Raw genomic sequence first — 72,089 nt, 5'->3', positions numbered from 1 at the left:
CCGGTGGCTCCAGAGGTTTTGGCCCCGGAGGTTTCCATCCCGTCGACGTCAGGATTTCGTCCTGTGACTCCGGCGGGTCCATCGGAGACTCCAAGATTTCTTCGTCCGGCTCCTTCCTCGGCGCTGAAGCTGCCTGTGGCGCCGGACGCGGCGTCGGATGGTTCTGGAGATCGGCGGCGATCTTCGGCGGAGGCCATGTCGACTCCGCGTATCGAGGAAAGACTACATTCGAGGAGGCGTGCTCTCCGTCTTTTGGAAGAGCAGGAATACCAACGAGTCTTGGAGGAAGGAGAGATTGAGGACTCTGGTGATGGACTGCATGGTCTGGATACAGCCAGTGGGCTGGATACTTCCCCTGAGTGGGATCTTTCATCTCCAGGGGAATATACGGAGGAGGCTGCTACCTTTCACGCTGTGGTGAGGAAGGCGGCTAACTTTCTGGACCTGCCTTTGCCGGTGGCAGAGGCGAAGCAGAATTTACTGACCGAGGTACTGCATCCGGCCTCTGCTGCAGCGGAGCCTCTCTTGCCATTTAATGAGGCTTTGCTTGATCCGGTGTTAGAGTTGTGGAAGAAGCCAGTATCTTCCTCGGCTGTTCATAGGGCTGTGGCCAGGAGATATTGAGCTGCACCATCTGACCCTGGCTTTCTGTCTAGACACCCTACGCCGGAGAGCTTCGTGGTGCAAGCTTCCTGTTCCTCTAGGTCAGCGCCTGGATCTTTCCCGACGGTACCAGGAGACAGAGACTCTAAAAAGCTGGATGCACAATCCAAGAAGATATTTTCCTCTTGTAGTTTGGCGTTGAAGGCCACCAACGCGACTTGTATTCTGGGGAGATACATCCATGCTCTCATGGACGATATTTCATCTTCATTTATGGAGCTTCCCCAGGGACTCTTGAATGTTGTCTCGGATGCCCAGCCTGCCGCAACCCAGATTATCCAGTCTGGGCTGGACACGACCGACTCGGTGGCTAGGGCAATGGGCACGGCTGTGGTGGCAAGGAGGGAGGCCTGGCTCCGTAACTCAGGGTTTTCTGCGGACGTGCAGTCGACCCTGTTGGACCTCCCGTTTGATGGGGACAAACTGTTTGGAGCCAAAGCAGATTCGGCCTTGGAGAGATTTAAAGAAAGCAGGGCCACAGCCAAATCATTAGGGCTGCAAGCCCCTTCTTCTTCTGCATCCTCCAGATTTTTCAGGAGGTTTCGTGGATTTGGGCGTGGCTCTTCCTCCTCTTCCTTTCGGGGGAGATTCCAGCAACCCACCTCTTCCCTCCCTTATAGATCATTTAGAGGGAGGGGTAGGGCCCGCACCAGAGGAGCCTCTCAGCAGCACTCTGCCTCTTCCTCGTCCTCTGGAGGGGTGCAGCAGGGAAAGCAGCCTTAGGCTTCCACCATTTCCCACTCACTCCTCTCCTGTAGGGGGGAGGTTACGGCATTTTCTCCACAAGTGGGAGACTATTACATCGGACACTTGGGTTATCAGTATTTTGGGAAAAGGCTACACCCTTCCCTCTCGGGAGTTTCCGCCCCCCATCCCGCCCCGCCCATCTTATTGTTCAGAAGAACACCTCTTGTTGTTAGAACAGGAGGTTCAAGTCCTCCTTTCAAAGGGCGCGGTGGAGTTAGTCCCAGAGCAGGAAAGGGGTTGAGGTTGTTACTCAAGGTACTTCCTGATTCCCAAGAAGGATGGTCGGTTGAGACCAATCCTGGATCTGAGGATCTTGAATTGGTTCCTCAAACAGGAAAAGTTCAAAATGCTGACCTTAGCTCAGGTGCTTTTGGCGTTGAACAAAGAAGATTGGATGGTGTCTGTCGACTTGCAGGATGCTTATTTTCATATCCCGATACTCAAGTCGCACAGGAAGTATCTCCGGTTTGTGGTAGGGTCGCAGCACTATCAGTTTGCGGTCCTCCCGTTTGGTCTTACTTCAGCACCTCGAGTCTTCACGAAGGTGATGTCAGTGGTTGCGGCAGAGCTCAGAAGGAAGGGGATAGCAGTATTCCTTTACTTGGACGACTGGTTGATCAAAGCCAAGTCTCCGGAGCTTGTGTCGCATCATCTGCAGTCAACAACCCAGTTGTTGTTCGACCTGGGCTTTTCGGTGAACGTGCCCAAATCTCACCTGGAGCCCTCTCAGCGCCTCCTGTTCATAGGGGCAGTACTGGATACAACATTGAATCAAGCCTTTCCTCCGCCTCAGCGGATTCAAGATATTCAGGAGTTGGTTCCAATGTTTCGAAATGGAGCGGTAGTTCCAGTCCTCAAGGTCCTACGTCTGCTCGGTCTGTTTGCCTCCTGCATACTGTTGGTCACGCATGCTCGCTGGCATATGAGGGCTCTTCAGTGATGCCTCCGAAGGCAGTGGTCTCAACACAAAGGAGATCTAGAAGTTGCTGTCAAGATCTCCGGAGATGCTGCTGTGGACTTGAAGTGGTGGATTGCGGGCAACAATCTTTCACAAGGAAAGCCGTTCGCGCAGTCACCACCAGTGACCACGGTCATAACGGATGCTTCCACTCTAGGGTGGGGAGCTCATCTGGGGGATCTGGAGATCAAAGGGCTTTGGTCTCCAGAGGAACAGATTTTTCATATCAATCTGTTGGAGTTGCGGGCTGTACGTCTGGCTCTCAAGGCCTTCCTCCCTTCCCTTCGTGGTCAGTCGGTACAGGTCCTGACGGACAATACTACCGCGATGTGGTACATAAACAAACAGGGAGGAGTTACCCCAATTGAAGTGACTCATAAGCCCCTTGGCGCATATAATTTTATAAATGGCAAGATGCAATTTATCTGATCAACTTATTTAAGAGAACTGACTAACTTAGGGCTCCATTTTCCACTGATTGACTTCTAACTTTTGTAAACAGGACCTATTGTATGTAGTTTCTATGTCTTATCTTATGTACAAATCCGTCTTAGAATAGTTTATATGTTTTTAACAATTGATTCGTATTATTTTAGCATTTAGCTTCTTGTATAGGGCAAGATCCAGAGTCTTGACTTAATTATTTATGAAACTTTTTATGTAGTTTTATGAACCCTTTTTTTATATAAGCAGTGTACTAATTGCTAATGTCTCTTTTTACCTGATGGTCTATGGTTTTTATCCTTCTGTATGTATGATTATTTTTTTATTTCTCAAATGGTCCAAACCTGGACCGAATAAACTATTGATTGAAACAGGGAGGAGTAGGGTCGTACCTTCTCTGCAGAGAAGCTCTTCGACTATGGTCCTGGGCAAAGGACCATCAGATTTGCTTGGTAGCAAATCATCTGGCCGGGGTCTTGAATGTACGTGCGGACAGTCTCAGTCGCCATTTCTCGGCCGACCACGAGTGGCGTCTCCATCCAGATCAAGTCCGTTTAATCTTCCAGATGTGGGGGTTTCCTCGGATAGATTTGTTTGCCACTCTGGAGAACGCGCAATTCTGCAGCCTCCAGTATCTGATGCAGGGAGCGTTGGGGGACGCGTTTCAGATAACCTGGTGCGGCCAGTTCCTTTACGCGTTTCCCCCCATACCCTTGATTCCTCGGGTGTTGAGGAAGATTCGCCAAGACCGGGCCCAAGTCATCTTAATAGCTCCGGATTGGCCAAGGAGGGTGTGGTACTCCGACCTTCTCCAACTCTCACTGTGCCCTCCGCTCCGTCTCCCTCTCAGGGCAGACCTCCTCTCGCAGTCGCAGGGGCAGGTTTTACACCCCAACCTCCAGAGTCTGCACCTACATGCCTGGAGATTGAGCGGGGCAACCTGAGTTCCTTCTCTCTCCCGCCTGATGCAGTGGATGTTATATTAGCGGCCAGGCGACACTCCACTAAATCTATCTACGCTAATAGGTGGTCTAAATTTGTTATGTGGTGTGGAGAGAGACAGATTGATCCCTTACATGCTCATCTGTCAGATGTTTTGTCTTTTGCTCAGTCTCTAGCGCAGAAAGGTTGTGCAGTGGCTACCATTAAAGGTTATTTGTCTGCCTTGTCAGCCTTCATTTGTCTTGCAGACCAACCATCGTTATTTAAATCCCCTATTGTTCTCAGATTCTTGAAAGGTCTTCTAAATAAATATCCTCCAAAACCATTCGTTATGCCTCAATGGGATTTGTCCTTGGTCCTGACTTTCCTTATGGGGTCCCTTTTTGAACCTATGCATTCTTGCCCCTTAAGGTATTTAGTTATTAAGACAGTCTTCTTGGTGGCTATAACATCTGCAAGGAGAGTGAGTGAGTTGCAGGCCTTATCGGTAAAACCCCCTTATACAAACTTTTATGGGGATAAGGTGGTGTTGAGGACCAAGGCTGCTTTCCTCCAGAAGGTTGTTTCACCCTTCCATTTGGCCCAGACAATTACTTTGTCCACGTTCTATCCTCCGCCTCATCCTTCAAAGGAGGAAGAGAGACTACATCGCTTGGACCCAAAGAGGGCGTTAAGCTTCTACATTGATAGAACGAAGGACTTCAGGCTGGAGGATCAGCTGTTCATCGGATACGTGGGCAAGAGGAGAGGAAAGGCAGTCCACAAGAGAACACTCCAGGTGGGTTGTTCTTTGCATTAAAATCTGTTACTCTTTAGCAAAGAAGGATCCTCCTGATGGCATTAGAGCTCATTCCACCGTAGCTAAGTCAGCCACTTCGGCCTTGGCCAGAGGTGTTCCTGTGGTCGACATCTGCAAGGCCGCAACTTGGTCGTCCCTTCACACTTTTGCAAAGCATTACTGTTTGGACTCTGAGGTCAGAAGGGACGGCCATTTTGCACGGTCAGTGCTGCAGGATTTCTTGGTTTGACCATTTAGGCACCCACCACCGGGCGTGGTACTGCTTTGGGACTCTATTCATTAGGTGAGGAATCCACAGGTAGTTGTATCCATCAGAAGAACGAGTTACTTACCTTCGGTAACGACTTTTCTGGTGGATACATTAGCTACCTGTGGATTCCTCATGGTCCCACCCGCCTCCCCATTGCCTTTTTGGTCTTACCAAGTAATCCTTGAGTGCGCTCCTATTGGTCTTCAAGACTGCAATAGATTTTGTATATATGGATATTTGTGTATATATATATATATATATATATATATATATATTTGTGTATATACATAATTAGTATATATTTGTTTGTTTAAAAAAGAGAGTTATATTAAATCTATAGCCATTTTATTGCAATGTTGTGTGATTTACAATGTTATGGGATGTTGCCTTGCTCTTTCATTGCATTGGGTTATTGTTCTCATGCACGTAAAAAATGTTGGTACTGACGTCTGCACGTCGGCGAGGACCTCTTATTGCCTGTATGACGTCAGACGGCGTCGCATGGGCTAATGTGACGTCCTCGTCGACGTGCAGAAGCTAGGAAGAAGATTTCCGTCGAATGCTGGCGCCATGGGAGTATTCATTAGGTGAGGAAGCCACAGGTAGCTAATGTATCCACCAGAAAAGTCGTTACCGAAGGTAAGTAACTCGTTCGTTCAGCTTATAGGACATCCAGGATTGTCATATTTTTCTTGCTCAGCTCAGGATTTTTGTCACTCTGCTGTGCCCAGTTAATTACATTCCTCCAGCAGCATGAACAGAGGCCAGCCCACACAAATAGAGCGATTAACAGTACTTGACTCCTGTGGAGGAAGCGGGTGGGATGAAGGATCTGCATCAGTCAAGTGGCCGTTACAATATACCAGGGATGGGCCAAACCAAGCCCGCGCCCACTGAATTAAGGAAGGAGCCCAGACCTCTGGAGCCAGCACAGGAGAGGGCTACCTTTGAACATTTGGCTGGAAAGGCCCTGACAGTAAAGTAACGGAGGGGCAGAGCTGAGGCCCCCAGAGAAGATATGGCAAGTAACTGGTGGGTGACACCATTTTGAAATGTCCCAGAATGCTGTGCCGGAAAGTTGGGCAAGGGTTGGAGCGGTGATGTGTCATCCCAGGATAGGCCAGGGGTGCCTTACTTCTGGAACCTACCACCCCCACTTAAAAGGTCTTGCACTTGGGGGAGAGCTCTCTGTTGGTTGTGATTTTCACCTGGACACTAGGACTAGAGTTAGCAGCCATGGATAATTGCAAGGACGAACCCCCAATGCCATCTGGACTAAGAACTATAGTTGACCCCAGAACCAGTGGGGCTCTCCTCAGGACCAGGGAAGCTGTGACTAGTTGGGAAAAAGACTGGGCTTCTGTGCTTAGGAGGAGAGAAGCTCTAGATGAAAGGAAGGTGAAAGACAGGTGCAGGGAGCCAGTGGAACTAGCCCCCTGCAGAGTTTGCCACCTTAGAGGCCAGGAGGATTGAGGGAAATACTTCAGGTGGCTGGGGCTCGCAACCAGGAGGAAAATGAGCCAAGGTTGGAGTATAACAGCCCATTGAGGCCTGGGGTATCTGCATGGGCAAGGATCTGGCCTTTGATGGCCCACACTGAAATGTGGGAATCTTAATTGCAGCATAGACAAAAGTGCACATTATGTTTTAAATGAGGAAACTAAAAGTCATTCTTTCATTGCTAGACTTATTGGGATAGAGTCATGGGCCGGCTTAATAAGCAAGATCCCTGTTGTAAGTATTTTTTTCTTGCCCACTCTGAAAGTCCACAAGATTATAATATTTTTCTTATATCATCCAGTCCCGTACCACATGCAGGCATACAAAAGTATCCAAAATATTTTCAGATCATAATTCTATGGTTCCTGAACTTCAGATGGGATTTGCATGGATGCCATTTCCAAGATGGACGTTTGAAAGAGCTTTACAGTTGTACCCTGAATGTTTAAAATCTTGAGCCCCAGTATTTTTGGCTTTTAATGTTGACTCAGCATAACAGGATATGGTATGGGACGCACGTAAGGCATAGATCTGTGGGATGACTGAGGGATGAGCATGTAAAAAACACAGAAGCAAAGGTGAGTGGTGATTATTAGATATCATATAAAACTTTCAAATTTAGAAACAAAACACAGGCAGGGAATTAATTCTCACAATCGATCTGATGTAGGTTTAAGCATCAGATTGGGAAAATCTGAGATTCATAGCTTGCATATCATCATCATCATCACTCTACTTTATTTTGGTAAAAAAACATACCATAAAAGTACAATACATAACGATCCGAAAAGGAAGTTATAAAAAGAATTACAATAGAATAAATAGCAAACACTAAGAAGAAAGATATTAAAACCAAGATAAAATAGACATATAAAAAAGATTTCTTTCTCCAATAATATACTTAAAAAAAACACCCAGTCCCGGAAAATGTCAAGCTAATAACATACACCTAAATACAATAAATATGCATTATAATACCTAAATTTAGGAACAGCTACCTAATCTTATTCTTTAAGATCGCTAGTCTAAAACTCCATATTGATTCAAGAAATTTTGCCACAGGATAGACTATTTGAACAGATGAATCAGATTTAAAAAAATTCTCGGCGAGTAAACAATTCCTAAAACACATTTGTTTGCATAGGGGATTGATGCAAAAAAAACTCTGTTTGTAATATGCACAGCATTGAAAAAGAACATGTAGAACAGACTCTTCGTTCTTACATCCCATCGGGCATAACTTGGACTTATTGGTGTAATTAGACCATTTATAAGTTAAGGAACACAGATGGAGGAACCCTAGTCTGAATCTAATGAAAAGGGCACACGCAGATGGAGTAAGTGCTATGTCCATAAAGGGCCCAAGCTCATAATGACATTTAAATTGCAAAAAGCTATCAGACATAGAGAACGGCACGACTTCGGCCAATTGAACAGTTTGAACTTTGAGCCAAAAAGCATCCTTCAATGTCTGAACAGCATTTTTAGGAATAGAAGAGGGATCCTTCCAATAGGACCCCAGGCTGAGATGCAATAAGGACCGTTCATCATAGGCACACCAGTTGATTTTAGTATTAAGGTTAGGGCCCACCAGATTGTGCAGCCCACATCTGAATGGAATAAGGGTGTCTGATAACCATAGCCTAATCCAGAACAGGAGAGGCCTTAAAGCAGCAATCTGGTTGATAGGAAAAAGATTTAAATCCATTCGGATGGGCAAAGATGGGGTGCTAGAGGGAACTTTTAACAACATCTTCAAAAACTGATTTTCCACCCTGGCCACATTCTCCATACAAAGCCCGACACCCCCCCAGCCCCCCACCCACCCTCCGGCTTGTGATTTTTATATTTCAAGAGCAGGAGTCATAGCAAAACTGGGAGATCTGGTTGCAAATCTCACAATGCCACCCGCCCTTTGCTTCAGGCACATTAGTGATTTCGGGCGATGGGCATGCCAATGGTGTGAATCTTCTAATTTTACACCTAAATAGTCAAAAGTGCCCACTCCTTCCAAAGGAACACCTTCTAAATAAACAGGTCTCTTCATTTTCTGCTTTTTGTCCCCAAACACCATGTATTTTGTTTTTGCTGGGTTGATTTCCAAGCCATGATCTCTGCAGATCTCCATGAACCCTGCAAGCAAGCTTGAAAGGCCCATGGCTGTTCTAGAAAGTAGCAAGGTGTCATCAACAAATAAAAGACATTGGGAGCTTCTGCCCTCCCATACAAGGGGCATCGCCAGAACAATCCAGAAGGTAGGGAATACAAGCATTAATAAATAGGAGAAACAAGGGGGGGCGCAAGAACACAACCCTGTCTCACACCACGAGCAGTGGGAAATGCTGGAGTCAGATCACCTGCCGGGCCCCATCGTACTTTGGCACAATTGCCAGAGTAAAGATCTTTAATTATGTTGAGCATAGAGCCGGGGACTCCAGCTTTACTCATAACTTCCCACAGTTTGGGACGCAGGACAAGGTCAAAAGCGGATTTCAAGTCAACAAATGCCACAAAAAGGTGGCCAGAATCCACATCTACGATCTTCCACTTTATGGTAGTAAAGCGGAAGACCTGATCGATGGTGCTGACCTTGTCTGTGAACCCTGCCTGAAGATGACTTAATACCTGGTTTTCCACTATCCAATGCTTCAGCCTACTTAACAGTTGATAGCAGAATATTTTTTGCAGATTGTCTAGTAAACTAATAGGTCTGTAATTCCCTGGGAGATTTTTCTCTCCTTTCTTGTGAATGGGCACAATTATTGCCTCCTTCCAGGAATCCGGGTAAGACCTGGTAGACAAGGCAATATTCGATATCCTGTTAATATACTGGGTCCATGTGGGCAAATCTGATTTAAATCTGAAGGAATGCCATCTGGCCCAGGAGCCTTCCCTGATTTTTGGGCAAGAATTGCCAGCTCAGTTTCTTTTAAAGTAAGGGGAGGCATTGCAGGGCAACATGTCAAAGTCTCTCCGGGGCTGGTGGCTACGGATTCCAGAGTGGAGCCATACAATGCCCTAAAATGAGTAAACCAGATATCAGCAGCAATATGGCATTCTGGGACAGATGAAAGATTTGGGTCTCTACGTGAAACCAGAAGCCAAAAAAGTTTAACATCATGGGTCATAGCTGACTCGGCCAGATCACCCCATAATCTTTCCTCATGCTTGAGTTTGCATATCTTACATGTGGAGACATAATTTCTTCTTGCTCTCACAATGGCTTTAACGCTTTAGTCAAAAGACTTTTGGCCTCACAACACCTCTTATCAAACTACTTGCTGCTAGATGGGAGGGAGGAATTCCTTCGATTCGAAACGATTTTAGTAAAAAGCTCCTTAAAGGCCACAAAAAGGACTACGTGAGAAGACATGACTTCCAGTGAGGTTAATGCAAAATTATGATCAAAAACCTGGTGTCTAGAGACTAGGGCACACAATTTGTCTCTTAACATGTTGGACTTCTGGAACGAAACCCATCTCACAGCGCGCCTATTACTAGACATCTTCAAAGTTTCATGAGCATTAGAAACAAAGAGAGACGGAGCTCCTGCAAAAAGAGTTCTATCATATACAATTTGTGTAGGCGCATGATCACTAGTATGCCATGGGCCCACTTTCACATCTATTATGGAATGCCAAGCCCTTAAATCAAAGATGACATAATCCAGTGTACTACTATATAGGCCCCTAAAAAAAATTGGTCTGGCAGGAGTGTCAGCAGAAAACCGACCATTACCAAAGCGAAGGCAATGTATGACTGTGAGATCTATTATCTGCGACGCCCTACGACAGGCAGAGAATGACACTGGTTCGATTAAAAGAGGGGGAATATTCCACACTTCGTCTTCAGCCTGCCTTGCCTCAGCAAGAGCCGAGTTGAATTCAATTTGCGCATTCAGGTCACCTGCAATGATAATACGATATTTAGAACGAAAATCTGATATAAGATTATGCAGGAGATCTATAGTGGCAGACCGATGATTGGGAGGACCTGGTCCATTGTAGATATTAATACATAAGACTGGAGTGCCTGAGTTTGGCAGTATTGCTAATGCCAAAATATCAAGGGAATCTACAAAAATCTCCTTTGCTTCACCCACCTCACTCATCCTAACCCAGGTACATAAGCCCCCTATTGCCCTACCCATGGAAGACTGCATAGCATTTTTAGTAAAGAAACAAAACCCTTGTCTGTACACACTTTCTGTAGCCCACATTTCCTGAAACATTCAAATGCAAAAGGGTTCAACATAAGCCCCCCATTCAGAATCAGCTAGTTTACTTTTAATGCCTGCCACGTTCCAGGACAAGAACTTCCCTGTAACATATACAGTACTATAGGTGGCTTCACAAAAATCAACATCCAGTGCGGGATTAGAGTTCGCAATGAAAGCGATTTGAGGATCCCATAAAGTGTGGATGCCCGGACTTGGCAAAGTTCTTAAATGTGGAAGGTCTGTGAGTCAAGTCCAATACTAAAATTACAAAGACTGGGAGGACATAGTCAATCAACATCTGAGGTGAGGTATCCCCATGAGGCATAGAATCACATACACTAATATGTTTGGAAGCAAGGCCCATATCAGACTCAACAACTGGACTGAATGGCAGGCCAGAAGAAGCAACATGGCCTGTTACATTAGATGGTACCGACTTAATCATGCTTGGTTGAGTGGACAAACTCATGTTTCCCAAAGTGGAAATGCTGTCACTAAAAAATATATCAAGTTCCTTCCTTATGTGATGACGTGCTTCCATCTGCAAGAGGCCCGTGACTAGAAAAGGACTTGCAAGGTTGAGTTTGATGATATCGCCCGCTGGAACGGCCACACAACCGTGAGGCCGATACAATATCAGCATGGATAATTGAGCCACAGCCTCTGACATGACAGATCCAATGCGAAACCTTGTTATATCTTCCCTTGATTGGGCTGTGAGAGGAGGAACATTACACATATAAATACAGTTTCGGTTGGGCATATAAGTGGACTGGCCAGATGCTGATGTAATATCCCGATTCCGGTCAATATTAAGAGGAGATATGGGTTTTGCCAAAAGTGGTGCAGCATTTTTACGATAATGAGACCTGTGAATAGAGCCCTGAGCAACCTCCAAGTTCGTCGATTGATCTGCTGGCAAAGGCGCAGGAACCGAGGGATAGTTGTGTGGCAATGACACTGGGTTCAGAACACACGGAGAAGTTGATTCAGGTTTCTTGAGAAGCTTGAGAACTTCAAGCATTAAGCACTTCAACTCTCCTACTTCACACTTTAAACTAAAGACTAGTGCTGAAAGATCTTCTCTAGGAGAATCACAATTGGAAAACACAGGGATCGAAGGGATCTGTTGAGCACTAGCCAAATCTAGACGATCCAAAACAGAAAAACGATTTGAACAGGTAATCCCATGAAGAATAGAGTCAGTGGCTATAACTTCCAAATTAGACTCAGATGCAGGAAATGATGGAGAATTAGCAATACAGGACGGGGTTTAAGGAGCGATAGCTTGAGATGGAATTTTTGGGGGCTGAACATCAATAGAAGAATTAGTTCCAGTTGTTAAAAACAGCAGTAAGGTTCCTGATTTCAGCCTCTTCCGAACATTGCTCTCTTTTTTATTGAGCAGTTAGTTCCACTTCTTCTATTAAATTGTCAATTTCTCTAGACACACAATTGGTATGGGGTAGCGTGACTCTATTAGGTTTAGGAATTTTGGATTTGACAGGGCCCGAGTCAGAACTAGTTCTCGCCTTACGTTTTCCCATTCTGAATTAATAAGAAAACTCAGCACCAATATGGAGGCATTTTAAAAAGAAAAGTAAACACAAATGTATTAAAATGCCCCAAACCGTTAAAGGGGCCTGGAGGTCCCCGCCCCCTCGATCAGATGGTTGCCTTCTGCTGCTATTCCGCGTGCCGGGAAGCGGGCGCGCGTTGAAAATTAAAGGGGCCTGGAGGTCCCCACCCCCTCAATCAGCTGGTTGCCTTCTGCTGCTCTGCCGCATATCAGTCAGCTACCCTGAAAATATTCCATCCATATTTAAGACCCAGAGCTATGAGTATAGTGATAAAATGGGGAAGATTTTGGCTTTGAAGAGGAGACAAAAAATATGTAGAGATAGAACTGATACTATGAACAATAGTGTTGGGGTTTGTACACAATCATAAAGAAATTATACCTTTTTACTTCTGTCAAGAAGATAGATTTTTTTTTTTAATCACATCAGTGCATATTTGAATGAAATATAACAGTGAAGAGGATAGATGGACCCTTAATTCACTGATTTTGCTACAAGAGATAAAGGATGTAAATGATACCCTATTAGCTGGAAGACTGTAGACACAGATGGAATCCCTTTAGAATTGTATAGATCATTTTTCCCTTAATAGCAACTTTCCTGTTAACTCACTACAGAACAATTCAAGAAGGAAAAGCTCTTCCACATTCCTGGATAACTACTAATGTAAAATAATAAATTGCTGGCTTCATCAGCATCATGTAGTCCCATTTCTTTAATGAATAGTGGTGTTAAGATCCAGTCGATTATTTCTGGATTGTTGAGCAGGTTCACAGTAGGCCAGTTTCACCCTGGCAGCACAGATTCATACCTGGGAGAGAGACAACGGATCAAGTTAACAGTGCTTTTGCCAATGGCTTCACCCTGATAATAATCCTCTTTGACACCGCAAAGTACTTTGATATGTTAATTTGCGTGAAAAGGCGACAAAGCAAGTAAGTAGAAAGTGTTTATTAGACAACAGCACTGAGGGTTAAGAAGCAACTGCCACTCTTAGAATTTCCTCTTTCACCTCACCCAACATTTTACTCTACTATTCTATTCCCAACATTCAAAGCAACACATCCCATTTCCTTTCAGCAAAATGTAACAACAAAAAAAATGCATTTGCACCACATCCTTACATACAGAAAAGAGAAACAATTTCATAAATAGCATGAATATCCCCTATTTCTACACCGCAAAACTGTTTAACAGAAGTGTCTGTAAAACTGAACAATAAAGAAATATGGTTAAAACACTGGCACCAGCTTAAATATCTTACTTTATAGAATCCTTGAATTTTGAAGGTAAAAACTGCCTTCTTGGAGGCAAAACTCTTCTTTTAGAATGGTGGTAGAGGTGCTGATCCTTGGCTATAAGGGACAAATCATTAGATTGACTAAGAGTGTATTCCTGCCCCCCAGACTTTCATGGACTTTCCCCTATGTTCTCTCTTGGCACCACAGCCACCTTACTCTTGTTTCATACTTTGCCATTTTCCAGAACCACATCCGGTTCCTTTACCATTTTTAACTAAAAGAGGAGGAGACAATTTGGAATTACCTTTTTGGAAAGTGGTAAGGTATTTTTATCCTCACATAATCACCCCTTTCACAGATTACTTTCCCTTCTTCTCTTTCACAATGGTATTATATCCCTCTTGCACATTCATCCTTGCAGCTAGTACTTTTTTAGACCTGTCTACGTCTAAACACTTCTTACCCATCCACTCCTTATGCAAACGTGATCCTACCGCTTAGTAAGGAAAAAATGAGTCATACCTGTACTAGCATGGAGTAGTTCTCATTGCCCATAACATAGCTGCAGTTACTTTTCTCCAACTTAAACCATTCACTAAAGCCGACTATAACTGATCTTTAATAATCTGATTTGCTCTCTCAACCAGACCACTGCTGCGGGTTGCTACAACAAAGTCTTAATATGTTTGATACCATTTCTCCCCACAAATTAATTAATCTCCTTCAAAATGAACTGGGTACTATTATCTGTTACTAATTCCTCAGGTAAACCCTCCCTGGGAAATACTTTCAGAAAAAACTCAATGACTACACCAGCATTGACACTGTTGACAAATATTACTTCATTCTATTTTGACATATAGGCCCTCATTACAACCCTGGAGGTAAATCCTGCTTTCCGCCGTGCTGAAGGCCGCCAACATACCGTAGCAGCGGTGGAATTCCGCTACAGGTATTACGACCCACATCTCGTAATCCACCACAATACAGACACCCACACAAGTCCTCCACACCAAAGGTCAGCGATAAACTGGCAATACCAAAACCTTCACCGTCACGCCAACAAGAATACGCCCACGCTATCACGACGCACAAATCAACGCGGCGGTCTTACAACCGCGGTAATCCATTGGCGGTACACACCGCCGCGCTCAAAATACACACACATTTACAAAACACAACCACATTGGACAATTCCAAATACACACACCTGATACACATACACACACCACACACACCCACACACTCACAACGCTATAAAACACACTCCCACATTACCCACAAACCCTTACAACAATTTTTTTTTTTTTAACTGAGAGAGAGAGAATAGCAAACACAACACCAACATCCACAGGCACACAACACCATCACTCATACAACATCCACACACCTCAAACAACACACCCCAACACAACACATCACACATCACAATAAACAGCATCTCACACATCACCCACACAACATCATGGCACCTCAAAGATGCCCCAGGTTTTCAGAGGAGGAGCTCAGGGTCATAGTGGATGAAATCATCCGGGTAGACCCACAGCTTTTCGGATCACAGGTGCAGCACACCTCCATTGCTAGGAAGATGGAGCTATGGCGGAGAATTGTCGACAGGGTCAACGCAGTGGGACAGCATCCAAGAACACGGGATGACATCAGGAAGAGGTGGAATGACCTACAGAGGAAGGTGCGTTCAGTGGTATTCAGACACCATATTGCTGTACAGAGGACTGGCGGTGGACCCCCACCTCCTCCCCACAACTAATAACATGCTAGGAGCAAGTCTTGGCAATACTGCATCCTGAGGGCTTCGCAGGAGTAGCAGGAGGACTGGACTCTGGTAAGTCATATCTTATTTACCAAATCCCCCCACCCCACCTGCATGCCATCACATACGCCCACCCTCACCCCCATCACTCCAACACCTCACATATGCCGCACTATCACAACCCACACATCCCAATACCAAGGCCCTGCATGCAACACCTATGCATGGACCTCCATCACCAAGGCATGTTCAGTACAGATACCCACACAGACCCCAAACCAACAATCACAAAAGGGCAAACACAATAATGCAAGCATAGGAGTAGAGGGTACCTCACCCAATGCACAAGATGGCACATACAGATACTAAAACTATGCATTAACACCCCAACAGGACCCATACCCAACGTCACCGGATAGGAGGTGCCAGACATATCCAGTCCCCCCACAGTGATGACAGCAGTTCTGCACGCCTGGATCAAGATGACCAGCCCGGCCCATCAGGGACCTCTGGACAGTCGGTTCCCCTGCCACTGTCACAAGCCACCACAGACCCTCCCCCCTCAGGAAACACCACCACAGCACCCACCCAGCGGGCCCATGCCACTGTACCCAGGAAACGTCAATCAGCACTGTGTCCACCACTACAGGGAACCCAGGCAAACCCACCACTCCAAGACAATCAGGGACCTGGGGTCAGTGGCAGTGGGCACACGGTTCAGGGGAAAGAGGCACAGGATACCAGGGAAGCTGGGAGGACTGCTGTGCGACGGGGGAGGACAGGCCCAGGGAACCGACACTCCACGATGCACTCTCCAACATCATGGGACCATACCACCATTCCCAGGAGACCATGGGCACAGTACTGGCCAAGTTTCAGGAGACTCAGCGGCTGCAGGAGGAACACTACCTTGGGATCAGCGAGGACTTGAAGTCCATTAACACCACCCTGGTCACCATTGCAGGGCTGCTGGCAGACCTTTTCTACATCATGAGGGACACAGTGGTACACAAACTGGCCCCTGACACTAGCCTGGACGATGAACAGCCCTCCACCTCCGCCGGTGCTAGTGGACAGGAGGCACCACCGCAGGAACAACAGGCCACCAGCACCCCACCCCCTGCAGAGGGAGAACCACCCCTGAGATCCAGGAACAAGACAGAGAACATTGCCAAGACCCCCGCCAGGAAATAAGACCCTCCTGAATGTCACCCTTCTGTCCCACTTTGTCACCCTGTCCACCTTAAACTGCCATTGCTCCCCTTCCTATGCCCCATTGGACAATGCACCTGTAAGACCAAGAGACTGGACTCTACCATGGACATTCCTCCACCATCACCCCTGAACCATTGCACATCCCCCTCCACTTATTAGCACAGAAATAAACACCCTTGAATCACAAATCCATCTGGAGTCGTCTGTGCTTTCACAAATGTGTAATTACAACCTCTCTGAAATATAGCAATGTCAATGTACTTGTTCACATAACAATGTTACGCAGTTGTTGGCCAGCAGTAAACATAGCAGTGGGCACAAAGTATGACCCAGATCTGTGAAATGGAAACCAAAATGACAAGTCAGGGTCCATACACAGAGGTAAAAAAGGCCGATTTATGCTAGGTCCTACAGTAGTATGAGATGAGGGAAGCACTGCCATCCTCTTACCTGTGTTTTACTGGAAGTATTGCATGATGATGTTGTTACGGTTGTCTACATCTTCTTCTTTTGCCTCCTCTTCTTCACTGTCCACAGGCTCCACAGCTGCCACAAGACCACCATCAGGCCCATCCTCCTGCAGAAAAGGCACCTGGCATCGCAAAACCAGGTTGTGCAACATACATCAGGCCACGATGATCTGGCACACCTTCTTCGGTGTGTAGTATAGGGATCCACCTGTCAGATGGAGGCACCGGAATCTGGCCTTCAGGAGGCCGAAGGTGCCCTCTATTATCCTCCTAGTTCGCCCATGTGCCTCATTGTAGCGTTCCTCAGCCCTTGTCCTGGGATTCCTCACTGGGGTCAGTAGCCATGACAGGTTGGGGTAACCAGAGTCACCTGCAAATATCGAGGGACAACTGTTAGACATCCTCCAAACATTAGGGAATCTCCCATACCTAGACAGCAAATTAAACTGTGTGGGGACCTTGGGCTCACCTATTAGCCACACACGGTGCCTCTGGAGTTGCCCGATCACATAAGGGATGCTGCTATTCCTCAAAATTTAAGCGTCATGCACAGAGCCTGGATACTTGGCATTCACATGGGAGATGTACTGGTCTGCCAAACACACCATCTGCACGTTCATTGGATGGTAGCTTTTCTGGTTTCTGTACACCTGTTCATTCCTGCAAGGGGGGGGGGACAAATGCCACATGTGTACCATCAGTGGCACCAATTATGTTCGGGATATGTCCCAGGGCATAAAAGTCACCTTTCATTGTGGGCAGATCCTCCACTGGAGGGAAAACGATGTAGCTGCGCATGTGTTTCAGCAGGGCAGATAACACTCTGGACAACACGTTAGAGAACATTGGCTGTGACATCCCTGATGCCATGGCTACTGTTTGACACAACCCACTTGCCAGGAAATGGAGCACTGACAGGACCTGCACTAGAGGGGGGATTCCTGTGGGATGGCGGATAGCTAACATCAGGTCTGGCTCCAACTGGGCACACAGTTCCTGGATTGTTGCACGATCAATTCTGTAGGTGATTATGATGTTTGTCTTCCATTGTCGACAGGTCCACCAGGGGTCTGTACACCGGAGTATGCCGCCATCTCATCACTTGCCCCAGCGACCTGCCCTATGGAAGAGAAGAGTGAGCAGAGGGTCATACACCACATAGGTTTCACAAGGCTGTTTAGCACAATCGTTTAATTTTCTCTATGTGCCTTTGTCTGTCCATATTCCTGGCCTAAATAGGTGTGACACAGTTAGTTGGCCTGCCATGTGGCCCCCTGAAATGGCGGCTGCCTGACCTGTAAGGTGGGACAAGGGGAAATGAGATAACTGCGCTGGCGTTATGCAGTGTCGCGGTAGGCGGTCGAAGACCGCTGCACAATTCAGCATTGGTTATCATTGGGCCCTATGGGTTCCAGGATCCAATGACGATGTACGCCGGCGTTGACGGTACGCCCCGCCGCAGACGTGACCGCCATTTTCTATCTGTTCCCTCACTTGATAAATGACCTTCAACAGAAGAGGACCTACACTGCAAGTGCTGCTGTGACATGCGTCTTGAAGCGACAATGGCTACAGTGTCTGGGGAAAGGGCCCCTGCCTTCACTGCGGAGGAGTTGTAGAAAGTGGTGGATGGGGTCCTCCCCCAGTACACGCAACTCCACGGTCCTCCAGACAAACAGGTGAGTAAACTGTGTGCATGGTGGATGGCAAATGATTGAATGGAGTGTCGTGGATGGAAGCGACGGGGGGGACAGGCCAGCATGTGAGGATGGTGTGTATGTTTTTCTGGGCCTGGGTGGGAGGTTTGTGGCCAATGTGTGAGAAGAAATGTACGGGGGAGTAACATCCATTTTGACTTCACTATTCCTCTAGATCAGCGCCCACCAGAAGAAGGGGATTTTCCGTGCCATCGCCAAGGAAGTGCGGACCCTGGGGGTCTACCATAGACAGAGCACCCACTGCCGGGAAAGATGGGAGGACCTGCGCTGCTGGAGCAAGAAGACGGCGGAGGCCCAGCTGGGGATGGCCTCTCAACGTGAAAGGGGTGCTCGTCGCACCATGACCCCCCTGATGTACCGGATCCTGGCGGTGGCATATCCTGAGTTGGATGGACGCTTGAGGACATCACAGCAGCCACAAGGGGGTTAGTACACTCTCATTCAGCTGACTCTGCGCGCTTGACGAGGTGTCTGGGTGGGGGAGTTGGGATGTGGGTTCCCCTAGGCCAGGGCAGACGCGCAAAGGTAGATCCATTGATTTGCGGCCTCATTCCCACTCCAACACCAAAGGTGGTATTTGCCCTCTACACCTAGTCAGGGTCCTATGGGTTCCAGCTATGCATGAAATGGGTCTAGACAGAGACCCCCATGGGCATGTGCTTTCCCCCTGCCCTGTTAGTACATGGCTTAGTGCATAGGGCTGCTCCCTGTGTGTTGTGTCCACCAACGGTAGTGGTGTTGCAGGCATTGACCATGTGTCTCCTCTGTCTTTCCCCCCTTTTTGTTTTGTCACCCTGTCCTTGTATGCATTAGCATCATCGGAGGAAGAAGCAGTGGCACCGGAGCAGGAGGGAGCTGCATCCCACATGGCCCTGGAGGTTGAAGTAACAGAGTCCGAAGGCACCAGTGGGACGGAGCGTGAGGGGAGCTCCACAACGGAGACAGGAGGAGACACCAGCGACAGCGACTCCCCCTCTGATGGGAGCTCCCTTGCGGTGGCGGGCTCCTCTGTGCCAACTCCATCAACAGGTAGAGCAGCCGCCCCCCTGCCCCCCCCGCCACCAGCACCGCCCACCCAGAAGCCCCTCATCGAGTTTATGTGCCCGCTCACCCAGGAGGGTGGGCATCTCCTTCGCCCCAGGCACCTCAGGCCCTGCCCCAGTCAGCCCTGCTGCCCTCAGTGAGGAGGCTGTTGACCTGAGATCCCTCAGACCTGAGAACCTGAGAACCAGTTTGAATGCCATCCAGGGTGTTGAGAGGCATTTGCAACAAACAAATGCATACCTGGAGGGCCAGGCGGCCCAACATAGAGCATTTCAGGCTCTGGCTTCAGCACTGATGGCAGCCATTGTCCCTGTGTCCAGCCTCCCCCCTCTAACTTCCTCTACCCAGACCCAATCCCCTGTACCTCAGCCTATCCCAAGCACACCATCAGACCAGCATGCACACTCATCAACACACAAGAGTGGACATGGCAAACAAAAGCACCACACATCCCACAGGCACTCACACAAGCACCATCCCCATGCAGACACACCAACATACACTGCCTCCACTGTGTCTCCCTTCTCCACGTCCTCCTCCTCCCTCCCTGTCTCGTCTCCACTCACACCTGCATGCACTACATCTTCATGCATTACCTCCATCACCAGCACGCCCATCACCACACACCGCTCACGTGCAGTCACCACCCCCACTACCATGCACACATCCCCTGTGTCTTCTCCCAGTGTGTTTGTGAGCCCTCTTCCCAAAGTGCACAAACGCAGGCACACACCCAACCAACAGCCATCCACCCCACAACAGCCTCCAGCCCATGCACCTTCACCCAAATTCAGCAGACGTACACCTCCTACAACCACTACCTCTTCCTCCACTCCCAAACCCCCTCCATCTTCCCGTCCCAGTGTGTCTAAGAAACTATTCTTGGCTAGCATTGACCTCTTCCCTACACCTCCCCCCGGTCCTTCCCCTAGGGCCAGCTGTCGAGGTCCCAGCCCAGCACCTCAGCCACCAAATCATCCAGCACAGTGGTCCGAGCAAGTCCGGCTACATCGCGGGCGGCACCCATCAGGGTGCCCACATACCGGAGGGAGAAGGTGCACCAACAACCAAGCAAGGGCTCCCCCAAGCCAAAAGGGGACAGTGCCAAGGGACCAGCAGCGAAATCAAAGGTGGGGAAGGGACACAAGGCGAAGAGCAGGTCAGGACAGAGCACAGAGGCTCCGGCTGATGGACCAGAGTCACCTCTTCTGTCAACCAGAACATCAACCTGTACGGTGGTGGGCACCGCCACCTGCATGTCTGCTGCCTCAGCAATAGTCCCCAGCATCATTCCCAGTGGGCAGCCGTCCGAGGCTGCAGGAGACATCCTGCTGTGTCCCTCCACAGGTGCATACACATGCACCACCGCTAGCACCTCTGCCACAGACACTGCCGCAACCACCGCCACCAGCCCCGCGACATGCTCAGACAGTGCCACTACAGCTGACATGGCTATCATCCCCAATGGGCAGCCGTCCAAGGCTGCAGGAGATGTCTTGGACTCTGCACAGCGTACATAAGGCACAACACCCAGCACTGTTTGTACCTGCATGTGGCAAGCGAAGTCGGTGGAGTGTGTCTGCCTCCATGGATTATCATGCTACCTGTTCCCAGGCAATCTCGTGGCACACACACCCAGGTGAGGGAATGGGACCTGCCACACTGCATGTGAAGCACTCTGGGTACAATGTCCCCTTCAGAACCAGTGGAGAATCACATCCACTACCTCAGTCCTTGGCAGGATGAAACACTCTGGGCACAATGCCCCCTCCAGATCCAGTGGAGAATCACATCCACTACCTCAGTCCTTGGCAGGATGAAGCACTCTGGGCACAATGCCCCTCCAGGACCAGTGGAGTATCACATCCACTACCTCAGCCCTTGGCAGGATGAAACACTCTGGGCACAATGCCCCCTCCAGAACCAGTGGAGTATCACATCCACTACCTCAGTCCTTGGTAGGATGAAGCACTCTGGGCACAATGCCCTCTCCAGCACTAGTGGAGAATCACATACACTTGAGAGACTGTGGCTTTGCACTCCCCAGGATACAGCAGGGGGCAAACCACCCACTGGAGAGACTTAAGAGACTGTGGCTTTGCACTCCCCAGGATACAGCAGAGGGCAAACCACCGACTGGAGAGACTGTGGCTTTGCACCCCCCCAGGACCAAACAGTGGGCATGAAGCCCCCTCGTGGAGCAGTGGCGTCATCCGTTCATCCGGCTGAGGTGCCCCCCCTCCCCCTTAGGTGCCTGTTTATTTTCCATCTGATGCCCCTGCAGTGTTCTCTCTGTTTTGAGTCAGGTATCTTGTGTATGCTTGCCCATGCATTTTGGGACACTGATCCACGGACAATGATTTCATTCAAATCCGGACTTAGTGTAGTGTAGTTGGTGTACATATTTGTATATACTGATATTTTAATTTGGCCCATCTGATTTTTCAATGATTACACTCGTTACAATCATTTCCTTTTGTACTTGCGTTCTTCCAGGGGGTGACGGTGTGTATATGTAATGTTGCTGCATGTATTTGAGTGTATGGTGTTGTGGGTGAGGGTGGGGGTGTTGTGTGTGTGTGTGTCACTCTCTTTTCCCTCCCCCCTCCCCTGTGTGCTAGATGCAGTACTCACCGTGGTCTTCGCCAGTGTCTTTGCTGCTCCTGATACAAGAGGAGGTAAAGCAACATGGGCAGGACCTGTAACTCGGGCTCCATGGCGTCCTGGGTCCTCGTTTGGTGTTGAAAGGTGAGTGGTTTCCGTTCCACAGACTGTTTCCGCCGTGCTTTTGATGTCATTGGTACCGCCCCACAAAAGGGGGCAGATAGCCCTCTTGTAATAAAGTGGGCGGAACCTTGTCTTCCGCCTGTCTGTTGGCGGTTACCGCTGCGGTGTTTGTTTCTACCGCCGTGGCAGTCGGAGTGTTAAAGTGGCTGTCTATGTTGGTGGTTTCCGCCATGGTCGTGATTCCATTTTGTTTACCGCCGGCCTGTTAGCGGTATTACTGCTGCTTTAACACCAACTGCCAGGGTTGTAATGAGGGCCATAGTCTACTAGTACTAGCCCATACTTGGGGTAACTCCCTAACACTGCAAATGGTCCAGATGCATCAAATACTAACTTACGCATGGTATTCAGTGACCAGTGATTTATCACTCCTCACAGAAGAATTACACATAATGATCCACTGCTTTGTCCACAACAAGCCACCAGAAATCTTGTCTGATTGTGCGTTTCATGGTCCGCATTCCAATACGTAATTCATGAGCTAAATCAAGCACCTTGGATCTAAGGGGGTCACTCCTACATTGGCGGGCGCCGTCCGCCAAGCGGGAACCGCCACTTGGCCGTTTTTTGACCGCGGAGGCCATTCAGACTTTCCCGCTGGGCCGGCGGGCGCCCGCCAAGGGAGCGCCCGCCGGCCCAGCGGGAAAGGCCCTGCAACATTGAAGCCGGCTCCGAATGGAGCCGGCGGTGTTGCAGGGGCGCGACGGGTGCAGTAGCACCCGTCGCGATTTTCACTGTCTGCTATGCAGACAGTGAAAATCATGCTGGGGCCCTGTTAGGGGGCCCCTGCACTGCCCATGCCAGTGGCATGGGCAGTGCAGGGGCCCCCAGGGGCCCCACGACACCCGTTCCCGCCATCCTGTTTCTGGCGGTGGAAACCGCCAGAAACAGGTTGGCGGGAAGGGGGTCGGGATCCCCAAGGCGGCGCTGCTTGCAGCGCCGCCATGGAGGATTCTCCCAGCCGGGGGTAATCCGGCGGGACGGTCGGAATGCCATATGAAGCACCGCCAGCCTGTTGGCGGTGCTTCCGGAAGTTGGAATGAGGGCCTAAGTGTCTATGGAACTACTAAGCACTCAGCCCTGCACAGTATTCCATTTACCAGAGTTAGTGCATCAGCTGGCCTCCAATGTGAAATTAAAAACTCATCCATGTTCCCTGATTTGGGCCAACCACTTGAAACACACTTAGGGGGTCATTCCGACCCTGGCGGTAAAAACCGCCAGGGCCGGGGTCCGCGGGAGCACCGCCAACAAGCTGGCGGTGCTCCTTTGGGCATTCTGACCGCGGCGGTACAGCCGCGGCCAGAAATGTAAAGTCGGCGGTGTACCGCCGACTTTCCGCTGCCCATGGGGATTCCGACCCCCTCACCGCCATCCTGTTCCTGGCGGTTTCGACCGCCAGGAACAGGATGGCGGTGAGGTGTGTCGTGGGGCCCCTGGGGGCCCCTGTAGTGCCCATGCCAATGGCATGGGAACTGCAGGGGCCCCCGTAAGAGGGCCCCACTTTGAATTTCAGTGTCTGCTCAGCAGACACTGAAATTCGCGACGGATGCTACTGCACCCGTCGCACACCTTCCACTCCGCCGGCTCCATTCGGAGCCGGCTTCATCGTGGAAGGGTGTTTCCCACTGGGCTGGCGGGTGGCCTTTTGGCGGTCGCCCGCCAGCCCAGTGGGAAACCCAGAATGACCGCCGCGGTCTTTTGACCGCGGTACGGTCTTCTGGCGGTCCCAGCCAGGCCGCCGGCTACCGCCGCCGGCCAGGGTCAGAATGACCCCCTTAATGACTTCCTGTAAAGCATTGTCTTCATGAACAACCAACTTCCAGTCATCTTCCGTTAAAGTGCCACATGTAATGCACCAACAGAGCACACAAATCAACTTCACCACTGTCCACCTCCATTAACTCAGCCTTTACCGGCAAATGCAATAGTTGGCAACAAAATGTTTCCTTTCCGGAATGTACTCTAGATTATACTGATATTCATGAAGCCTGTACTGCCACTTAGCAATGTGGGGAGTATTTTTCCCACCTTTACTCGTGCTAAACATCTCCACAAGAGGGTAATGGTCTGTACTTCAAATGAGCTGGTCCCCTACACCAAAATTGTTCAAGTGTTGGACACCGCACTATAAACCCAATGCTTCTTTTTTAATGGTGGAGAATGTGGACTCAGCCCACGTTATATCCTAGATGCAAGTGCAATAATCTCTTACTTGCCACAACTCCTTCTTTGCATACGCACTGCACCCAACCCACAGATACTGGTGTCTGTACTGAATATATAGATATCTCGAGTATCACATGCTTTCAGAGGATGAACAGAAACTACGTCATCTATTTATACCCTCAAAAACGTCTTTAAAGTTGCTGTCACACTCCTACTTAGCCTTCTTTCAACAAATTTCACAAACATGAAGTTTTACAGGGAAAGGATGTAAAAAATTTGGCATAGTATTCATATTCAATTACACCAAGAAGCAATTTAAGCTGCTTTTTATATTTGGGTGTTGGTGCATCATCAATCGCCCTCAGAATTTTCGTTTTAAGCTCCACACTAAGTGAGGCAGTAACTGCCACTCTTAGAATTTCCCGTCTGACATCCACCCACCATTCTATGTCACCATTCCATTTCCAACATTCCATCCCAACACTTGGTGTATCTTGGGCAAACTCCAGAGAAAATTGGGTTTAGTCAGCCTTTTATTAAAGCAATACAGGCTGCACTGACTTCAAACCAAATTACAAATTATGGGATCCAAAAGTATGAAAATATCACCAGGGAGTCTTCAGGGGTGTTCCTTTTAACCCATGCATGGTGTTATCTCTATAGATCCCTACAATTGAAAGCTGTTGAGAAAAACAAATATTGAACACTTAAGATTGTTTCAGGGAAAGCTCCCATATGTAGTACAAAGGATAAGCTTCAAACCACTCATAATGCAAGTGCAGACTTGGCCAGTACTTGTTACAAACATACTGCATCCAGAACAAGACTACCTCTTTACAGCAAAACCCAGAGAGATGCTCACTGAGATTCTAAGCTTAAACAGACACTACAGCTATCAATCGACAGACAGAAAATGCTAAAGTGGGGTGTTGTCTGACTAGACAAAAAGAAACTCCATTTTGGTTAGCCGAAAGAGACTTCTCAGTTCAAAAACAGTGTTTGTTCATTCTGCTCTCAGGATAAATACCAATTGTTAAATCTGTGTTTACGGTTGAGAATGGGGCTGAATTTACAGCAATGCCAGTCATGGGAAAGTGTATTTGCTACCTTGTACTTCACTATATATGGCATGCCTTCAGTTCTGGTATTGCCAGAAATATTGAAGTAAGTATAGGAAGAGCATGGCGGTTCACTTGTATCAACTCTTTTTATTTTTTTTATAACCAATTTTTATTGTTTGAACGAGAGAAAGGAAAGAGAAGGAAAAGTGCAGAGCAGAAGACACATACGGTACATGGAGTTCCATCCTTAACTCATCATCAACATTGACAATTGACAGCATTGCGGACCAGAAAACAGACAACAATTTGGGTCTTGTTACAGCATTCATTTCCGTGTTCTCCCTTTGTTCTATGGCAGTAAGTCCATCCATCGTCCCCATATTTTCTCAAATTTCTGTGGGCAACCCCTGGATTCATATACCAATTTTTCCTGGTTTGTGCACCAGTCAACACCCCTTTTCCATTTTCGGAGTGACGGGCCTTCGGGGGAGTTCCAGGCAGCAGCAATGTCTCTTTTGGCGACCAGCATGGCTGTGGCTGCCAGGGTGCGTTTTGTGCGTGTTCCTCCCATCTCCTCCATCACCCCTAGCAGGACTAACTTCACGGATTTCTGCACTTCTTGTCCCAGGGCCCCTCCCAGTTCTTGGATCACTTTCCCCCAAAACGTCTGTATCACTTGGCAGGTCCAAACCATGTGGAAAAGGTTTGCAGGCTCACTCGAGCATCGTGGGCACCTGGCAGAGGGGCAGAGTCCTGCCTTATGCAGTCTGGACGGTGTCAGATACGCTCCGTATAAATAATAAAATTGCACTGTGTGAAGTCTAGTCGACACCGCCAGTACCTTGGGTGCCATCAATGCTTCCCTCCACTCCGCCTCCTCCAGGGCCCCAACCCATGACTCCCATCTGGTTCTAATTGAGCTTAAATCACCTGGAGCGTTGTTAATTAGCATTTTATAGATTTGAGAGATACCTTTCCCCTCCAGGTTCCCCATAAGTAGTTTGGCCTCAAGTGGATTAAATTCTGGCATGGGGCCTGCGGTTGGCAAGTGGACCTTCAGTTCGTGTCTCAGCTGGAGGTATTTGAAAAATTGTGTCTGAGTTAGCTGAAAGTCTTCCTGCAGATCCTGAAATGACTTCATAGCCTCCCCGCTCCACACGTCTCCCACCAAGGAAATGCCCAGCAAGTCCCATTCTGCGAATCCTTCTAGCACTGCAGGTGCGCTTAACCATCTCCCCCTCCTCAGCGGGGCCTGAAGGGTGACAACAGTGTTCCAGCGGGTATACCGTAATGCGGCGCGCCACGCCAAGAAAACCACCCTAGTTATTTCTTCCATGTCTCGGGGAAGTGGTGTTCCCTAAAGCATGTCAAGAATATATGGGAAGCCCAGGATCTCTAGTTCTACCTGGTAAGCCGGGTCATCCAATCCCCCTTGAACCAATCATGGATCACAATCAATTTGCTGGCTAAATAATACAGATAGGGGTCCGAGGCGCCCAGGCCCCCGTCATACACCCCTCTTCGGCAGTGTTGTGTCGCCACTTGGTGCCTGGCACCCCTCCAGAGGAACGGTCCTGTAGCGCTTTCGAGAGTTCTGAACCAGGAGTGCGGAATTGGGAGGGGAAAGTTCTGAAATGTGTAAGATCATCATCTTATATAAGGCCACTCGGCCCATCATATTTAGTGGTAGGGTTTGCCATCTTTGCAGGTCTGTCTTGACGCATGCCAGCAACGAAGACAGGTTTTTGGCCCACGTCATTTCAGGTAGGAGGGACACCCAGATGCCCAGGTATTTAAAGCTGAGCCTGCGTAGGGGTATTGTGTCTTGCCAGTCAAAGCAGTCGCGCGAGCTAGCCAGTGGGATCAGAATTGATTTGGCAGAGTTCATCCTGCGTCCCGGTGCCCGTACATAGCGCCGCAAGAGGCAGAGACTTCTTGGGCCCGTTATACTGGGTTCTTCCATGTACAACAGGACATCATCGGCGTATAGCGCTATACTATCTTCTCGGGAGGGGCCCCATCTCCAACCACGATATATTGGGTCTGTCCTGATCATCTGAGCTAGAGGTTCATTGGCCAGGGTGAATAGAAGGGGTGATAAGGGGCATCCCTGACGCGTGTCCCTGTTGACCTCAAAAATAGAGGATAGGACCCCGTTGACCTGTACGCAGGCCGTAGGGTTGGTGTATAACGCCTGGACCAGACGGCGGAACCTCGGTCCCAAGCCCACGCGCCGAAGCACCAAAAAGAGGAATCCTCAGTCAACCAAGTCAAAAGCCTTTTGAAAATCAATGAGTAAAAGGGCAAGGTCTCAGGGCAATCGGCGGTGCTTCACCAGAGCCACGTGTAGTCGGCGGATACAGTGTTGAGTACTGCGGGTTGCCATAAACCCACATTGGTCTGGGTGGGTTGGTTGCGGCAGGACCCTCTTGAGGCGAGCGACAAGGATGGAGGCGAAATTTTTTACTTCGGTATTGATCAGTGATATCGGCCTGTAATCTGCACAGTGTAGCGAGGGGGGTTGGATTTTGGGGAGCACTATGATCGTGGCGGTGTCTAACTCTCGGGGGATGGATCCATCTTTCTCTACTTCCGCAAAGAGGCGCAACAAGTGTGGAGTGTGTTCTTCTCTAAATGCTTTGTAATACTCCGAGGGGAACCCGTCAGGACCCAGTGTCTTCCCCGTACCTAATGAAGAGATGGCTACTCCAATTTCCTCTGTGCTAATAGGTTCCTCTAAGATCTGCACCTCCATCACAGGTAGCCGCAGAGGGGGGAACCTCATCCAATGATCGACTGGCCTGACCCAGGTCGACCTGTGCAGACGCCTGGTACAGCGCACGGTAGTATCTGGCAAAGGCGTTCGCTATTTTGGGGTGTCTCACAACGAGGCTCCCTTACCCGTCGTCAATTTCGGGGACAATCCTGGAGGCATGGTGATAGGACACCAGCCAATACAGCATTTTCCTGGTGTTGTCCCCCCACCTGTAGATTTTTGCCGTGGTGGCCCTCCACAGGTGCTTCGCAGCCTTTAGGGATTGGTCCCGGATTTCTTCACAGATTAGGAGTTGTCGCGTCACTCCCTCGCTTGGATTTGTTGCACTCTTGTTTTCCAGACATAGCGCTCAGAGCTCTAACTGTGCAATATGCTGGGTTTTAGTGCGTTCCTAGTCCCATATCAGGTTTTTAGCCGTGCCTCGCAAAACCGCCTTGCCCGCCGCCCATAGAACGCCCACGGAGGTCACTGACCCTTCATTCAATTGAAAGTATTCTCTTTGTGCCTGTTGCAACTGCTCAGTGTAGCTTTTATCTTGGAGGTACCACGCGTTTAGCCGCCACATAGAACGGGACTGAGACCGAGCAGGACCCACAATGAACCGGAGCGGGCGTGGTCAGAGACTCCTCTAGCTAGTATTTCAATGTGAGAGAGGGCGGTGAAGTCCGTACTCGGGAGCAGCACCAGGTCTATTCTGGATTGCGAGCCGTGCGCCGCTGAAGTGTGAGTGAATTGTCGCCATCTGCCATATCCGTCAAGCATCACAGAGCCCCATTGTCAGTTCCGGTTCCTGATATATGATTCCCAGGAGCGCTATCCACATACCGGGGATGGGCGACCTTGGTTGACATAAAGAATAATCTTATAGTAAGTGACTGTTTTTCAACGATTCTATTCCTAATTGGGTCTGTTTAAAAAAAAAATCTTTTGGAGAAGTTATTATTTTTCTTTGGTCCTGATGAAGCGTCAAGGGATCCGGATGGACCACCAGACGCGAAACATGTAGACCCTTAACTCAGAGGAGCCACAATTGGGTCAATCCTCTAGTATATATTGTTTGAGAGTATATGAGCATCACCACTCACTTTTTACTCCTATTTTGTTTTTAACTTTGGTCTCCATCACATCATTACTGAATAAAATTATGATTATTTATTGTTGATGGATAACCAATTTTATTCAGCTTTGTTTTCTCTCCATTTTTGCTCAGGTACTTTACAGTCAGGTACCTTATCAGACTGATTAGTTCCCTCTAACCATCAGTAGAGCAAATACGGTTAAGAGCCCCCTCAGGGGAGCCCGTTAGGCATTGCAGTACCGGCCTAACGAGGATCCTTCCCAAAGATGAAACCAGTCATCCAATGTGATGCTTGAGGGTTCTTGCTCCTGTAGAAATAGGTCCTATTTTCACTTTGTTTGGAACAGTGTACCCTTTTTTTCTTATTACCCCATTGCAGAGAGCCATCCAGTGATTCCCACTGCTGACGTGTGCCTATATACGGAGAGCGGACCGGCTACATTTAAGGTCGGGTCCGGGATTGCGTTAAAGTCGCCTCCCAGCGTAGTAAGCCCAGGGGGTAGGTCTGAAAGTAGCTTGGTGAGGTCCTTGAGAGTTTTACGGATCAACGAGGGAGGAGCATAAACACTGACCATGTTGATTGTGGCCCCTTCAACTTTGCAGGTGATGGCCACATAACGTCCCTGTGCGTCCCTCCATATCTGGATGGTTGTCTTGGGGAATGTGCGGTGTAGTAATATGGCCACCCCGTGATCTGTGCGTGAACCCCGCGTGATATACCCTATCAAAACCCCGGCGGGCTAAGAAGGGACAGTTATCTTCCAGGAGATGTGTCTCTTGCAGCAGAAGTACTTCTGGTCGATACCTGTGTATGAAGGCAAAACACTGCGGTACGCTTGATCTTGTCAAGGAGACCATTAATGTTCCACGAGATAACCTGTGTTTGATTCATGGGGGTGGGTGACTTTGAAAATTCTCATAATGGATACCACAACTCTTCATTATTAGGCCCAGAAACTTCTAAAATCCTGTCCCCTGCCCCTTCCGTCGCGGACCGCGTGCCCCCATTGTGTTGATTGTGTCTCTGTGTTTCCTGCTGTGTGTAATGACTAACAAGTATAAACATTGCATTAGTATAAAAACAATAACATTGGCCTTTGAAACCAGGCCTGAACTCCTGTGCCCCCCAACTCCCGCCCCTCCCCATACTTCCCCCCAGAAGCATCTGTCGCCCATATATAGCACCTCACTTCTAGAACTAGTGAGATGGACCGTCAACTGATAAGGCAGCGGTAGTAGTGGTGGACCCCTCCATAGTGTTGGATCAAGTATAGAAACATAGTGAACGGTAAGTAGCTGGAACTGGCATAGTGTTCATCCTCCCGACAGTCTGTTTCTTTTCCAGAAATGTTTCTCATTTGTGGGATCACAGTACCGGGCTGCGAGATAAGTCCGTGTCCTCCTGGGGCCCCAACAGGGGTGTGTCACATTCTGCGGGTCCTGGTTCCTCGGGGTGTCTTCGGAGTTCTCCAGTGGTCGTGGGCTCCGCGGTCCTACCTGGCAAGTCTCCAAAGGGGATTCTGAGCCGGATCCGCGTCGCACCCTGCGCCGCCGTGAGCGCGTACGCTGGCGTCGGTCGGGTTGTTGCCCCCTCTGGTGATTCAGCAGCGCCTTGGGCAGCGGTCGTGACCCTTGCCTGTGTATACCCAGCGGGACCTCCTCTGTCAACCAGGTCCATGCCGCGGCCGGCTGTTAAAAAAAATAGGTCTTATTACTTTAGACCACACGGAGTCTTGCCGGAAACAGGAGAACCATGGCGTGAGGCGGTCCGCCGGCATCCAGGAGCGGAACCAGTGCTCCAGGTATGTGGCCATGGATGACTCCGCCGTGGCTTCAGGGAGGCCCACCATACGGAAGTTGTTACGCCTAGACCTGTTCTCATCGTCTTCGGTTCTCCTATGCAGCTCCGACGTGCGAGTCGTCAACGCTGAGACTTGGGCCTTGAGAGCGGTCACATCGTCTTCCACTGTGGAGATCCTGAATTCGGCTTCTGTACGTCGGGCCGTGGCGTTACGGAGATCTTGCCGGACCTGGGCCACGTCCGCCCTAACTTCTCCTATCTTGGATTCAGCGGCCGCCTGAGCAGCCTGGATCACCTGTAGGATCGTTGCTAGGTCACCGGATGTCGTCTGTGGTTCGCCACCTCCACTTGGGGCATGGTCTTCCGTCCGGGACCCAGTTGCTCCCGTGGTGAATTGGTCTATGCGTGTTTGTGCCGTTGTTTCCAACGCTGACTTGTCCTTGCCCATGGCGTCTGGTCACAGTTCCAGCCCCACAAGAGCTTTAGCGGCTGGGTCAACAGCGCAGCCCGGTGAGGCCGTCGCACAGTTCAGGGCCAAGAGTGGTTTCTTTTGGGGGGTCCAGTTCCGCTGCACCGCTCCATACTCCGCTGATCAATCAGGCAGCTTCAAGGACTCAAGGAATCGCAGTCTTTCAACAGCCCATTCCTCTCCCCCCCTGTGGTTGGCCCACTCCAGGAATCGCCCCTGTTCCCGCCGGTGTTCCGAATTGTCTCCCCGGGTGACCTCAGGTCCCAGTCACACACTTGGGTCGGGGGAGGGAGAAAATCGGAGGGGGCTGGGAGAAGGCCAGTCCCCGCAGTTCATCAGCGCGCCATTGTCCAAGGCCAGATTCCACCCCGGCGACAGGGGGAGAGGAGAGGAGCCCAAGGGCGCTCCCCTCCCAGCCAGCGGCGTGCGTTCTGTGTCTCAGTTCCTGGGTGGCCACCCCAGCCCACGGCTCACCTCCGTTCAGTGTTGTCCGTTAGTTCGTCTCCAGCAGCGGCACGACTCTCTCCCTATCACGGTAGGTGAGTGGGCGCGCGTTGGTCTCAGCAGCGCCCTGGGCATCTTTGTGTCCTGCGGCGAGGCATCTATTTATAGCCTAGGAACCAGGGCTCGGGCAGCTCCAGACCATTGCTCAGCCCGTGCCGCAGACCGGAGAAATCCTCTCTCTCCTCTGCCCGGGGGGGGAGGGGGGTAATGGGGGATGGACCGCAGATCCTGGCGCTCCTCCGGCCGATCTCAGGCACGACCCTCCTCTGGCAGTGAGGTGCACCACCTTCGCCATGCTGAAGCGCCGTGGCAGGGCGCGCAGGAGCATCCGAGTCACTGCGGCGTCCCGATCCTTGGCAGTCCGCGCTCCGGTCTCATCTGCCGACCGTCAACTTGGTTGCCGGTGGCCGCGGCGGAAACTCGCTCGGGCCACGGGGTCGGAAAGCTCTCTTTTTTGTTCCCGGGGGGCAGCAGAGCCCCGGGGGACCAACTACGATGCCGATGGGAACAGATAGTGTTCCTTACAGGAGGCGGATGACGGAGGGGGTCCAGAGCACTATGAAAGTGCGGCCACGATCTTGACACCTTGGCCACACACCCTCAACTTGTATCAAATTTAGGGATAACGCTCACAGATAGCATAGACACAGTAGCTGAAATAGCCTTTGGTAATATTAAAAGTGATGCAGCACTAGTGGCTATTATGAAGTTGGGAAAAATACCCTGTCTGTTTGCATGGGGAGAGGCACATTAAGGGTGAGCCCGCAGAGGCCACAATTAAAAAAAAAAGTGTAGAACACTCAGAAAGGAGAGCGTGAAATTCTTGAGTGGATTAAAAAAGAAAACACTTTTTAATTGTACAGAAGAACAGGGAGGATATATCTTGATGTATTGTTTTCTTCACAAGAGTGTGTAAATGAGGTAGATTCTGGCAAAGGTGCCTGTTCTTTTCCCAGGACCTGACTAGCCTATCAGCAAAGAAGAGGAGACAACTGACGCCCAGGACACTCAAAAAATATTTTCAGATGAAATAGGTATCTGCAACAAGAAAACCATATGCCCCACAGAAAGAGAGTTCTCTTGAAGAACGGGATATGGGTGGTGGCCTTGCTAGTCAGTGTGGCAGTTGGATTCCCTCATAAAATTGAGGAGCAACTAGTCAAGAGCACATAACAATCAGCAATAAAGACAGAAAGAGCTGTTGATAATACAACATTTTTAACACCACCACCTCTACAATTTGAAAATGAGGCAGGTGAAAATTGTGGTGTTCGGTATCTCTGGCTCTCAAGATTCAAATGTAGAATTATCAGAATGTTAGACTGTCTCTTTAAATGACTAAATGTTTGAGAGTCTCCTTATTTAAAGGGAATATGTCATTTAAAAGACTTCTTTGCAAAATAAATGTAAGCATTTAAAGGTAATATCACAGAATATATGAGACCACCTTGGATTTAATTTGTTTCATGTTCTCAGTTTCACTAATGACTTAGTTGATAATAGTTTTTCCTATGACGATAGTGCACGGAGAATATGTTTCAGATAGAGAACCAGGCTGCAACAGTTAGAATGCTAAACAACCAAAACGAAAAACTTAGAGTAACTAGAGAAGTGTCTCAAAAAAGAATAGAAGCCATGCGCCTATAGAAAGGTGTCTTGAGGGACGCATTAGATCATCACATTTTAGTTCTAGCAGAGACCTTTCAAAGTTCGCTCTCTTTTTGTTTCGATTTAGATGACACCTTTCTTCTCAGCCCTATGCCAGTAAAAGGGACAAAGACACTGTAACAAAATGCATGTGAAACTACAGGCACATGCTTAAATGTACCACATAAAACGTCCATTCACTGTGAAGAATCACAAGCATGTCTTGCTTCAACTGGAATGCTGACTGGTATTTAGATATATCAAATGCAAAAGAACATTGTATCAACACCAACAATGAGAACAGTACGGTTCCTGTAACAGAGCATAAACCTAAATTTAAGGCAAAATTACCATATTTGAGTCTGTAAGGAAATATAGTGATGCTGCAACCTATTTTTGCCAAAATGCAACAAACCTCACTCATTGTTTTTTTCTAGGCACAAAGTAATTGATTCATTTGTGTTCTTAGATAAATGAGACTATAGAAAGATTATTCACCTAGGAATGGTACCATACAACTAAAATCGCAATGGGGAACTGAGAGTAGTCAAGAATACGTTATTGACACGTTGCTTCCAACATGCTATTTTCCATAATATTTTGTATTTTAAAAAAACACTTTTCAACAGCTGCCATATGGAGCCCTTACTAGCATTGATGAATTATTATTATGAGAATAACTTATTCTCACTTCTTGAACCGTAAATGTGGAAGTGCACTTAATAATAATAAAATGCAAGTGTTGATTACTAATTGTAAAAATGTATATCCTGATTGTGTGAGAACTTGTGTTTGGAGTTAACAAACACATGAGTGTTATAACCAATTTTCTTAAGGCGCACCATGGCCATTGACTAGCTTAACAGACCCCAGATTTGACAATGCACTTTGATATTCGTGTCATAGGCAAAATCGGTGAGGAAGTATGTAAATGATTTTTCTACAGAAATGAAACAAACCATAGATGGATTACAGTCAAACCTAAACATTTGTTTTTTTTAAAATTTCTAAGCAACTGAAAAGAGTGAAATATGATTTAATTCTATTAAGTTCTGTAGGTGTAATGCATTAATCTGCTGCAGAAGCTCTTTAGAAATATGAGACCTAGATGCAGAAAATATTTGAAGATCATTTATTATTATAGACAAAGATTTAAACATTATAATGAATAAAAAAGGTATTTAATTTCAGAAATGACTTCATTTGCTTCCGAGGACGTGAATACACACTCACTATAAAATTATAGAAATGTACAGGAACAGTTCAGAACTGTATTTACATTGCAGAAGTCCCCTGGCTGGAGCTCTAGCAGCTGATTCAGAGCCTAACCCAAAGGGGAAAAGAAAGCGTGGTGAGGCTAATTTGAGGAACAAAAGAGCCCGTACCATGAGTACTAATAACCCGGGTCCTGAAGCTGGGAATGACAGGCTTACAACATCACAAGAAAGTGTTGCTGGCCAATTGGTGCTTGAACGCATAATGGAGCACATAAGGGAGGAGCTTATTAAGAGACTGCATCCTATTGAAATCCGACTTCAAGCCATTGAGGAGAAATTAGGAGGGCTTATTAAGCCTCATACTCCTGATATTCCCCTGCGAGGTGTTATACAATCCCACTTTCATCCCCTCACTTTGGGTCATTCCGCTGGCACGAACGACAGGACCTCCGCAAACTTAGGTGAGGGCCCCCTGTCATTTAAAGACCGCTGTGACCACCCTCACCAACTAGAGATGAGTCGGATTGGAAGGTTATATACCAACCCAGACGATAATTGCCCCAAGGCAACAGCTATGATTTCCAGGGGAACTGGAGGAGCAGTTACAATTACTAATACAGTGATTAAATCCAGCATAGCCCCCAATGTTTGTGAGTGTCAACAACAAGGCCCCATAGAGACGGACCTGGAGCCTGGCAGATCCGGTTCTGACAATCACGGGGAACAGGCTAGAGTTTTATACTTGCCTCCGAAATCCTGTCCATATGTTCTTGTTATCACTAATGTTCCTAGACTCCTCTCAAGTAGACTGGAAACCTACACTGAGTTGAAAAACAAGGTCACACATTTGTTGCATGCTAATGCTAATTTTGCATTTTGCCTGGTACCTTCTATACTAATGGAGAAGAGGGTGGGATGGGTGTTCCAGCTGAATAAGACTGGAACGGGGGATTGTATTGTTATTAATTTTGATTCACCCGCTTTGGTTCAACAGATTTTTCTAAATTCATGTAGAACCGGTCCGTCAGTAGGAGGTGCCTCTTTGTGTAGACTTGGAGCTTTTTATCCTCCAGTAGCCAAACGTGCCCCAAGTGGGTCTACACCTGACTTTAGAGGCTCCATTCGCCCCTAAATGCTGCATGCTCACCAGTCTGAACGCAGGCATCCACTATCTACCCTCTCAGATGTGGATTGACATAAAGCTAGTTCTACACATGACATCCTAGAGATTCGGAGGTCCGGATCAACTATTAGGGAAGGTACCATCTCCAGTGTCAATGAGCAAGGAAGATCCAGAGTAGGCAGTCTAGATAGAACTCCGACCCTAATTGCGGATTCTAGGGCCCCACCCAAACAACAATGGCAACCCAGGATGACATAAGGTCCCCAGAATATAATCGATCCTGAACATACTGGGGTGAGCGATATTATTGGAGATAAAGACGCTGGGGGACTCATTGAGAGTAGTCTATCGACAATTGCAATGTGTAACACGAATCCTATGAGTAACTCATCTATTACTTCTCAAACTTTGACCGATGTAGCACAAGTCCAAGATGATACTTCAGCAAAAAGTCTTTGCTGGAATATAGCCGGGCTAGAGCATAAAATAGGAATCCCTGACTGGGGTCATTTCATAGAAGAGCACAAGATATGCTTATTCCAAGAGACATGGGTTTGGAGCCCAAGTATAGATGTGATTTCAAAAGTTACTGGGTTCCAGCCTGCAAGGTGACTTCCGGGAGACCCTCGGGTAGTTTACTTATATGGGTCAGTTGTTCCCTTAAATGCCGGGTTGAAGAAATGGATATGGGCAGCGTTGACCTGCAAGGTCTAATATTAGCGACCTACAAGGAAAAACCCCTATTATTAGTAAACTGTTGCGCCGCCGTGCGCGGCACGAGCCAAACATTCGGCTTGGGCCGCGGCATGCGGCATGAAGACGCGCCGCGTCCCCAGCCTGCTGTGCACATTACCAGGCCCCTAATTGGGCATGGGGCCTCGTTCTTCTTTGCGTGACGTGCCTACATGCAGGTCTGACCCCCTCACTCACCTGTTCTTCTTTTCATCTTCTTTTTCTGTCTTTTCATTGTGCCTTCCTTTATGTTTTTTCCTTTTCCCATATTACCCCTCTCTTCCCAGCATGCCTTAATTCCCTACTCTCTATGGCCCCTAGTCCATTATGTTCTATGTGTTTTTCCCTATCTAAGATGGTGTCCTTGTACTTCCTGTTGGTCGCTTCCTGTTTTTTGGTATTTAAGGGCTGTGATTCTTTCTCTCCTTGTGCTGCAACACTTTCTGTTTTAATTGTGTCTTCGCTCCTGCTTCCTCGTATTCATTACTGGTTCACGTCTGTTCCAGTGTTTTTTCCTGTACTTTTGCTCTTGTATTTACCTATTCAATTTGCTCCTGTTTCAGGAACCTTTCCTTTTTGGAGGTTTTATCCCCTTTCAGGGTTTTTTTCCCTCTGGCACTACTTCTGAAGGACACGGCCTGCTCGTGGCATTTCCATTGCCTGCAGCACCGTGGCTACCACAAAGAGTCACCCCTACCTGGGCCAAGGCTGAACATTCAGGAACAAGATCCTCGCCACTCGTTCTGCGGACTCCAGGTTAAAGCAGCGCGTAAGTCGTGACATAAACATATATAATAGGAGTGTGGGCAGCAATTGCGAGTCTGATTCTTTGTTTGGACTAGATAATATTTTAGCCAGCAAATCAACCACTCACCACATTATAATTACAGGGGATTTTAATGCGACTTTTGAGCCCTATTCAGTGGCCCAAGAACTCTATGAAGAAGAGGACATTCACTGGGGTATCCCGCATTTAATATCAAACAAAAATCCTAGAATGAGCAGAACAGCCTATCAAATTGTTGACATCACACTTGCATAAGGCCTTCGAGCCTCTAATGGCCGCTCCTGTTCAGACGCTAAACCCCACCCCACTTTTAGGCGGGGAGCTTACAGGAGCCATATTGATTATTTTTTATTGAACATTTGCTTGTGGGGACATATGGTCGATATGGTGGTAACGGAACACGAAGAAAACGACCATGAACCATTAGTTTTATGTACCAGGGGTCTGCTGCCTATATTAGAAGCCTCTGACCCTAAGGAGTATGTGCAACAGCTTGCCATGACCAATAACAAACGCAATATTAAGTGGAACGCTGTTAATTCCTCACTGGGTTCCCTTACATCGATATATACCTTATTAGCAGAATGAATGCAGCATATTCTCCGTTTACCTGAGGATGGGGATAGGCTCATGGCAGCACATTTAGAATTATTTAATTCTCTTAAAAAACATTTTATTAAAGAGACGCCCGTCAAAACAAGGAATAAGTGCAGTGAGAGGTGGTTCAATCATTCATGTAGGGAAGCAAAGCACAAGCTATTGAGGGATCTGAGAAGGGGGGTAAGACAATCAAGAGAGAGCTATAAACAGAAACGTATCAAGGCCCGTAGGAGCTGGGAGGAAGCGAGGTGGGCAGCTCTTTTGGATTCCGCTGGAGCTAATGCCACCTCCAAGTTCTGGAAGCTGATCTCAAGCGACAGTGGTGACTCCCGGACTCTGCCTGGCACTTCAATCCTCCCTGTAACATGGGTAAAACATTTTGGGTCTCTTTATACAGAGGCAGATGTTCCAAATCTTAGGGAATTGGTCGAAACCAGGAAACCAGATGCACCCCCAATTAAATTCACCCTGTCAGAAACTAAAGCAGCAATAACCTCTTTGAAGTGGGGGAAGGCTCCGGGTCTCGACAAAATCCCTGGTGATCTCTATAAATCGAATCCCGAAATCTGGGCTCCTTATCTGAATTTGGTCTGCAATGCAGTCGCTGCAGGAGCACCCATTCCCTGGACATGTAGGGGAGCCGAGATAGTTCCCTTTTTTTAAAAAAGGCAGCCCTAGCGATCCCTCTAACTATCGCCCAATATGTTTTCTCGATAACCTCCAGAAACTCTTTGCTAAGCAGATCTTGTTCCACTTAGATGAGTGGATAATAGAGAACGGAGCCATCTCTGATCTACAGGCAGGGTTCAGACCTGCGGTCAGCACAATAGACCAGGTCCTGAGGTTCTTAGCAATTACGGTAAATGGAAGACAGTGGATGTTGGAGGTGGGAACCTATATGTGGCCTATGTCGAACTTAGAGCGGCTTTTGGTCTGGTACCTAGGAATAAACTTTGGCTGACACTAACTAGTATGGGTGTTCCTAAAGGTCTCTTAAACCTTATAGTCCGACTACATAAAAGTACTTTTGCCCAAATTAGGAGTGGCAAGGATAGCGAACTATCTGACCCAATTGCTATCGAAAGAGGAGTTAGGCAAGGCTGCGTCTTTGCACCTACCCTCTTTCTTTTATACATAAATAACTGTATCAAATATATAACCAATTGTAATAATGATTCACCCAAGCTGGCAGGTAAGAAAATTCCAAGACTGCTTTATGCGGATTATACCATCCTACTAGCTAAAACTCCCATGGGATAGCAAAATTTGGCTGATCAATTCTGCTTGTTTTGCAAAGCCTTCGGTCTGGAAGTTAACGTTAAGAAAACCAAGCTTATGATATGTAGCTCTCGGAAAATAAAAGCAAAAGCGACCATTTTAATGAATTCCATTCCTTTGGAAAGGGTCACTGAGTATGATTATCTGGGGATCAGAATAATGGATTCGGGTAGCTGGGCTGCTGCTATTAGAAAAGGGGCCCATATCATATGCCAAAGAGGGGGGGCCATAGGATGTAAAGCTAGGACTGTAGCCAGCCCACCTCTGAATCCTATTCTTGAAATATATAAAGTTCAAATTCGAGGTGCTGCACTGTATGGGGCAGAGTTATGGGGTTCCCAAAGGCAGTTGGATGTTCTCCAAATTAAAGAGAATCACTTTTTTAGGTATATAACTAGGTTGTGGAAGGGTACACCAATGATTCCTCTCAGACTTGATCTCGGAACAAACAGTATTAAAGATGTAGTGGGTCTGAGACCTCTCTTATATTGGATCCGCTTTTGGAACAAGGAAGAACTTGAACCTTTTTGAGAGGCAATAAAAGATCTTACAAAGATCCAGCACAGCTGGAAAAAGGTCAGCTGGTTGAGGGAGATGAAACTGGCCTGGGACGAATTGGCCCTTCCCCATTTCTGGGAGAGACCCGAGTCGATTCCCACCAATGCTACTTCATTAGTTAAACAAAGATACTGGGAGCAAGCCAATGTGGAGATCCTCCAAAGCAGTGGGGTGGGCCGATTAACTTCTGAGTTCCTGCTTGTAAAACAAGAACCATGACCTGAGCAATTTTTTGATCTCCCAATACCTGCTTATGCCTGTGCTTTATTTCTCCAGTTCAGATATGGAACTTTACCAGTCAACAGTTTCACTGCTCGATGGTCGAATAATAGCTCAGAGGCAAATAAGTGTTAAAAATGTAATACATTGGAGGAATCAATGGAACATGTTATGTTTTTTTGCCCTCTATACAAGAGTCCTAGGGAAAAATGGATCATCCCATTGTGTAAAGCTTTGCTGTTATATGATCGAGCTAACGCCTACAGAATTTGTAAATATGATTTGTCTACACTGATTGTAAGCGCGGTCACTACATTTTTGACAACAGCTTGGTCCATTCGTTACAGGGCCACTTGTAGTGCCCGATTCCTAAAGTCGAGCCATATAGCAGGTATAGAGGGGAATAATAGTTGGCTATGACTCTCGTATGGTTCCTCCCCTTTTTCCTATTTTTATCTAATGGTCTTAGAGCTGAATTTTTTTAATCCAATTTTATTATTCACAGTGATAAAATTATGATAACAAAAGTACCTGTTTTTATTATTTTTAGCCTTCTTGATAAATGGCTGAGATAAAGCATTTATTTATCAATTTATTTACTGTATAACAGCACATTGCACTTTAAACTGTTATGACTAGAATAGTTTTTATGATTCATGGCTGAGATATAGTATTTATTCACAAATGTATTTATTGTATGACAGCACATTGCACTTTAGACTGCTAGCACTAGAATTTCATTTAATATGAGTGGGTTTGTTTACAAAATATGTTTCTCTTTAAGATAACGGTATAGCGAACCCCAGACTAGTGAACCCGAAATCATTCTTACATTGAAGCCCTGATCCTATTATGTTTCTATATATGTATTAGTGGTTCAAAATATTTTTATTTTAATATCTGTGAATGGGATTTCAATAGCAATAGTAGGAGTTTGCTAAAATGTGCTGATGATCGATTTTTAAGTAGGCAAGAAGGTCTCCTGTTATCTTTCCTAGATTACAGAGAAGTCAATGGTTGTTCCTGTTTTTAGTATTTATTAAGAGTTTTATCATCTGTTTCTACATATTCTTCTTTTTTTGTTTTCTTCCTCTTTTTATGTACTGATGTATGGTTGATTGTACTTCAATGGTCTAAATGTTTGACCGTATAAAGATAATTGAATTGAATTGACATTGCAGAAGTCTTTACAAGAACTGAGGTTGCTTAGAATTTCTGGTTAATAATGTTGAAAATGTTTATATGTACAATTTAAGTGATCAACAAAAGATGCTAAGCAAGGAAAAGTCTACACACAGTTTAATTTCAGTGCTGGAGTTTGAATTAATACCTTATACTTATGAAAAAGCAAGTATTACATGGTTAATACATTGATTTGTTACAATACCTATTAATGTATTACAATGTGAAGGATGTTTCATTAAAATGTCTCTGGGTGTCACACACAACTAGGGAACTCATTCCTAAAATATGTTTGGGAATTTGTATTCAACATATTGTTTATTTGAATAACTATTGGTATTTTTAAATGCAAAAGACTGTTCAAAACTTAATTTATATGTAAAAAAATATATTTGTTTATGATCAGTGCAACGTATCTACTTCTAAAAATGTTTACAACAAGAAACTTATCACTGCAACAGAGATTTCTGAGACTCTACCAACAATGAAAAATGTTTTTTATACTGTATTGTGAAATTTAAAGAAAAGTTAAAAAAACGATTCACATATTTAGTGACTATGCAGATTGAATGTTGTGGTTATACACTGCATCCGCCAACACAAGAAGTGATAAATACATTCTGTTGACCAAATTCTGACAAAATGCTTTAAGAAAATTTTGATACATTGACAAGCATAATTAAATTATTGTCTAAACAAAATTTGGATTAGGATTCAGTGATTTATTATGAAACTTAAGCTGCACATAATGTAAGTAGACAAGTGTAGTTGTTACAGTTGACATATCCACATTTATTTATTGAAGGGTTAAAAGCCATGTTTCATGTGTGTAGCACAGGCTTCTCAAACGAGTAGCTCGTGAGCTACTGGTAGCTCACCAGCCACCTATCAGTATCTCTCCTCTGTACATCCCTGACTTCTAAATTTGAACTATTTGCTTGGTTAAATTAACACATGTATGACAAAATTGAGTTATTCGAAGGCAAATATGTTTGTATTCTTAGAACTCATAAGATGATGTTTTGAGAAAAATGTCAGAATTTCCAAAATATATTGAAAGGTGATTTTTGAGTGATAAATAATTTGTGGAGACTTATTACTAATATGATTCTTTTGGGCCAAAATCACTGTAACTGGGTATAAGCATTTCACATATTTTATTAGATTACTGATGACAACCCTCCTGATGCATTGAGGTGATCACCACTGCTAGTAATCTTTGACAAGGTGTTTACTAATATAATCTTGTCTGATGTTACTATTACAACAATATCACTATTGGTAACTCACACTGATTTTCGATTAACATAAGTAGCTCTTATTACACAAAAGGTTGGAGACCTCTGGTCTAGCACAACAGGTATTATGGCATTAAAACAGCAGGATGGAATTTGTTAGGGTTATTCAAAGAAACATTAGAGTCAACTTCATATACATTAGCGTATATGTTTTCAATTTCTGACACAGGATTGGTCCCAATTATAATAGTGGGTGTAAATGTATTGCTTGCAATCCTGATAAAAAATGAATAGATTCATTAGACCGAAAAGGTGTTTCAAGTGTGGGTACATTAAAACAGGAAGAAATTAGTTTGTAAATAGCCCAAAGCAAAAGTGTAGCACAATAAAAAAAGTTAGTGCTCCTGGTCTGAGATGTGAGAAGAGTTAACCTCCATGCTCTCCCTACCACTGAAGGATAACATAATGAAACAAAATGGTCAGAAGCACTGAGGGATAATAAAAAACACACTCACTGACCCTTCTTTTGCTCGTGGAGGCTTTCCACTGCATTACAATTATACTACATACATTTAATTATAATTATACATTGAGAGAATGGAATGTTTTAATAATTTAACAAACATTGCGTGTTCATTATTAAGGGGAGAGAGTGCATACATGACGGGTAAGTTTTTGAGCAATGCATAAGATGGGAATGATCTATATGGCAGAACGTTCCTGTTATCACATACAGGTTACATACAAATTAGGCTTTATTGGCAAACTTGAAATACACTAACTCTTAACAGTCTGTTTGTATAAGGCTTAGGGCCTACAGAACGAATGCATTGACTGCTAACAGTCTGCAAGATAGCTATAATTTGTATTGTTTTTTTTAAATCATTGTTGTGCCAAGAAAAATAACAGAAAGGCAGCAGAAATTAATTTTCTATTCTGGTGTGTGGAGGGCCATATGTGGTGCATTTCATCGTGCTTCACACAGAGCAAATGTGGAATGATTCAAGTGCTGATATTTCGCTTGTCTTTCTAACGTGTGTGAGTGAGACATTGTTTGTTTAGTGTAGTGCAGATATGAAGGTCTTCATAAAGCTTTCTGATGTATGCTGGGTTAATTACATGGCTCAGCATAATTTGGCTAATGAGAATAATAATCACTCAGCCAATCCAGTAAACCATAGGGCTGGTATTATAATACACATAGGTATTGGGTAAGCTTTAAAAAAAAATATTATCAGTAGTAAGGAAGTGTGATATCAAATGCTTTGAGTTTTTCTAGGGTTCATTTTATTCTATATTATGACTGTTTGGGTGTGTGTCTACTGTTTTTAGGGGGCCAGGAGAAGGGTTCTTGCCTACATCTATAAACCGTTCAAATAAGAGCTTCTCTGGCAAGGTTGTCAAACTGATTGCACTCTGGATCTAGATGAGCATAATTCATATATGGTGAGAGACACCTGTCTGTTTTTCTCCTTGTTCGAAGAGGGTGTAATAAGCAAGATCCCCTTAGGGTTAAGGAAAACTTAGATGGAGTACACTTGTAATTGGGAGGTTCAGGACAATATACCACGTGAACTCAACGACTCCTGCAATCGAGGTTTTCTTTCTGGATGTTCCTATTGATGACAGCTGCTGAACCAGTGTCCTTGAAGTTAGAAATGGTAACGTATCTCAGTTCCAGCAGCTGGAAAGAAGCCTGATGTGAAATGAGGCCTTCAAATCCAGGAATCTAAATATAAAGGTGGGATTTGACACACATGATTCCAAAGTAGAGACAAATAAATGAAGGGGAAGCAATACAGCATTATAAAATAACTTTTATTTAAAAATGTATATTTAAAGCAACATACATAGTTCAGATGTTTTCCATACTTATTTGATTGCTGCTGCCTGAATGTCCCCTGCTGGTGTTGGTCGCAATGAAGCTACCCTGCCTGTTGTTTGACTGTTGATGACAGGACGGAAAGACATATAAACAGGAGTAAGCAATCAAAAGTCATAAATGATGAGACTATAGTGATGATTTTAATAGAAAGTGTAAGACACACATACACTCCTCTCTTACAAGTTAACTGAAGGCCTCTCAGAAATATTATAGGGCTACAAATCAGCATGTATATCTTAGTGAACACTTATAAATATGAACAATGGGCGGATATAGAGCAATGGGGCAGTGAATGTATACTAGTCCTGTCAGTTAAAAAGAGTGAGTTAGGTTAGACCAAAGCAAAGGTAGTATAATTACCAGTCTCTAGCATCCATCTACTCCATGCAAACAGTTCTGCTTTGGTTTTAGTTCAGTACGAGGGGCATGAGAATAGTTGTGGAAGGTAGTGGGATAACAACAGATGTCTTTAAAAGTACATAAAAAAGAAAAGCATATCTTTTCTAAGAATATGAATTTCATTCTTCTATTTGAGTACATTTATAAATCATAGCAAATCACCTTTTTTTCAAAATGAGGTATAATAGAACAAAGTAATAGAAAACACAATTAATGCGCTTCTCAAATTGGTGTCATAATCGTGTTGTAGGATTTTGTTTAGAGACAGCCCCTCTGTTTTTCTCTGCCACATTAAGAAGTTCTCCTATCCAAGCTGTAGTAGCCAGTTTACTTGGGATATTGAAATTATTATAAATATCAACTTAGAAGCTGTGTTTGATGGGTATGTATGTGATGTTTTGGGGTTTAAGGGTTGTACATAGTTAGGAGTATTTCTAAGAGACAGTTTTGGGACTGAGAAAGATTTTGGGGGTCATTCTGACCCTGGCGGACATGGACCGCCAGGGCCAACGACCGCGGAAGCACCGCCAACAGGCTGGCGGTGCTTCCTGGCCAATTCTGACCGCGGCGGTAAAGCCGCGGTCAGAAAAGGGAAACCGGCGGTTTCCCGCCGGTTTTCCCCTGGCCATAGGATTCCTCCATGGCGACGCTGCAAGCAGCACCGCCATGGGGATTCTGTTCCTGGCTGTTCTTACCACCAGGAACAGGATGGCGGGAACGGGTGTTGTGGGGCCCCTGCACTGCCCATGCCACTGGCATGGGCAGTGCAGGGGCCCCATCACAGGGCCCCATGATGATTTTCAATGTCTGCTTAGCAGACACTGAAAATCGCGACGGGTGCCACTGCACCCGTCGCACCCGAGCAACTCCGCCGGCTCCATTCGGAGCCGGCTTCATCGTTACGGGGTCTTTCCCGCTGGGCGGGCGGGCGGCCTTTTGGCGGTCGCCCGCCCAGCGGGAAAGTCAGAATGACTGCCGCGGTCATTTGACCGCAGTGCGGTCTTCTGGCGGGGGAACTTTGGCGGGCGGCCTCCGCCGCCCGCCGAAGTTGGAATGACCCCCTAAGTCTCTTAACTGGCTTAAGATTAGTGTTGTCTGCAACAGGCAGCCCATACTGTATCGGAGGGTGCATTGTGGAAAGGACAGCTACCTTGACAGGGGTGCGACTGATTCAGTCAGGATCCAGGTGTTCCTATAGAGACTGAGTTAGCCAGTTGGAACCTTGAGAACATCTCTTTCAGCCACCTCCTCTCATCCTGCTATTCTTTTTCTATGCCCCCCATTATGTTGCCCCCCTTCTCACCCCTAGTGCATTAACTGATTTTGTTACAAGATACCACAAGTCTGCTTTCTGTGTTCCACTGAGGGCACTGGAATGCATGAGAGTATGTTTTTTCCCTAGAGCTCCTTCTATTTGCCCTTGATTCCTTCTTTTCTTGAGGCATGATGTACTTAGGGTGCATGGTTAGGAACATGGTACTAGTTATGTTTGGCCATTTCTCTGGAAGAGCCTGTGGGGTTCCAGAGATGTTGCAGTTTGTTGTTAGTGCACTTGATGCCTCTGTCCTGAAATTGCAGGACCTTTCCTTGAGAGCAAGTTTGCACAGCTTCTGTCTTTTAGGTTCCTTGGGTAAACAGATCTTCACCTTGATATAACACACTCAAATAAAGTATCTTCACCACCTCCAAAGTTGAACTTTTCTGGATTCAAGTCATAAAACATTTCACATGATGGTGACTTGAGAAATTGTGTGTAGTTTAGAAGAAATATGTCTGCCTTGGTTCATCTTGCCAGAGTGATGTCTCCGTTGGTAGCAATAGCCATGGAAATATGAATAACTCTCCAACTTCTTTCTGTGGATAGACAAAAGTATGCTTTGTAAGTACATCGCTCATTAAGGTATCTCCTTCAGGTTTTTTCAGCACTACTAACCAATACTTTTGACTTTCAGGAATGAACCTTCTCCTAATAACCATTTCTTGTTCCTATGTGATAAATTGACTGCTTGTGTAGTTGTGAGTATAACCTTTCTCCCAACTCTTTCAGTTATTTCATCGAATTCCTTTTTTTTACATTCTGGTAATTCTATTGACAGCATGCTTGTTTACGGTAATGGCTTAGAGAGATCATTGAATACATAATCTTAAAGTTCTAAAGATGTTGCAGTTAGTCTCTCATTCATATGCTGTTCACTTCACAACATATCTGTTTTGTTGATGTGTGCAAGGAGGCACAAATCTGTCTGTACTTGAGTTACCTTTGGAGGCATGCAAGCAAGTCTTCACCTTGATGTAATCAATATCCCTACAAAGGGCTTCTCCTTTGCTTTGTACAGCCACCTTACCAATGATTCTAAGTGTAAAGTGTTCTACTATTTTTCGTACAAATGGTCGTAGATGAGGATGACCCTTTTCCTGATTTCCAGTGTTTTTTCACCCCATAGGAGTATGTCAGTCTTCTGTCAAACTGATCAAGCTGGTGTGCTTTGTGTTTATTGGATCTGGAATCCTCGTGATAGGTTTTGAAGCTCACACTTTTCTAAAATACTTAGTTTTAAGATGTGATCAGTAACATTCTCATAACAGCTGTATTGCAGTATGTTGCCATGTTCCCATCATCCTCTTATTTATGACAGAAAACCCAGGTATTTGGTTACTTTTCAACATTGTCTGCCTTAGGTGGCCATTATATGTCTCTGTGCCCTGTCATCACTCTGTTTCTCTATCCCTATGGATGTTGGTTGTATTCCTCATTCAGTAGCAGGATCGGCTATAATATGTTTCAGTCATCATCTCAGGCAAGTGACTTTGCAAATATTGCTTTCCTATGGTGTTTTGTGCTGGGTTGAACCTCAAAGAACGAGAGTCTTGTGTGGCTTGGGGTCCTCTCCCAAGGATTCCAACTTCTTCTCCATGTGGATTTCTTTGAACAATTCAGAGCAGAATGATGGTTTTATTTTTTTTTCTTTATGCTTCAGATTTTGTTGGATCACTAAACCTGCTTTGCTCTCTAAGGTCATTTTCTAATATAAGTTTGTCAGCCTCTAGGGCTTTAACTCCTTTTTGGAATAAGCCAGTAGTAGAATTGTTTCCAATCTTTGTATGTAACTGGACATTGATTCAGTTTTTTTCTCATTTTGGTTAACTGAAATTTGAAAAAAAAAATTCGGAGTTTCAGTACTGCCAAACTCAATTTGAGTCAAGTCTCCATGATATCGTTTGCCTTGCAAGAATTTACTTCTGGTGTACTTTACTAAAAGGGTAAGGCTGTAAAAATGTTTTAGTTACAAGTCTTACACACTACCCGTCCCTGAGCCCTTAAAACTGCTTACTCCTGCTATTCACTACCCATCCATGAGCCCTAAAGCATGTTACCAACCCTTATGTGCTACCTATTCTTAAACCCTAATAACATCTTACTCCCCTTTTGCTCTTCCCATCCCTGACTACTCAGAATTCTTTCCTACCCTTTGCAATTCCACTCCCTAAGTCGTATAAACCCATACCCCTCCTATGAGGTACCCGTCCGTGAACCCTGAAAACTCCCTTCTACCCCACATGCTACTCATCCCTTTAAGCTCTTTACAACCCCTATAAATAATTGAACAGTATAGAAAATATACCAATATATGTATTTTTCAATTAATAACTTAACATTTATTATGCTACATTATTTCTTGATAATAAGTTACATGGATGTTATGTTTAATATTAACAACTATTTTAAGTGACTTAACCTTAAAAATATAAATGTATATTGGTTTACTCCTAAATAAATAAATACAGGCACACACACAGTTAAGTAGTATCTTAAATACATGGAAAGCTAACTTATCTACGATATACTGTGAGATAAAGTATTTAAATCCTACCCGTGAAGTAAATACTCAAGATGTACGCATCTGCAGTTTAACATTCCATTATATAACAACTGTGATGTAACAGCAACATAGGCCCTTATTATGACATTGGTGGTAAGTGCCGCTTACCGCCATGCTGACTGCTGCCAACATACCGCGACCGAGGCACTATACCTCTACCCGTATTATGACCCACACATAGAAATCCGCCACTATACAGACACACACACAAGTCTGCCAGACCAAAGGTCAGTGATAAACTGGTGGTACCAAAACCCACACCGTTACGCCAACAGAACTACACCCACAACATTATGACCCACGAATCAAAATACATACACACTGTCAAAACAACACCACATTGAACAATTCAAACTACACACACCTGACACACATACACACACCACACCCACACCCACAAACCACTATAAAACACACACCCACATTACCCACAACCCTTTACCACTACAAACAATTTACAACATAGAGAGAGACACACCAGGAGCACCCACAGAACCAGAGCCACAGAACACCATCACCCATACACCATCCTGGCACCTCACAGCACACACCCCAACACATCACCCCACACACACTCACACTCTCCACACACACACTACACCCATGGCACCACAAAGACACCCCAGGTTCTCAGTGGAGAAGCTAAGGGTCATGGTAGAGGAAATCATGCGGGTAGAGCCACAGCTATTTGGATCACAGGTGCAGCAGACATCCATTGCAAGGAAGATGGAGCTATGGCGGAGGATCGTGGACAGGGTCAATGCCGTGGGACAGCACCCCAGAACAAGGGATGACATCAGGAAGAGGTGGAACGACCTACGGGGGAACTAACAACATGGGAGGAGCAAGTCTTGGCAATCATGCATCCTGAGGGCCTGGCAGGAGTAGCAGGAGGACTGGACTCTGGTAAGTCAAATCTCTATTACTATCACCCCCATACCTGCATGCCATCACATACCCCCGCCCTCACCCCCATCACCTCACATGCACCTCACCATCACAACCCACCCATCCCAGTACCCAGCACTGCATGCAACAACAATGCATGGACATCACTCACAGTCCTGCATGGACACCCATCACCACAGTACGCACACTAGTGACAGTCACTTAGCCAACCAAATAACAACTCACAAACCAAAGCTGCCTTGGTAATAACAACCATAGAGGGAAACATACCCATGCACAAGATGTCACACGCAGAAACAATAACACTGCATTTACATCCCCACAGGACCCCCACACAATGTCACCGGAGAGGAGGTGCCAGCAACATCCAGTCCCCCCACAGAAGAGGCCCACAGTGATGACAGCAGCTCTGCACGCCTGGATCAGGATGACCTAACTGGCCCATCAGGGACCTCTGGACAGTCGGTTACCCAGACACAGTCCCATCCCACGACAGAACCTTCCCACTCAGGAAACACCACCACAGCACCCACCCAGCGGACCCATACCACTGTCCCCAGGACACATCAATCAGCAGTGTGTCCACCACTACAGGGACCCCAGGCAACCCCACAAACACAGGACGATCAGGGACCTGGAGTCAGTGACAGTGGTCACACGGTTCAAGGGACAGAGGCACAGGACAACAGGGAAGCTGGGAGGACTGCTGTGCGACAGTGGAAGGACAGGCACAGGGAACCAACTTTCCACGAGGCACTCACCAACATCCTGGGAGCATACCACCATTCCCAGGAGACCATGGGCACGGTACTGGCCATGTTTCAGGAGACTCAGCGGCTGCAGGAGGATCACTACCTTGGGATCAGGGAGGCCTTGAAGTCCATTAACACCACCCTGGTCACCATTGCAGGGGTGCTGGCAGACATGGCCAACACCATGAGGGAGGCAGTGGCACACCAACGGGCCCCTGACACTAGCCACACCGATGAACAGCCTTCCACCTCTGGTGACGCTAGTGGACAGGAGGCCCCGCCAGTGGACCAACAGGCCACCAGCACCCCTCCCCCTGCAGAAGGAGAACCAGCCCACAGACGGTCCCTGCGATCCAGGCAGAAGCCAGAGAACATTGCCAAAACCCCCACCCGGAAATAAGACTCTCTCTTGTGTCCCACTCTGTCACCCTGTCCACCTTCAACTGCCATTGCTCCCCTTCCTATGCCCCCTTGGACAATGCACCTGTGATACCAATAGACTGGACTCTATCCTGGACTTTCCTCCACCATCACCCAAGCCCATTGCACATCCCGATTTACTTCTCAGCACTGAAATAAACACCCTTGGAAAAAAACAAGTATGGAGTATGTCAAATGATTTAAGGATGTAGTTGTTTAACAGTCTGTAGACATTGCAAATTGACAGTACAGTGATGTATACATAGGTATGACCTGTAATGTGCTGCAGTCAGTACACCAGGAGCCACAGGAAGGCACAAATAGACATGTTAAAGGGTACAATAAGTGGCCTTTGTAGTGGGAACAGCAGCCAGCCAGAGAAAATTCACTTCACAAAACAGCAATGGAAGGTGAGGTTACAGTGTCTTACCTGTGTGTCACTGGAAGTACTGTTGTATTATAGTTGTTCTGTTGTTCACATCCTCTTCGTCATTGTCCAGAGGCTCCACCGCTGCCACACGACCATCTCCAGCCTCATCCTCCTGCAAAAAAGGCACCTGGCGTCTCAAGGCTAGGTTGTGCAACATGCAACATGCAACGATGATCTGGCAGACCTTCTTGGGTGAGTGGCACAGGGATCCACCTGTCAGAGAGAGGCACCGGAACCTGGCCTACAGGAGGCCAAAGGTGCGCTCAATGATCCCTCTTGTTCTCCCATGTGCCTCATTGTAACGTTCCTCTGCCCTTGTCCTGGCATTACTCACTGGGGTCAGTAGCCATGAGAGGTTTGGATAACCAGAGTCACCTGCAAGTATCGAGGGATACTTGTTAGCCACTCACCCTTATGGCCAACCCCACACCCATATACCAATATACACTGGGTGGGGACCATGGGCGCACCTATTAGCCACATCCGGTGCCTCTGGAGTTGAGCCATCACATATGGGATGCTGCTATTCCTCAGGATATAGGCATCATGCACAGACCCAGGATACTTTGCATTCACATGGGAGATGTACTGGTCCGCCAGGCACACTATCTGCACATTCATAGAGTGAAAGCTCTTTCGATTTCTGTCTACCTGTTCATTTCTCCAGGGGAGGGGGGGGGTCAAAGGCAATATGTGTACCATCAATACCACCAATGATGTTGGGGATATGTCCCATTGCATAGAAGTCAATCTTCACTGTGGCCAAATCCTCCACATAGGGGAAAACGATGTAGCTGTGCATGTGTTTCATCAGGGCAGACAACACTCTGGTCTGTACTATTGAGAACATTGGCTGTGACATCCCTGCTGCCATGGCCACTGTCGCTTGGAAGGACCACTTGACAAGAAATGGAGCACTGATAGGACTTGCACAAGAGGGGGGATCCCAGAGGGGTGACGGATAGCTGAGATCAGGTCTGGCTCCAATTGGGAACACAGCTCTTGGATTGTGGCCCTATCAAGTCTGTAGGTGAGGATAATGTGTCTGTCTTCCATTGTTGCCAGGTCCATCAGGGGTCTGTACAGGGGTATGTCTCCATCTCCTATTCATCCTCAGTGGTTGAACTCTAGGATGAAAAATGGTGAGCAGATGGTCATATTCAAACATATCCTCAGAGTAAAATGCCTTGCATGTTGTGACAGAAACAGTATGTTAATGTGTAGTCCCGTAAATGTGCTTATGTCTGCTGTGACGCAGTTAGGTGCCATGGCCTGTTTCCCCCTGAAATGGCGGCCGCCTGACCTGTGTGGAGGGACAAGTGGAAATGAGGTAATTCTGCTGACGTTGTGCGCTGTTGAGGGAGGCAGTAGAGGACTGCCGTGCAACGCCTCATTGGTTATCATTGGGCCCTATCGGTACCAGTAGCCAATGGTGATGTACGCCGTCGGTGATGGCACGCACTGCTGCGGAAGTGACCCTCATTTTCTGTCTGTTCACTCACTTGCTACCTGACCTTCAACAGGAGAAGACCTACACTGCAAGTGCTGTTGTGACCTGTATCTGGAAGCGACCATGGCTCGAGTGTCTGGGGAAAAGGCCCCTGCCTTCACTTCGGAGGAGTTGGAGAGACTAGTGGATGGGGTCCTACCCCAGTACTGCTTACTTTATGGTCCTCCAGACCAACAGGTGAGGACACTGTGAGCACGATGTATCGGACATGAATGCATGGAGTGCTGTGTCTAAGCCTCGTGTAAGGGAGGGTGGCTGAGGGGTCCTGGGCAGAGTGCTGCATGTATGGTGGTCAATGTCTGTGCGTAAGGGGGTGGGAGGGATATGGTGGGCCATGACGGTATGGTTGATCCCATTTCCTATGTATCATTGTCTGCAGGTCAGCACCCATCAGAAAAAGGGTATTTGGTGTGCCATCGCCAAGGACGTGCGGACCCTGGGGGTCTTTGACAGGCGGAGCACCCACTGCTGCAAACGGTGGGAGGTCCTGCATCGCTGGGCAAGGAAGATGGCGGAGGCCCAGCTGGGGATGGCCTCCCAACGAGGAAGGGGTACCCGTCGAACCCTGACCTCCCTGATGTTCCGCATCCTGCCAGTGGACTATCCGGAGTTGGATGGGCGCTTGAAGGCATCACAGCAGCCACAAGGGGGTGAGTACAGTTTCAGAATCTGAAAATTGCACATGGTGAGGTGATATCTGGATGGGGGGTGTGGGCCTGTGGGTGCCCGAATCCACTGATGGTGAGGGCACCAGTGGGACGTAGGGCAAGGGGAGCACCACGGCGGAGACTGGAGGGGACAGTTCGGAGAGCAACACCTCCTCCGATTGAAGCTCCTTGGTGGTGGCGGACACCTCTGTGGCCACCCCAACTCCAGGTACAGCTGCCACCCCCGTACCAGCACCACCCTCCCAGCAGCCCCTCGTCGTGTTTCCCGTGCCCGCTCACCCAGGAGGGTGGGCATCTCCTTCGCCCCAGGCACCTGAGGCACTGTCCCATTCAGCCCTGCTGCCTTCAGTGAGGAGGCTAATGACCTCCTGCGATCCATCTCAGTTGGGTAGTCAACCATAATGAATGCTATCCAGGGTCTGGCAGGGCATTTGCAACAAGCACATGCATTCCTGGAGGGCATTCACTCTGGTGTGGCGGCCCAACAGAGATCATTCAAGGCTCTGGCCAACTCCCTGATGGCAGCCATTGTCCCTGTCTCTAGCCTCCCCCCTCAAACTTCCTCTACCCAGTCCCATTCCCCTCACCCTCAGCTTATCCCAAGCACACCATCAGACCAGGATGCACCCAAATCAACACACAGAAGTGGCTCAGGCAAACACAAGCACCACACTTCATCCCACAAGCGCTCAAACAAGCACCATCCAGATGCAGACAAACCAACATCCACTGCCTCTATTGTGTCCCCCTCCTCGTCGTCCACTTCCCTACCAGCATCGTCTCCACTCACACCTGCATGCACTACATCCTCATCCACTACCCCCATCACCATCACGCCTATCAGTACACGCCCCTCACTGCCAGTCACCAACCCCACATCCATGCACACCTCCCCTGTGTCCTCTCCCACTGTGTCTGTGCCCCCTCTTCCCAAAGTACACAAACGCAAGCACTCAGACACCCAACAGCCATCCACCTCACGAAAGCATCCAGCCCATGCACCTGCACCTGCACCCAAACACAGCTGACAGACACCTCCTACCACCACTCTTCCTCCGCTCCCAAACCTTCCAGCCCCAGTGTCCCTAAAAAGCTTTTCCTCTCCCCCCTTGACCTATTCCCTGCCCCCCCAGTCCTTCACTTTGGGCCACGGTGGTCAGGACCCAGGCTAGCACCTCAGCCACCCAGTCCACGGCCACTGTCGTTTCTGCAGCTACTGCATTTGTGAGAGGCTCCAGGAAGATACCCTCCCACACAGCCAGTGTGCCTGCACCAGCTGTCAAGGGCAAAAAGGGAGCACCAGCTGGCAAAGCCAAAAAAAGGAGCACCAGATGGCAAGGGCAAGGAGGCACCACCAGCTGGCAAAAGCAAGGAGGCACCACCATCTGGCAAAAGCAAGGAGCCACCACCAGCTGGCAAAAGAAAGGAGGCACCACCAGCTGGCAAAAGCAAGGAGGCACCACCAGCTGGCAAAGGCAAGGAGGTTCCACCAGATGGCAAAGAGGCACCACCTGCTGTCAAATGCAAGAAGGGGCTACCAGCTGCCAAGGGCAGGAAGGGACCACCAGCTGCCAAGGGCAGTGACAAAGGCACAGGTGCCGCAGGCAGGATGGATATGGAGCCTGGTGCTGGATCAGCATCTGAGCAAACAACACCAGCCATGGCACTTCAGCGGTCCGAGGCAGCAGGGGATGGGCTGGGGCCTCCCCCCCCCACCACTTGCAGCACCGCTTCCAGCCACGCCACTGCCACCACTGAGCAGCCGTCACCCCCAGAGGGCAGTGTGTAGTCGTGCCTCCATGGGCTGTAGTGCGTCCTGGCCCCTGCAAAAACTGTAGGTGTGACACCCAGGTGAGAGACTGTGACCCTGCACACCCCAAGATCTGCATCACTGGGCACAAAGCCCCCTTTAGAACCAGTGGAAGAAGGCATCCACTCACCCCCTCCTTGCCAGGATGAAGCACACTGGGCACAAAGCCCCCTCCAGAATAAGTGGAGAAGCCATCCACTTGAGAGACTGTAGCCTTACCCTCCCCAGGGCCAAGCAGTGGGCAGACAATCCACTAGAGAGACTGTGGCTTTGCACTCCCCAGGGCCAAGCAGTGGGCAGACCACCCACTAGAGAGACTGTGGCTTTGCACTCCCCAGGACCAAGCAGTGGGCAGACTACCCACTAGAGAGACTGTGGCTTTTCACAACCCAGGACAGAGGGCTGAGCATGTGGCCCGCTCCAGGAGCAGTGGTGTTGTACCATCTTCCGGCTGAGGTGCCCCCCCCTTCCCCTTCCACCGGAGGTGCCTGTGTATTTTCTACCTGATGCTCCAGCAGTGTTTTCTCCGTATTGAGGCAGGAGTCAAGTGGGGCCTTGGCCTATGTGATATGGCCCTGTGGCCTACTGACATTATGGACTGGGCAGTGTCCCTCCATTTGTATATATTGTAGATACTGTTTTGTGCTTTGAGGACGTATTTCTAGAACTTTATATTATTACACTGACTTTACTCACTTCCTTTTGTCCTTGCATTATTCCTGAGGGTTACGGGGTGGATATGTAATGTTGTTGCATCTGTTTGTGTGGATGGTGTTAGGGGTGGAGGTGGGGGTGGGGGTGTTGCGTGTGTGTTTTACTCTCTATTTCCTCCCCCATCCCTTATGTGCTAGGTGCGGTACTCACCGTGATCGTCTTCGCCGCCGTTGGTATTCCTGTTGTAGGAGGAGGTAAACCAGCATGCGTAACACCTGTAGTTCGGGCTCCATGACGTCGTGGTTCTTCCTTGAGTGTCCAGAGGTGAGTCGTTTCACTTCTGTGTACTGTTTCTGCCGTGCTTTTGATGGCGTTGGAACCACCCTGGAAAAGCTGGTGGATTGGCTTGTTGTAATAGCGTAGACTGTACATTGCCTTCCGCCTGGCTGTTGGCAGTTACCGCCGCTGTGCTTGTTGCTACCGCCGTGGTGGTTGGTGTGTTAAAGTGGCTGTCTGTGTTGGCGGTTTCCGCTGTGGTCATAATTCAATTTTTTTTCCTGCCGGTCTGTTGGGGGTATTACTGCTGCTTTATCACCGACCGTCAGGGTTGTAATGAGGGCCACAGTGTCTCAAAACATGTACGCGGTCAAGACTGATACGTTATTGTCCCAAGATAACTGTTCAAATCCTTTTAAGACCTGGATGATTGCTGCACTTGGTGTGAGGTCCCACACAAGAAGAGAAGGAGAAGTCACACTATACGTAAAACAACGGCTCTAGAAGCCTCCTGTAACTACAGCACAACCATATTCTTAATGACTACTCACAATCCCATATTGTTTATACCATCCCTGAACTAAGAGTACAACCAAGAAGCATTATTGCCTGGCATTCATTGTTTCATCTCAAGCTTCCCTGATCTCTTCTGCAAAGGTGTGGGCAGCACTAGCTGAATGACATGAATTTTCTACTTAAAATGAACTCAAAGTCTAGCTGCTTACGAAAGCAGTGAGTTTGGGCCAGCTTTTGCAAACCCTGGAACTCACGTTTCAATATTTTCCCATCCCAGTAAGGAAAATGAGAATTGTGACTGCTCCATGTCAACCCTTTTTTTTAACCGTTTGCTACCAAAGGATTATATTCCTTTTTCGCCGACTCCACTATAGACACTCGCTCCATATCTAGTCGTAATTGTAGTAGGGCTGAACCACACTGCTTCTCACCCATAATCACAACTCTTTTACCCTTCAATAGCACTTAAATCTTCCTTAATTTCACCTTTCATATTCTTGGGATTTTGAGTCACTGGGAAACTCTTGATCCAAATTTTGGTTGTTCCATGACTGTTTTCCGGTTTTTCGACGTAAGTGTCTAGGAGCATTATAAGATTCACAGCACATTCTTAAAACATTGTGATGCCTACTGTTTTTCAGGCCGTCTCATCAGAAGAGACCTCTCAAATTTGTAGCCTGCTGTTCAACCATGTTAGTCAACCCTCAGTATCTTCCTCTTTATGGCATCATCTTAAGCTAAATAGCATGTGGTGTAGTTTGACACTCCAGTATACCAGCCGTCAACAGGGACTCGCTCTGAGGGCACTCAGTCTGCACCTCCCTAGCACCATGTCTACCTCTGCTTTCTGACCTTTTACATGGAAGGGTGGGGGTCTGGGGCTGAAAAACTATTGCCTCTTACTGTCTACCCCTACAGTTCTTGGTTGGCATGGCATTGTATGAACAGGACTAAAGACCGAGGCCCCCAGAGTTTTGTCTACACAACAGATCGCATTTCAGAGTTTTGCTGCTTGCAGAATATTTTTCACTCTAGGATCATCCTGAGAGAATTTGTTTGGATTTTAATCAATGGGGATGGTAGTGGGACGGTTCAAAGAATTCCTTTCCTGCCGGCTCCATTTGGAGAACCCTTCACCCACTGTTTCAGGTTCAATGGCTGCCTTGAGTGCCAGGAGAATACAAGGTAGTGTGGTATATGGGAACTCTTTCAATTGTGTGTGTGTGTGGGGGTGGGGGGTATGCTCCTCCAACTCATTATTTTGGGGACATGGATGTGACAGGTGTCCGTGAATGGACCATCAAGGTCTTTACAGCATTTCTCTAGATAGCGCCACTTGGTAATTCACTCGTTCATCGGTACTGTCAGTCGGTTCCTAGAAAGAGTCTCTACACCGGACCTGCTAAGGCCAGAATCTTCTTCACATACGAGTTTGGACCGCCTCCCAATCCAGCCAATTCCTAACAGCTCTCACTGCGCCCTTTTTAGTCGTTCTCGGCAAGATGCTTCATAGAGATGTCAGTTTCCGCAGGTTTGCACTTTTTCTGCTTTCTGTTAATTTGAGCAGTTATGACACTGTTTACTGCAACCTTTGCTCTAGTCACCTCTTTTCAGCTGCAGCAATCACCACACATTAAAATAGTAGGTACTCTGATCACTTCCGTGGCTCTGGGTGTGCAAGTGAATGCTACAGGATAAACTGAATTAGGGGTACGCTTTTTATCACAGCAAGCAGCAGACTTCATATATAAATGAATCAGCATCTTTTGTGAAAGTATAACTTGCAAAATATCAATAAATAAAATGTGAACGTTTTCTGTCTATGTACAGTGCCTCTACTTCATATCTAATATTTAAAAATAATCATGAGTGGACGAGAAACTCATGAAAAAGAGCACAGTAAATTATGATAAATGACCATGAGCAAATACTCCCCTATGCATTTATCTAAATTAACTAGCACTGCCCGATTATAAATATCTTTCTGATATAGAAACATAAATAAATAGTGCAAGAGTAACTGAAATGTAAACATTTAATGAAAACACTTTGACAAACATAGATATCCAAATACATGTTAAAATGACTACAGTCTAAAAATGTTTTCCATAGATACTAGTTTTTCTAAGTATGGTTCCCTACTTACCACTGGTGTGCCCAGATGTGGATGATAGGCTCACTGGGCCTCTGGACTCCAGTTGTACTTTGCTTATGAGGATCAAATAGGTTGCTTGTTTGTGCTCTTAGCAGAAGATGACCTGGTCTGGCAGTTCGAGATGGATATTTCCTATTGGCGAAGGACCTAGTCAGTTGTAAATATCGCTAGTCTCTGCTCATTACACACTGCAGTCCATTGTTTACAATTACAGAAGCTGAGGGAGGTCGAGCCATCGCTTTTTTTTTGTCTAAGCAATTTTGAAATTTTCATTGGACCTACTTAGACTTATACAAATCTTGGTCTCTGCTCAGTTCTAATGTGAAGCCAAAGCCCTGCTTTTAACGCAAAAACTTAACTTGTCCATTTAAGTACTCGCGCTTTTGAAATATTGTTTTTTTAACCAAAATAACTTCTTTGTCAGGGCTATAGGAGGATACCCAAAATATCATTTGTAACTCTCTGATCAATATTTCCTCTATTTTTTTTATATAAATCTATGATCCGGGAACATTACCTTCGTCTTGGACCAGATACGTGAAATAAATTGCATTTATTATTGCAGAATTGTATGTCACAGTTCTGCAGTAGTCATCACGGGGCGGGAGTGGACCGGTGTAAACAAGGTTTGATTTCATACTTGGTGAATGCTGTAGGAGGCTGGACTGGCTTGTAGTGAGTACCAAGGGGTACTTACACCTTGCACCAGGCCCAGTTATCCCTTATTAGTGTATAGGGTGTCTAGCAGCATAGGCTGATAGATAATGGTATCTTAGCAGAGCAGCTTAGGCTGAACTAGGAGACGAGTGAAGCTCCTACAGTACCACTAGTGTCATATGCACAATATCATAAGAAAACACAATACACAGATATACTAAAAATAAAGGTACTTTATTTTTATGACAATATGCCAAAAGTATCTCAGTGAGTACCCTCAGTATGAGGATAGCAAATATACACAAGATATATGTACACAATACCAAAATATGCAGTAATAGTCTTAGAAAACAGTGCAAACAATGTATAGTTACAATAGGATGCAATGGGGACACATAGGGATAGGGGCAACACAAACCATATACTCCAAAAGTGGAATGCGAACCACGAATGGACCCCAAACCTATGTGACCTTGTAGAGGGTCGCAGGGACTGTAAGAAAACAGTTGGGGTTAGAAAAATATTCCACCCCAAGACCCTGAAAAGTGAGTGCAAAGTGCACTAAAGTTCCCCAAAGGACATAGAAGTCATGATAGGGGAATTCTGCAGGAAAGACACAAGTCAGCAATGCAACAACAATGGATTTCCAAACGAGGGTACCTGTGGAACAAGGGGACCAAGTCCAAAAGTCACAAGCAAGTCGGAGATGGGCAGATGCCCAGGAAATGCCAGCTGTGGGTGCAAAGAAGCTGCTACTGGAGAGTAGAAGCTGAAGATTCTACAGGAACGACAAGGGCTAGGAACTTCCCCTTTGGAGGACGGATCCCCCACGCCGTGGAGAGTCGTGCAGAAGTGTTTTCCTGAAGAAAGACCGCCAACAAGCCTTGCTAGCTGCAAATCGTGCGGTTAGGGTTTTTGGATGCTGCTGTGGCCCAGGAGGGACCAGGATGTCGCCAATTGCGTCTGTGGACAGAGGGGGCGTCGAGCAAGACAAGGAGCCCTCTCAGAAGCAGGCAGCACCCGCAGAAGTGCCGGAACAGGCACTACGAAGTGGAGTGAAACGGTGCTCACCCGAAGTCGCACAAAGGAGTCCCACGTCGCCGGAGGACAACTTAGGAGGTTGTGCAATGCAGGTTAGAGTGCCGTGGACCCAGGCTGGACTGTGCACAAAGGATTTCCGCCGGAAGTGCACGGAGGCTGGAGTAGCTGCAAAAGTCGCGGTTCCCAGCAATGCAGTCTGGCGTGGGGAGGCAAGGACTTACCTCCACCAAACTTGGACTGAAGAGTCACTGGACTGTGGGAGTCACTTGGACAGAGTTGCTGGATTCAAGGGACCTCGCTCGTCGTGCTGAGAGGAGACCCAGGGTACCGGTGATGCAGTTCTTTGGTGCCTGCGTTTGCAGGGGGACGATTCCGTCGACCCACGGGAGATTTCTTCGGAGCTTCTAGTGCAGAGAGGAGGCAGACTACCCCCACAGCATGCACCACCAGGAAAGCAGTTGAGAAGGCGGCTGGATCAGCGTTACAGAGTTGCAGTAGTCGTCTTCGCTACTTTGTTGCAGTTTTGCAGGCTTCCAGCGCGGTCAGCAGTCGATTCCTTGGCAGAAGGTGAAGAGAGAGATGTAGAAGAACTCGGATGAGCTCTTGCATTCGTTATCTAAGGAATCCCAAAAGACAGAGACCCTAAATAGCCAGAAAAGAGGGTTTGGCTACTTAGGAGAGAGGATAGGCTAGCAACACCTGAAGGAGCCTATCAGAAGGAGTCTCTGACGTCACCTGCTGGCCCTGGCCACTCAGAGCAGTCCAGTGTGCCAGCAGCACCTCTGTTTCCAAGATGGCAGAGGTCTGGAGCACACTGGAGGAGCTCTGGGCACCTCCCAGGGGAGGTGCAGGTCAGGAGAGTGGTCACTCCCCTTTCCTTTGTCCAGTTTCGCGCCAGAGCAGGACTGAGGGGTCCCTGAACCGGTGTAGACTGGCTTATGCAGAAATGGGCACCATGTGTGCCCATGAAAGCATTTCCAGAGGCTGGGGGAGGCTACTCCTCCCCTGCCTTCACACCATTTTCCAAAGGGAGAGGGTGTAACACCCTCTCTCAGAGGAAGTCCGTTGTACTGCTATCCTGGGCCAAGCCTGGCTGGACCCCAGGAGGGCAGAAACCTGTCTGAGGGGTTGGCAGCAGCAGCAGCTGCAGTGAAATCCCGGGAAAGGCAGTTTGGCAGTACCCAGGTCTGAGCTACAGACCTGTGGGATCATGGGATTGTGCCAACTATGCCAGGATGGCATAGAGGGGGCAATTCCATGATCATTGACATGTTACATGGCCATATTCGGAGTTACCATTGTGAAGCTACATATAGGTAGTGACCTATATGTAGTGCACGCGTGTAATGGTGTCCCCGCACTCACAAAGTCCGGGGAATTGGCCCTGAACAATGTGGGGGCACCTTGGCTAGTGCCAGGGTGCCCACACACTAAGTAGCTTAGCACCCAACCTTTACCAGGTAAAGGTTAGACATATAGGTGACTTATAAGTTACTTTGCAGTGTAAAATGGCTGTGAAATAAAGTGGACGTTATTTCACTCAGGCTGCAGTGGCAGGCCTGTGTAAGAATTGTCAGAGCTCCCTATGGGTGGCAAAAGAAATGCTGCAGCCCATAGGGATCTCCTGGAACCCCAATACCCTGGGTACCTCAGTACCATATACTAGGGAATTATAAGGGTGTTCCAATATGCCAATGTAAATTGGTAAAATTGGTCACTAGCCTGTTAGTGACAATTTGAAAGAAATGAGAGAGCATAACCACTGAGGTTCTGATTAGCAGAGCCTCAGTGAGACAGTTAGTCATCACACAGGGAACACATACCTATAGGCCACAAACTTATGAGCACTGGGGTCCTGACTAGCAGGGTCCCAGTGACACATAACAAACATACTGAAAACATAGGGTTTTCACTATGAGCACTGGGCCCTGGCTAGCAGGATCCCAGTGAGACAGTGAAAACACCCTGACATACACTCACAAACAGGCCAAAAGTGGGGGTAAAAAGGCTAGAAAGAGGCTACTTTCTCACAAATGCCCACAGACTTATGACGCGTGAGCATTCACAAACTCATCTCATTTTTTTTCAAATGACAGAAACACTTGGATATCTGCGCAAGCGAAATTCCCTTCCGGTGAGAGTGTGGAGTGGGAAGAAAACACCCTCTGACTTTGTTGGGGGTGTAGTGGAAGGTGTTCATGCATGGAGAAAAATGTTTTCAATCTAAAGGAATACATTTAAAAAACATTCTCAGGCAGTCTTTCTCCAAACCTAATTGTGCTATGCGTACAGATCCACATGAGGGAAATGCCAACTTTAAAGAGAACAAGTGACATTGTCAGTGGTACTTCTGAAAATCTGCGACTGGAAAATCTTTCAATTTGTTCTTCTCAGAAAGGAGTGTACATTTACACCCATGCGTAGCATTACATATACAAGTGTAAATGTAAATTAGCTGCATTAAAGACCATAGCCCCCACTTCAATTATACTGGATCTGTTGATCAGTGCAATGCACCCCCCTATGTCGATCCAGTGGATATACATTCTTCTTGCAGCTTCCTACTATCTGCAGCTCTAAGTTCCTTCCATAAAAAATAAGTTGTTCTCAGTGCACACTCACTTACTTTCACTCCCTTGCTCATATATATATATATATATATATAAATATATATATATATATATATATATGTGCAGTGGTATGTGTAGCTGCAGATACACATGCTATGCATTGCTTCCACCATCTAGTGCTCCGAGATTTCGATTCGGTAACCTTAGATAACTTTCTTTGACCGTTGGTATTGTTTCGATCGCATTTGCACCCACAGTCAAACCAATAGTACAGTTGAAGAATAAATTTTTCCCTTTGGGGCGTGAGCGCCCAACTTGGGCCCGTTCGGGCCTACCACGTCGAAGCCTGATGGATCGGACTCCATTTCAATTTTGTCCCCGATGCCACGTAGAATTTCCATACATAGACCAACACCTTGTTTGTAATCTGTGTCTCTCTCCCGATCACTGAGGAGAGGATTGTGAGGCCTATCGATCGTTTCGATACAAGAAGACCCTGTGAGAAAGTAGCCTCTTTCTAGCCTTGTTACCCCCACTTTTGGCCTGTTTGTGAGTGTATGTCAGGGTGTTTTCACTGTCTCACTGGGATCCTGCTAGCCAGGGCCCAGTGCTCATAGTGAAAACCCTATGTTTTCAGTATGTTTGTTATGTGTCACTGGGACCCTGCTAGCCAGGACCCCAGTGCTCATAAGTTTGTGGCCTATAGGTATGTGTTCCCTGTGTGATGCCTAACTGTCTCACTGAGGCTCTGCTAACCAGAACCTCAGTGGTTATGCTCTCTCTGTACAAATTGTCACTAACAGGCTAGTGACCAATTTTACCAATTTACATTGGCATACTGGAACACCCTTATAATTCCCTAGTATATGGTACTGAGGTACCCAGGGTATTGGGGTTCCAGGAGATCCCTATGGGCTGCAGCATTTCTTTTGTCACCCATAGGGAGCTCTGACAATTCTTACACAGGCCTGCCACTGCAGCCTGAGTGAAATAACGTCCACGTTATTTCACAGCCATTTACCACTGCACTTAAGTAACTTATAAGTCACCTATATGTCTAACCTTTACCTGGTAAAGGTTGGGTGCTGAGTAACTTAGTGTGTGGGCACCCTGGCACTAGCCAAGGTGCCCCCCACATTGTTCAGGGCAAATTCCCCGGACTTTGTGAGTGCGGGGACACCATTACACGCGTGCACTATACATAGGTCACTACCTATGTATAGCTTCACAATGGTAACTCCGAATATGGCCATGTAACATGTCTAAGATCATGGAATTGCCCCCCCAATGCCATCCTGGCATAGTTGGCACAATCCCATGATCCCAGTGGTCTGTAGCACAGACCCTGGTACTGCCAAACTGCCTTTCCTGGGGTTTCACTGCAGCTGCTGCTGCTGCCAACCCCTCAGACAGGTTTCTGCCCTCCTGGGGTCCAGCCAGGTTTGGCCCAGGAAGGCAGAAAAAAGGACTTCCTCAGAGAGAGGGTGTTACACCCTCTCCCTTTGGAATAAGGTGTCAGGGATGGGGAGGAGTAGCCTCCCCCATCCTCTGGAAATGCTTTGATGGGCACAGATGGTGCCCATCTCTGCATAAGGCAGTCTACACCGGTTCAGGGATCCCTCAGCCCTGCTCTGGCGCTAAACTGGACAAAGGAAAGGGGAGTGACCACTCCCATGACCTGCACCTCCCCTGGGAGGTGCCCAGAGCTCCTCCAGTGTGCTCCAGACCTCTGCCATCTTGGAAACAGAGGTGCTGCTGGCACACTGGACTGCTCTGAGTGGCCAGGGCCAGCAAGGACGTCAGAGACTCCTTCTGATAGGCTCCTTCAGGTGTTGCTAGCCTATCCTCTCTCCTAAGTAGCCAAACCTCCTTTTCTGGCTATTTAGGGTCTCTGCTTTGGGGAATTCTTTAGATAACGAATGCAAGATCTCATCAGAGTTCCTCTGCACCTCTCTCTTCACCTTCTGCCAAGGAATCGACTGCTGACCGCGCTGGAAGCCTGCAAAACTGCAACAAAGTAGCAACGACGACTACTGCCACACTGTAACGCTGATCCAGCCGCCTTCTCGACTGTTTTCCTGGGTGTGCATGCTGTGGGGGTAGTCTGCCTCCTCTCTGCACTAGAAGCTCCGAAGAAATCTCCAGTGGGTCGACGGAATCTTTCCCCTGCAACCGCAGGCACCAAAGAACTGCATCACCGGTCCTCTGGGTCTCCTCTCAGCACGACGAGCGAGGTCCCTTGAACTCAGCAACTCTGTCCAAGTGACTTCCACAGTCCAGTGACTCTTCAGTCCAAGTTTGGTGGAGGTAAGTCCTTGCCTCCCCACGCTAGACTGCATTGCTGGGAACCGCGTGTTTTGCAGCTACTCCGGCTCCTGTGCACTCACCGAGGATTTCCTTCGTGCACAGCCAAGCCTGGGTCCACGGCACTCTAACCTGCATTGCACGACCTCCTGAGTTGTCCTCCGGCGGCGTGGGACTCTCTTGTGCAACTTCGGGTGAGCACCGTTTCACTCCACTTTGTAGTGCCTGTTCCGGCACTTCTGCGGGTGCTGCTTGCTTCTGAGTGGGCTCCTTCTCTTGCTGGACGCCCCCTCTGTCCCCTCACGCAATTGGCGAAATCCTGGTCCCTCCTGGGCCACAGCAGCATCCAAAAACCCTAACCGCGACCCTTGCAGCTAGGAAGGCTTGATTGCGGTCTTTCCACGGGAAAACACTTCTGCACGACTCTTCACTACGTGGGACATCCATCCTCCAAAGGGGAAGTTTCTAGCCCTTGTCGTTCGTGCAGAATCCTCAGCTTCTACCATCCGGTGGCAGCTTCTTTGCACCCACTGCTGGCATTTCCTGGGCATCTGCCCACTCCCGACTTGATTGTGACTTTTCGACTTGGTTCCCTTGTTCCACAGGTACTCTCGTCTGGAAATCCATCGTTGTTGCATTGCTGGTGTTGGTCTTTCCTGCAGAATTCCCCTATCACGACTTCTGTGCTCTTTGGGGAACTTAGGTGCACTTTGCACCCACTTTTCAGGGTCTTGGGGTGGGCTATTTTTCTAACCCTCACTGTTTTCTTACAGTCCCAGTGACCCTCTACGAGGTCACATAGGTTTGGGGTCCATTCGTGGTTCGCATTCCACTTCTAGAGTATATGGTTTGTGTTGCCCCTATCCCTATGTGCCCCCATTGCATTCTATTGTGACTATACATTGTTTGCACTGTTTTCTATTGCTATTACTGCATATTTTGGTATTGTGTACATATATCTTGTGTATATTTGTTATCCTCATACTGAGGGTACTCACTGAGATACTTTTGGCATATTGTCATAAAAATAAAGTACCTTTATTTTTAGTATATCTGTGTATTGTGTTTTCTTATGATATTGTGCATATGACACTAGTGGTACTGTAGGAGCTTCACTCGTCTCCTAGTTCCGCCTAAGCTGCTCTGCTAAGCTACCTTTTCTATCAGCCTAAGCTGCTAGACACCCCTCTACACTAATAAGGGATCCATGGGCCTGGTGCAAGGTGTAAGTACCCCTTGGTACTCACTACAAGCCAGTCCAGCCTCCTATATTGGTTGTGCAGCGGTGGGATAAGTACTTTGCAACTACTTACCACTTTTGTCATTGTACTTTTCATAAGAGAAAAATATACAAAACAAGTTCAGTGTATGTACACCTAACCAAAAAGTTTTGCTTTTCTTCTCTCACTTCTTTTCTAAGTGCTGAAAAGTACCTCTAACACTTTCAAAAAGTTCTTTAAAAGATTTAAAAGTTTTTTTTCTGTTCTTTAAAAAGTTCTAAAAAACGTTTTCTTTCTTTTTCTATCCCTTAAACACTTTCTATAATGTCTGGCACAGGCCAAACTGTTGATCTGTCCAAGACTGCTTATGGTCACCTTAGCTGGAAGGCAGCAAGGAGTCTCTGTGTAGAAAGAGGTTTAGGGGTAGGGAAGAATCCCTCTAGAGAACTATTAGTTAACATGCTAGTTGAACAAGACAAGACTTTTGTTGGTACTTCTGGTGAGAAATTAGCTGATGGCTCCCACTCTGATTCTGGGGCACCCCTAGCCAAAGAGATGGGAGGGAATCTTTCCAACCTGCCCCTTAGCAAGCCACCTAGCATAGCTGGTACTGATGTGAATTCACATCACAGTAAGAGTGTTGTCTCACATCACAGTAATAGTGTTGTTTCTCATCACAGTAGAAGTATCACTTCTGTAGGCCAGAATGTTAGTGTGACGTCTGTTAGGGCCAGGTCTCCTTCTGTTCATTCTCACCATTCTTCTGTTTCAAGACAGGCCCTACCCACCCACCCTGATGACAGAGTGTTAGAAAGGGAGCTCAATAGATTGAGAGTGGAACAATCCAGTCTGAAGCTCAAGAAGCAACAGCTGGATTTAGATAGGCAGTCCTTGGAAATAGAAAGAGAAAGACAGAAATTGGGTTTAGAAACCCATGGTGGCAGCAGCAGTATTCCAAATAGTCATCCTGCAAAAGAGCATGATTCTAGGAATCTGAACAAGATAGTTCCCCCTTACAAGGAGGGGGATGACATTAACAAGTGGTTTGCTGCACTTGAGAGGGCCTGTGTTGTACAGGAGGTCCCTCAAAGGCAGTGGGCTGCTATCCTATGGCTATCTTTCAGTGGAAAGGGTAGGGATAGGCTCCTTACTGTAAAAGAAAGTGAGGCCAATAATTTCAAAGTTCTTAAGAATGCACTCCTAGATGGTTATGGCTTAACCACTGAACAGTACAGGATGAAGTTCAGAGAAACCAAAAAGGAGTCTTCACAAGACTGGGTAGACTTTGTTGACCATTCAGTGAAGGCCTTTGAGGGGTGGTTACATGGCAGTAAAGTTGCTGACTATGAAAGCCTGTATAACTTAATCCTGAGAGAGCATATTCTTAATAATTGTGTGTCTGATTTGTTACACCAGTACCTGGTGGACTCTGATCTGACCTCTCCCCAAGAATTGGGAAAGAAGGCAGACAAATGGGTCAGAACAAGGGTGAACAGAAAAGTTCATACAGGGGGCGACAAGGATGGCAAGAAGAAAGATGGAGAGAAATCTCAAGATAAGCACGGGGACAAGGGTAAAACCAAAGATCCCACTTCAAATCTTAAACACTCTTCAGGGGGTGGGGATAAAACAAATTCTTCCTCTTCTTCACAACCTGCACACATTAAAAAGCCTTGGTGCTTTGTGTGTAAAAACAGAGGCCATAGGCCAGGGGATAAGTCCTGTCCAGGTAAACCCCCTGAGCCTACCACCACTAATACATCAAGCTCTAGTGCCCCTAGCAGTAGTGGTACTAGTGGTGGGACTGCTGGCAACAGTCAAGCAAAGGGTGTAGTTGGGTTCACTTATGGGTCCATCATAGAAACTGGGGTAGTCAGTCCCAAGACAGTTTCTGTCACACCTAGTGGCATTGGCCTTGCCACACTGGCTGCTTGTCCCCTTACAATGGATAAGTACAGGCAGACAGTTTCAATAAATGGTGTTGAGGCCTTGGCCTACAGGGACACAGGTGCCAGTATCACTTTGGTGACTGAAAACCTAGTGGCTCCTGAACAACACATCATTGGACAACAGTATAAGATTCTTGATGTCCATAACTCCACTAAGTTTCTTCCCTTAGCTATAATTCAGTTTAGTTGGGGTGGAGTTACTGGCCCTAAGCAGGTGGTGGTATCACCTAGCTTACCTGTAGACTGTCTCTTAGGTAATGACCTAGAGGCCTCAGGTTGGGCTGATGTAGAGTATTATGCCCTTGCAGCCATGCTGGGCATCCCAGAGGAATTGTTCCCTCTCATTTCTACTGAAATGAAAAAGCAAAGGAGAGAAGGCCTGAAAACTCAGAATCCCTCTCCATCAACAGGTAAAAAGGGTATCACAGTATCCCCTAACCACTCTGCCATTCAGGATACCATTCCTGTGGTGGGAGAAACCTCTCCTGGGGTGGCACCTGTTCCAAGGGAATCATCAGCTGGCATAGCTGTACTCCCTGAGGTGGAAGTACCTCTCTGTGGGATAACTAACATTGGTGAGAAAAAGAGCACCATTTTGGTTAACATGGAGCATCCCTCCAACCCTCCCAGAGAAACTTTAGTGCAGATACCCTGCACTGCCTCACAACACTTAGGACAGCATCCCTGCCCTAGTGTGGAGTTCATAGGACAACATCCCTGCCCTGCTCCAACTAAAGAGAAACAGCATCCCTGTTCTCTCTTCCAGCCATATGGACAAAGTTTTTGCCCAGCTATGGCTTTTCTGAGACAGCATCCCTGTCTGGCATTCTCATCACTACAAATAGGTTCAGTGGACAATTCCCACTGCTCTAAACTAAAACTTACTGATAGAAACTCTGAAAATATATCTTCACATTGTTGCTTAGCTAACAAACTTCAAACAGGGTGGTTTACATCCCCACAGGGAAGTAACCATATAGTGGATGATAAAGGGAGTAACCAGTCTATTGCAGAGCTACTCTCTACTTATCACCACTTAGACAATAAAGTCTCAACTGGCCAAGGTTAGCCTTATTGTCCTTCGTTTGGGGGGGGGGGGGTTGTGTGAGAAAGTAGCCTCTTTCTAGCCTTGTTACCCCCACTTTTGGCCTGTTTGTGAGTGTATGTCAGGGTGTTTTCACTGTCTCACTGGGATCCTGCTAGCCAGGACCAGAGTGCTCATAGGTTTGTGGCCTATATGTATGTGTTCCCTGTGTGATGCCTAACTGTCTCACTGAGGCTCTGCTAACCAGAACCTCAGTGGTTATGCTCTCTCTGTACAAATTGTCACTAACAGGCTAGTGACCAATTTTACCAATTTACATTGGCATACTGGAACACCCTTATAGTTCCCTAGTATATGGTACTGAGGTACCCAGGGTATTGGGGTTCCAGGAGATCCCTATGGGCTGCAGCATTTCTTTTGCCACCCATAGGTAGCTCTGACAATTCTTACACAGGCCTGCCACTGCAGCCTGAGTGAAATAACGTCCACGTTATTTCACAGCCATTTACCACTGCACTTAAGTAACTTATAAGTCACCTATATGTCTAACCTTTACCTGGTAAAGGTTGGGTGCTAAGTTACTTAGTGTGTGGGCACCCTGGCACTAGCCAAGGTGCCCCCCACATTGTTCAGGGCAAATTCTCCAGACTTTGTGAGTGCGGGGACACCATTACACGCGTGCACTATACATAGGTCACTACCTATGTATAGCTTCACAATGGTAACTCCGAATATGGCCATGTAACATGTCTAAGATCATGGAATTGCCCCCCCCCAATGCCATCCTGGTATTGGGGAGACAATCCCATGATTCCCCGGGTCTCAAGCACAGACCCGGGTACTGCCAAACTGCCTTTCCCGGGGTTTCACTGCAGCTGCTGCCAACCCCTCAGACAGGTTTCTGCCCTCCTGGGGTCCAGCCAGGCTTGGCCCAGGAAGGCAGAACAAAGGACTTCCTCAGAGAGAGGGTGTTACACCCTCTCCCTTTGGAATAAGGTGTCAGGGCTGCGGAGGAGTAGCCTCCCCCAGCCTCTGGAAATGCTTTGATGGGAACAGATATTGCCCATCTCTGCATAAGCCAGTCTACACCGGTTCAGGGATCCCTCAGCCCTGCTCTGGCGCTAAACTGGACAAAGGAAAGGGGAGTGACCACTCCCCTGACCTGCACCTCCCCTGGGAGGTGCCCAGAGCTCCTCCAGTGTGCTCCAGACCTCTGCCATCTTGGAAACAGAGGTGCTGCTGGCACACTGGACTGCTCTGAGTGGCCAGGGCCAGCAGGTGACGTCAGAGACTCCTTCTGATAGGCTCCTTCAGGTGTTGCTAGCCTATCCTCTCTCCTAAGTAGCCAAACCTCCTTTTCTGGCTATTTAGGGTCTCTGCTTTGGGGAATTCTTTAGATAACGAATGCAAGAGCTCATCAGAGTTCCTCTGCACCTCTCTCTTCACCTTCTGCCAAGGAATCGACTGCTGACCGCGCTGGAAGCCTGCAAAACTGCAACAAAGTAGCAACGACGACTATGCCACACTGTAACGCTGATCCAGCCGCCTTCTCAACTGTTTTCCTGGTGGTGCATGCTGTGGGGGTAGTCTGCCTCCTCTCTGCACTAGAAGCTCCGAAGAAATCTCCTGTGGGTCGACGGAATCTTCCCCCTGCAACCGCAGGCACCAAAGAACTACATCACCGGTCCTCTGGGTCTCCTCTCAGCACGACGAGCGAGGTCCCTTGAACTCAGCAACTCTGTCCAAGTGACTCCCACAGTCCAGTGACTCTTCAGTCCAAGTTTGGTGGAGGTAAGTCCTTGCCTTCCCACGCTAGACTGCATTGCTGGGAACCGCGTGTTTTGCAGCTACTCCGGCTCCTGTGCACTCACCGAGGATTTCCTTCGTGCACAGCCAAGCCTGGGTCCACGGCACTCTAACCTGCATTGCACGACCTCCTGAGTTGTCCTCCAGCGGCTTGGGACTCTCTTGTGCAACTTCGGGTGAGCACCGTTTCACTCCACTTCGTAGTGCCTGTTCCAGCACTTCTGCGGGTGCTGCTTGCTTCTGAGTGGGCTTCTTCTCTTGCTCGACGCCCCCTCTGTCCCCTCACGCAATTGGTGACATCCTGGTCCCTCCTGGGCCACAGCAGCATCCAAAAACCCTAACCGCGACCCTTGCAGCTAGCAAGGCTTGTTTGCGGTCTTTCTGCGGGAAAACACTTCTGCACGACTCTTCGCGACGTGGGACATCCATCCTCCAAAGGGGAAGT

The sequence above is a fragment of the Pleurodeles waltl genome, chromosome 9 (assembly GCF_031143425.1).
Source record: "Pleurodeles waltl isolate 20211129_DDA chromosome 9, aPleWal1.hap1.20221129, whole genome shotgun sequence".
Taxonomy (NCBI): domain Eukaryota; kingdom Metazoa; phylum Chordata; class Amphibia; order Caudata; family Salamandridae; genus Pleurodeles; species Pleurodeles waltl.
This window is presented reverse-complemented; position numbering follows the sequence as displayed.